Raw genomic sequence first — 72,089 nt, 5'->3', positions numbered from 1 at the left:
GAAAGGTATATAAGGCATGAAAACCAGGAACTAGGCTGGTTAAGCTTTTAGGCTTTTGAGCAATGGTTTAGCTGAGATTAATTCTGGATGATGACTCAGAGGCTTCCAGTCTGAGGAAACAGGATCAGCTAAGGAATTGGCAAGGTGAGGTGGCTGTGGCTTATTCTGCTTCTCTGATCTCCCAGCTTTAACCCAATACCTGGCTCCAGGTTTTGTCTTGTTAATAAGACTCTTTAAGATTCATGCTACAGATATCTAAACTAAATGTGCAAATCACAACACAAAAATGTGAGAAGCATGAAAAAAATAAACCAATGGCAGGGCTCCTCAACAATTGAATTCAAAGACATTGAAACAGATAAGATGCCAGATGAAGATTTTTAAAGTTTCAGGCAAAAATGATCAGTGAATGAACCTTGCTTGCCAACGCCATCTCCACACTGTCTGAGAAGCTCCTGGGGCCAGCCCAGCCTGAGACAGGCTACAGACTCATGTTAGACTCACAATCAAGGAAAGGTGTCTCCATGTCCAAGTCACATCACAAAAACAGAACTGATATGTAAGACCAAGATGGCATGCACCCCTACACAAGTGGCTAGTCCCAAGGAAATGTTCTCCAATGAGAATAGCCTAGATAGACTCAGGACACAGAACTTAAATGATCACCATAAACATGATCTAACCATTCATGAAGTTTAAAGAGTACATGAATCATATCAATGAAATTGATGAGGATAGAAATAAACTCTAGTGCAGTTCGGGAAAACACAAATACATGACTAAATGAAATGACAAAGATAATCGGGAGGCAGAGGCAGGCAGATCTCTGTGAGTTCGAGGCCAGCCTGGGCTACCAAGTGAGTCCCAGGAAAGGCGCAAAGCTACACAGAGAAACACTGTCTTGAAAAACCAAAAAAAAAAAAAAAAAAAAAAAAAAAGATTTGAAAACTGAATTTAGTAAGGAGATAAAAATACTGAAGAAAGCTCAAGCTGAAACGAAGATGGAATTGAAAAATTCAACCTAACTGGGAAACTCTCCAGAGCAGAGAAAAGCCAAATTGGTAGAATGGATCAGTAAAAAGTAGAATACCAGGACTTGAAGGTAAAGTAAAGGAATTAGACTACTCAAACAAAAGCCATTTAAAAATGTGAAAGGAACACATAGAAACCTCAAGAAACTATGAAATACCAAACCTTTGAACTACAGACATAGACGGAGAAAAATACCAGGTCAATGGCCTGCTGTGGGACGGTCTGTATGTCAAATGTGTTGCTGATTGGTCAATAAATAAATCACTGATTGGCCCGTGGCCAGGCAGGAAGTATAGGCGGGACAAGGAGGAGAATAGAGCTGGGAAGTGGAAGGCTGAGTCAGAGAGACACTGCCAGCCGCCATGATGACAAGCCGCATGTGAAGATGCCGGTGAGCCACGAGCCATGTGGCAAGGTATAGATTAATAGAAATGGATTAATTTAAGCTGTAAGAACAGTTAGCAAGAAGCCTGCCATGGCCATACAGTTTGTAACCAATATAAGTCTCTGTGTTTATTTGGTTGGGTCTGAATGGCTGTGGGACTGGCGGGTGTCAGAGATTTGTCCTGACTGTGGGCCAGGCAGGAAAACTCTAGCTACAATGGCTTAGACCAGATCTTTAACAAGATCATAAAAAAGTCCCCAAATTAAGGAAAGACATATCCATATAGATACAAGAAGCAACAGAACACCAAATAGACAAGACCAGGAAGGGAATTCCTCACAGCGCATTATAGTTAAAGCATTAAACATACAGAACAAATAGAAGATACTCAAAGCAGCAAGAGAAAAACCTGAAGCCACATGTAAAGGAAAACCCTTCCAAATAACAGCTGATTTCTCAATGGAAACTTGAAAAGCCAGAAGAGCCTGAAGCAATGCACTTCAAGTTCTAAAGGACCACAGATGCCACCCCAGACTACTTTACCCAGCAAAACTACCTGCCATGATTGAAGGATAAAGGAAAGCATTCCATGATAAAAACAGGCTAAAAGAATTCATGGTCACCAAATCAGCCCTACAGAGAGTACCAGAAATGATGCTTTGGACTGAAGAAACACAGCCAAGAGACTGAAGGAAGAAAATGAAAGAAGCTATAACTATAGAAACACAAAATAGGACAAGAACACAGGCAGCAGCAAAGTGACAGCAAGCAGCATGCATCTTTCAAACAATAACTTCAAATATCAGTAGTGTCTATTCCCAGTCAAAAGACACTGGTGAGTTTAATGAATTGAGAAACAAAATTCACCTTGGGCTGGACAGATGACTCAGCTATTAAACGCTATGGTCAAACCAAAGATAAACAAAATAGTTTGTTTGTTTGTTTGTTTGTTTTTTTAGTTGTAGCTGAAAGTTTTCCTGTGTCCCACCCGGGCCTCAGCCGCTCAGACCCAAGTAAACACACAGAGGTGCATATTAATTAAAACTGCTTGGCCATTAGCTCAGGCTAACTACTGACTAGCTCTTACACTTAAACTCAGCCCATTTCTGTTAATCTATATGTCGCTTTACCTGTGTGCTATTACATGCTGGTCCTTGGACAGTGGGCCAACTCAGTCTTCCTCTTCCCAGAATTCTCCTTGTCTGCTTATCCCGCCTATACTTCCTGCCTGGCTACTGGCCAATCAGTGTTTTATTAAACCAGTGTACAAAAGCATTATCCCACAGCATTTAGTATGCATGGAAACTCTTCTTAGCTTCAAGAATAGGTGTAACCTAAGAGTGAAGGGAAGGAAAAAGTATCCCAAGCAAATGGGACTATTGAACAAGCAGGCATCACTGCCCTAGTAGTTGACAAAATCGACTTCAAATTAAAATTAGTCAGAAGAGATAAAGGAACTGTGCTGTGGGATGGTCTGTATGTCAAATGTGTTGCTGATTGGTCAATAAATAAATCACTGATTGCTCAGTGGCCAGGCAGGAAGTATAGGCGGGACAAGGAGGAGAAAAAACTGGGAAGTGGAAGGCTGAGAGAGAGAGAGACACTGCCAGCCGCCATGATGAGAAACAGCATGTGAAGATGCCGGTAAGCCACGAGCCACGTGGCAAGGTATAGATTTATAAAAATGGATTAATTTAAGCTGTAAGAACAGTTAGCAAGAAGCCTGCCACGGCCATACAGTTTGTAACCAATATAAGTCTCTGTGTTTACTTGGTTGGGTTTGAGCGGCTGTGGGACTGGCAGGTGAGAGAGATTTGTCCTGACTGTGGGCCAGGCAGGAAAACTCTAGCCACAAATGGCGCCCAACATGGGGCAAGAGTTTCCACCTAAAACCTGAGTAAAAAGATTCTAAAACGGAGCTAAAAACAGCTCCTAGTTGTCTCTTTTAAGCTAGCGGCAGCCTGCGTGTTTGAGCTACTATGGCGGGTTCCTGGTGTGCATGCTCGACCTGCAGTATGGCGGGAATGAGGCCTCTGCAAGTGGCACATTAAGCTGTGTGGTGGATTTAGCCTTTGCTAGTACAAAACAAAACAAAAAAAAGAGGTTTCTAGGCTACGCGCTGCTTTGATAGAAGCATAGACCCACTATTTCTGAGAGTTGATGGCTCCCAGAGCTGGCGGAAAACGTATCACCGCCATGTTGGGAAGCTAAAGTGGGCAGAGCCAGCAACCATAGCGCCAGCGCCGTTTCAGGCTTAGAAGGCTGCAGTTCAAAGCAATAGGCTCAAGCTAATATAAAAAAATAAGCCACGTAAAGATGGCTACCACACAGAGAATCTGGATTATGTTCTCTTTGATATTCATAACTAAAGAAAAACATTTGATTACAAAAGCTGTTGAGTTATGCCAAAATGTATATTTTAAAGGTACCTTGACTTCAAAATTTGGATATAAGGATATGTTGCTTTGGAAAGGAGGCTCTGCTTTTGTTTCCACAGAAAGCCAGAGGCTATGGATTTGTTCCAGATTAAGATACATCAGGTTTGACCAGCCAAGACCCCCTGAAAGGTGACACCAAGGCCCAGATGATCCAACATCCAAAATGGTTTCAAGGCAACTGGCTCAGACGATACAGCCTCACGGACTACTCCATGATCCTAAAATTTTCTTTGTTTCCCCAGAAGATACAGTGCCCCCCTCCAGCAGGAAGTAGTAAGAAAAGCTACGCCCAAATTCCGAAATATACCAAGCTGACTTTGGAGATGTGTAAAGGTTAAAACCTTCCTTTTTAAGAAAAGAAAAGGGGAAGTGCTGTGGGATGGTCTCTATGTCAAATGTGTTGCTGATTGGTCAATAAATAAATCACTGATTGGCCAGTGGCCAGGCAGGAAGTATAGGCGGGACAAGGAGGAGAAAAAACTGGGAAGTGGAAGGCTGAGTCAGAGAGACACTGCCAGCCGCCACGATGACAAACAGCATGTGAAGATGCCGGTAAGCCACAAGCCATGTGGCAAGGTATAGATTTATAAAAATGGATTAATTTAAGCTGTAAGAACAGTTAGCAAGAAGCCTGCCATGGCCATACAGTTTGTAACCAATATAAGTCTCTGTGTTTACTTGGTCGGGTTTGAGCGGCTGTGGGACTGGCAGGTGAGAGAGATTTGTCCTGACTGTGGGCCAGGCAGGAAAACCCTAGCCACAGAACTGCATCCTGGTCAATGGAAGAATTAACCTTGACAACATTACAATACTAAGTTCATATCAAACATTGGCATATCCAATTTGATAAAAAGCATGCTACTAGATGTCAAGACAAAGAACAGCTCCAAATCAAAGAGAGTGGGCATTTTCAACACCTTAGTTTCTCCCATAGATGGTTTATCTGAACAAAAGCAAACAGAACAACATCAGAATTAAATGGCATCATACATCAAATGCACCTAACAGATACCTACCAAATATTTCACCCAGCACTAAAGGATATACATTTTACTTAGCACTTTGTGGAAGCCTCTCTAAAATAGACCACACACTGGGACATAAAACAAATCTTAACAAATTTGGAAAGATTGAAATAACTCTTAATTGACCATAGTGCAATAAAACTTAAAATCAACAGCAAAGAATCTCTAGTAAGAACACAAATTCATGGAGATTGAACAACATATTACTGAATGATGAACAAGTTAATGAAGAAATCAAGAAATTTTTAAATTCCTAAAATTAAATGAAAATGAAAACACAACAAAGTAAAACTTCTGAGACACATTAAAAGCCATCCTAAGAGAAAAAATATATAGCTCAAGCAACTACATTATAAAAATCAAAAAGCACAAATGAATGACTTAATGAAGCAACTCAAGAATTTGGAAAAATAAGAACAAACCAAACCCAAAAGCAGTAGACAGGAAAGAATAATAAAAAACAGAGCAGAGATAAATGAAATAGAAACAAAGAAAATAGTACAAAGAATCAATAAATCTAAGAGTGGGTTCTTTGAAAAGACAAACAAGATTGACAGACCCATGGCCCAGTTAACCTTTTCAAAGAAAGAGGAGACCCAAATTAATAAAAACATAGATGAACAGAGAACATTACAATAGACAACAAAGAAATTCAGAATATTATAAGGGAAAGCATATACTTCATTAATTTAGAAAATCTGAAAAAAACTCCGGTTTTAGATTCATTCAAACTACGGAAGTTAAACCAAGAAGAAATTAGCAATTTAAATGGGTCCATAACTAATAAAGAGTTCAAAATGGTGATTAAAAAGCCTTCTGACTGAGAAGAAGCTAGGTCAAGGTAGATAGCAGAATTCTACCAGACTTCCAAAGAAGAACTATAACCAATACTTTCTAAATTATTCAAAAATAAAAAAATACAAAGAGCTCTCCCAAAGTTCTTATATGAACCCAGTATTACTCCAACTGACATTAAAGCCAGCTACAGATACAGTAATAACAGTAACTACCACAGGCCAATATCCCCCGATGAACACAGATGCAAAAGTTCTCATCAAGAGACTTGTAAATACAATACAACCATATATCAAAAAGACAGCCACCACAATCAAGTTGGTTTTATCCCAGAGATGAAGGGATGATTCAACATATGTTAGTAAATCATATCAATGGATTTAAAGGCAAAATTCACATGATCATCTCAGTAAATGCAGAATCCATCATGCCTTTATGATAAAAGTCCTAAAAAGAATAGGACTGTAGAGAATATACCTCAACACAATAAGGGTTATATATGCCAAACCCAAGGGCAACATGGAGAAAATGGAGAAAAACTCAAAGAAATTCCATTAAAATCAATAATAAGACAGGGTAGCCCACTATCCCTACACATTTTCAGTATATCTCATGAAGCACTTAGCTAGAGCAATAAGACAGAGAGAAAACGAGCTTAAAGGGACACAGCAAGAAGTCAAATTAGCCTTTTTTACAGATGATATAACACTATACATAAGAAATCTCAAAAATTCCACCAGAAAATCTCTAGAAATAATCAATACTTTCAGCAAAATAACAAAATCAATTCACAATATCAGTATTATTTTACATACTAATAACAAGCATGCTAAAACAACAGAAACCATCAAAATACTCCCACTCATAGTAGCCTTCCAAAAAATCTGGGTGAAAACCTAACCAAGGAGACAAAAGATCACTATGGTGAAAACTTTAAACCTTTGAAGAGAGAGATTGGAAAGGTGGGCAGACCTCCCAGGCTCATGAATTCGTCAAAGTAACAATGTGAAGATGACTGGGGTGGTTTAAATAGGAACAACCCCCATAGGCTCATAGATTTGAATGTCTGGTCTTTAGGGAATGGCGCTACTTGACAGGGGTTAGGACATGTGGCCTTGTTAGAGTAGGTGTGGTCTTCTTGGAGGAAATGTGTCACTGGGAGTGAGCTTTGAAGTTTCAAATGTTCAAGCCACGCCCAGTTTCTCTCTGTCTCTCTGTCTCTGTCTCTGTCTCTGTCTCTCTCTCTCTCTCTCTCTCTCTCTCTCTCTCTCTCTCTCTCTCTCTCGCTCTCTCTCTCTCTCTCCCCTTCCTGATGTCTACAGATCTGGATGTAGAACTCTCAGCCACCTCTCCAGCACCATGTCTGCCTGTGAGCTACCCTGCTTCCTGACATGATGATAATGGACTAAACCCTTGAAACTATAAGCCAGCCCCAATTAAATGGTTTCCTTTATAAGAGTTACTATGGTCATGGTATCTCTTCACAGCAAGTGAACACTGACTAAGACAATGACCACCATCTAAAGGAGTTTACAGATTCAATATATTCCAATCTCAATCCCACAACAATCTTTGTAAGAATAGAAAAAAGTACTGAAATTCATATGGAATCACCAAAAAAAAAAAAAAAAAGCAAAAACAAAAACAAAAACACAGATATCCAAAGCAATCCTGAGCAAAAGGAACAGTCCTGGAAGAACTACCATACCAAACTTCAAGCTGTCTTATAAAGCTATAGTAATAAGAACTGCATGGTACTATCACAAAAACAGACATGTAGACCAATGGGACAAATTAGAAGAACCAAACAGCCATCTCATATTTGACAAAGATTCCAAAAATCATATGCTGGAAGAAAGACAGCATCATTGACAAATGGTGCTGGGAAACGTGGCTGTCCACATGTGGAAAAAGGAAGTGAGGATTGAATCTATCACTTTGCTCAAAAATCAAGTGCAGATGGATCAAAGGCCTCAGTGGAAAGCCTGAAATGCTGAACTGCTAGAAGAAAAGATAGGCAGGATGCTACATGATATGGGTATAAAGGGCTTTCTCAGTAGGACTCCATTTGCTCAGGAATTAAGCACAATTAGTAAGTGGGACTTCATAAAACTAAAAGGCTTCTGCATAGCTTAGGAAACAATCAGTGGTGTGAAGAGGAACCCACAAAGCGTACATCTGACAGAGGATTAGTATCTAAGAATAGAGAGAGAATTCAACAAAGAGTCAAGAAAACACATGGCCCAATCTAAAAGTGGTTATGGATCCAAACACAATTCTCCAAAGAAGAAATAAAAATGACTGAGAAATATCTTTAAAGGTGATCAACATCTTTAGCAACTGGGGAAATGCAAATTTTAAAAAAAAAACTTGAATTCTATCTTCCTCCAGTCAGAACTGCTAAGATGAACTAAACAACTGAGGACAAATGCTGACGGGAATAGGGTAAAGGAGAACCCTCGTTCACTATTGGCGCAGTATAGACACTCTGGAAATCATTGTGGAGAATTCTCAAAAAGCTAAAAGTAAACCCACCATATGACCCACATATACCATTTCTTAGCATATGCCCAAGGGCCTGCCATCCTAGTCCAGAGAGAGGAAATGGAAAAATAGATGTGATCAAAGTGGGTTCTTTGCCAAGTGATAGTACCAGACATGCACCTTAAACCTAATCAGAAAGCAGTTGATTACCCCATAATAATCATGTCACTGCTGTATCTATTGGCATATCTTGCCATGCTGATCATTATTATAGTTCACGGGGTTCACAGCTAGATTAGACTACTGATGACTTTTTTCCCCCAACAGACTCCAGAGCACCTTCCACTACCATGACATCTAGGCAGCAGGGAGCAGACTTCCTGGTCAGTACCAACTTGATTTCTCCGTGTCATGTGACAAACGTCTAGGATGTCTTCAGCAATAAGGTCTTAGTATCAAGTTCTTGCAGCCAATCGAGCAATGGCACTAACCTCTATTGTTTTGTGGGTGTCCTCCAGTACACCCCTGACCAACAACTGCAGGGGGGTACCCATACCTGGGTCTGGTACTTTTATATAATATAAAAATAGATCATGTAATTCTGTGTGTGTGCTCACGCGCATGTGTGTGTAAAGCTTATAAAACAGTGTTTTATAACCTCCAACATTAGTTATCCTCTCCCCAACTTAAGCCTCTCTCACAGTTTTATCAATCTTCACTTGCATACTTTGAGGATATATATTAAATACACCCAAGTTCAGAACTAGTCTACTTCCTGAATCTTCAGAAAGTTTGACATAAATCCCATCCACAGCCCGAGGTCCCCTTTTCAGTGGTCTTCAAGGCCACTTCTCTCAACACTACTTTCCAAGCTCCTATTGGCCAAAGATTGTGGGGACTTCCATTTCAATCATTTCATTTTAACTTGTCAATATCTCTGTGCTGGACAGGTCCTCATAAGTTGCGCATTTTTAAAAATCCAATCTTTAGAATAACATACTTAGTTCACACTACTAATATACTTGGATTGATTTCTGCCATGTTATCTATGTTTTTTGTCTTGCTTTATTAAACATCTTATTTTTAATGAGTTTATTTTCTGTGTGTGCATATTTTGCCTGCATGTATGTATGTATTTGTACCATGTGTGTGTCTGGTACACAAGAAAGCCAGGAGAGTGGATCAGATCTCCTGGAACTGGAATTACAGATGATTGTAAACCACTGTATGGATGCTGGGAACCAACCCTGGTCCTCTGAAAGAGCAGCCAGTACTCTTAACTGCTGAGTCATCTCTCCAGCCCCATGTCTTTTTATTTTTAACTTTTTCAAGTTTAGCTATTTTTCTCTTTCCACTACTACTTGGGATTTTACACACTTTATTTCTGTTTCTTTCAGAAATCATCCTAGCAAAGTGAACCTGCATTGTTACTTTACTGAAGCCTGTGGCTGGCAACTCCATCCTCTGAAATGATAACAATGGAAACCTTATAGTCCTGTCTTCAGTAAACGTTCCCAACTGCCAAATTTTTATTGACCTATATTTTACTTCTACTCTGTGAGCTCATGATTTTTATCATTTATCATGCAGTTAATCTTTGCTTATACTCACTTATTGTTTGCCACTTATTAAAAATTCTTTTTATTAGGCCTGCAAGATGGCCTGGTGGGGAAAAGTGTTCAAGGTTTAAGCCAATGGCCTGAGTATGATTCCTGGAACCCGTGTAAATGTGGAAGAAGTGAATTGAGTTCACAAAGCTGTTCTCTGTCTTCATACACATGCCAACAGCACACACATACAACAAACATTTTAAAATTTTTTTCTATTACAGCTCAAATTTCTCACATGAGATTGCTTTCTTCCTGCCTGAGGTATAATGACAAACTTAATCAAACTTTATCAATACTGGGCTGTTTATTTCTGTTTCTAAAAGGCAGGTTCAGAAAGTATAGAATTCTAGGCTTTTCAGTGCTTTGGAATAATATCATTCCACACTTCTGTAGCTGCTTCAGAGAAGGTGGCTCCCAGTCCAGTTGTGATGCTTACATAAGCGACCCTTGTGTCTTGAACTCTTAAGACCTCTATTGTACTGAAGTTTCTCTAAGATGGATGAATGACTGTTTCATTGTTATTCTCAAGATTCTTTGAAATTTCCATGTCTAAGAATGTGTTGCCCATAATTTCTGAAAAATGTCCAGCCATCACTTTCTTTAATTTTTAACTTTTGTACTTAATTAAAATATAATTACATCACCCCTCCTCCTCCCTCTAGTACCTTCCATGTTAGCCCCCTCTCTAGGTTCACTTTCAAATTCACAGCCTCTTATTCTTTAATTATTATTGCTGCATTCCTATATATGTATATATAGATATATGAGTAAACAAATAAATACCGCTAAGTCTATTTATTGTTGCTTGTATGTGTAGAAATGACCACTTGGGATTGGATAGCCATTTAGAGTGCTCATTTCTGGGGAAGACTAACTCTCCCTTCCTCTGCAGTTTTTCACTGCCTACAGCTTGTCATCTACAGATGGGGCGTCATGTGATTTCCCCATCACTGTGGTATCGGCTGGTGTCATCACTGTGTACGTGTTCTTTAAGCAGCCATGTTGTTGAGACCTTCATTGGTATGGCTTCCTGTCCTGTCTAGAGGACTCCGTCGTGCAGCAGGCAGACTTCCTGCTGTGTCCCTTACAAGCTTTCCATCCTCTCTTCCATGCTGTTCCCTGAGCCTTGGTGTAAGGGTTGTTAAAGGTTCTGCGAAGGAAGAAATGGGAAGCAGGGCAGGGACTTAAAGTGGGAAGTGGGAAGGATGTCAATACGAAAGGGGAAGGAAGACGGACTGAGTAATGCTAAGGATTCTTGAAAAGGCCATAAAGAACCACATTGTTCAATATCTGCCTGAAACTACAGATAATACATTTAAATGTATGTACATATAGTTTAGATGAAATTATACTACTTGGAATGGTAATGCTCCCCTGAAGATCTGTGGACTGTCTTAAAAACACCCAAGTCACAGACATGGGAACCCCCCCCCCTTTTGAGTTATTGGTTAGGGGATTCCAGGAGATTCCCAAAACAATATAGGCTATTGCTCTTACCATTGTTGCTTCCTAGAAATTGAATGTAAATCATTTATGCTGATGACACTACACATTTTGGACACAGTACTCCAAGGCATGGAGCTGAATCTGACCTAACAGCTTCCTCAATGAAAACTAGCTTTTATAATACCAGAAAATTCTACGTAAGATGCCATGGTAGGAAAACAACTACTAGTCCTACCTAGCTAGAATGTCTATGAACCATGACAATGATCAGCCCAGCAGGTGCAATAAATCTCTAAAGGTGCAGTAGTGGCACTTTTACCTTGGTAGCAACAAACAGCTCTCTAACTGGACTTAAGGCCCAATCAATAGGAAGGAAATTATACCTAGGACTAAAGACTTGGTCAACTACCCATGGCTAGTAGGTCATTAGATTTTAGAGGAGAACACATTAGTTCCACTTTCCTAAACCAGTATTATTTCTAACTACATTCTAAATACTTGACCTTATACCTACAGATATGTGTAGTTCTTATCCTTCATCAAAGAAGCTTCTTTTTGCAGAAAAGAGACCATTATAGAAAATTACAGTTCATTAAAACAACAGAAACTCTAGTGGTATGAATGAAAATGGACTTTAGAGGCTCACATTATTGAATGCTTGGTTCCCAGTTGGTGGAACTATTTGGGAAGGATTAGGAGGTGTAGCCTTGTTGGAGGAGGTGTGTCACTGGGGATGGGCTTTGAAGTTTTAAAAGTCTCATGCTATTCCCAGTATGTTCTCACTCTTGCTTGTGGATCAGGACAAACCTCTCAGCTGCTGTTCCAACCACCTACTGCCATGATATCAGGGAGTGGGCATTGCAGTGTGGTTTTCTGAAGAATGTGGAATACTTTGGGACTTGGGACTAGAAAAGTGACTGAAGGCTCTAAGCAAAGGATAACAGGCCATCTTGGTAGGAACTTGAAAGACAATAGTGTTCAGAGCTGTGTGGACCATGGAGAACCAACTCAAAGAGGTTTTGGAGGGGAAAAAATATTGGTAACTGGGCTAGAGACCATTCTTGTGATATTTTGATAAGGAATGTGGCTGCTTTATGCCCTTGTCCTAAGAACCTACCTAAAGCTAAATTCAAAAGTGATGGATTAATTTCTTTGGTGGAGTAGACTTTTTAATTCTTCTCTCATACATTATATCCTGACCCTGGTCTCTCCCTCAACTCCCCTTTTCTCCCATATCAACTGGTGGAGTACATTTTAGGACACCCTAATATTGATGCTGTTTCATGATTATCAGTAATCACTCTTATGCAGGTCTACAGTGAAAAAGAGCAAGTGGGGCAGAAAGAAATACAAAACATACAGTTGGATCCACCTACCCACCCAACCTTGTGTCAAGCTCAATTTGTGTTGGCCATATAGTTTGGGATGTGTGGACCTCTGCTGGAGTATAGTCAACTTAGCAAGGCCTTAAAAAGTTGCTCTCCCTCTCCAGCACCTATCAGTTACCAGTATCTGCACAGCTAAGAGTGGACTGGCTGCCCACCTCTCCCTTGCACGATGGGATTTGGCCTGGCTTGAGCTTGCACAGGTCTTGTACTTGCTGTCAGAACCTCTGTGAGTTTATATTTGCAGCTGCCCTGCTGTATCTCAAAGATACTGGATCTTTGTAGTTATCCACTATTGGGGTTTTATTTTTCACTATCTGTACACTTTGCTATTGCTCAAATTCAAATAAGCTTTGAATCTCTGAAATAAAGGGTTATAAAAAGATTTTTATCACCATTATAGTCTCTAATCTTTTGAATAAACTTAGACCTCATCAGAATGAGTATGAAGGTAATAGACATCTGACACTCATGCTAATCTTCTAGATTCTTCTAGACGAAGGATCTCTGAAGTGAGGTATGCACACCTTGTTACCTGCAAAAGGTGCCCTGTTCGGAAGAGACAAGAATTTTTATTGATGAGTATTTTATCTTGAAGTTAGAAAGCATTGATATCTGAAAGCTTCGATATTGGAATTGATGTTGGTATCATTATGTGTCGCATAGAAAGGACAGCCCTCGGCATGGGTTACCATAGGATAGACCATGTTACCTTCGCTTCCTTCCATTCTCCTTTAGCACATGGTGCCTTGCTATGCTGTGTGAGTTTAGGTCAGCATGTGTCCACATTACATTTTTCAGTTAAGAAGTCCTCCCCAAATGAACACGTGGCTTCCAAATGTTTTGTGTATAAATATTAGGGAACATACGGTATATTAATATGAATAAGAAAATGACTGGGAAAACACTTCTAATAAAAGCTTCTGTTAGCCACTTAGGAAATAAAAAATTAATGACCTTATCTTATCTGATAAGACACTGTTGTGTCCTCGAAAAAATGTTATCAAGAAGTCTCTTTGTAGCCATGAGCAATCGAAGACTGCTAAAGAAGGAGAATTACTCTTCCCCAGGAATGAGCCCTAGTAGGCTGTCCAATTACCAAGTGGTCAGCCCTAAAAACATACTCATACAAGCAATACAAAATGGCCTCAGCAAGTTGTGTTTATATATCTCTCTCTATAACAATAATAAAGAAAAAGAGGCCATGAACTTGAGAGACTCAGGGGAGGAAATATGCAAGGGGTGGGAGGGAGGAAAAAGAGAAAGAAAAGGAGAAAAGGATATAACTACATTTTAGTTTTTAAAAATTGAAATAAAAGAAGGCTCTTTGAACAGGTATTAGCTGATGATATGTAATGCATGGTAAATACATGTAAAGTATTAGTGATGTTTGTTTAGAAAGATTTTAATATTACTGTCTAGGAATCCTCTCAACAGAGTCCCCTGAGTGCTATTTCTTTCTGGTAATTGCAATTGTGTTGAGATTGTATCGATGTAGACGACTCCTTTACCTTCAGGGGGACGAATCAACCCTTCCTCTGCACTTTCAATCATTTGACCAGCTCTGCTTTATTTCTAAACTTCCCATGACCTCACCCTACACACGCTTTCTACCATCTCATTGCTCTTCCATAGAAATGGGCACAATGACACGGAGAAACCTGTTTCAAAGTGGTTCACAGACCCTGAACTCAGCCTCAGCACCATGCTATCAGAGGTGAAGTCCACACGTCCCATGTGTGGCTTGACTCCTCCTGTGAATGGTTTTAGGTTGAAAATTCTTAAGTCAAACACATTCTGCATATATACAGATCTCTAAGGGTCCACGAACAATTGCATTTATAGATGCAATGAATTCACGGTTTCCTAACCTAGTCTCCCAGAGCTGATTTTTAGCTTATAAGAGATTGGTACTTTCTGCCTTCTCAACCTCTAGAAGGGACACGGAGAAATCAGAGTAAGACCGCCCCTGACATCTGCCCCCCATTTGGTGCCCATTTTTCTATTTTGCCATTGCTGTTTGCTTTTGTGGTTATTAGAACAGCCTAAATGACTGTTGAATTTCTAGAGAGCAAAGATTATTTATTTTAGACATAACAAACTGATCTTATCTCTTGAATTTTCTGACCATTGTTACCCATTTTATTCCATTTGTATTGTTATACCTATGTCCTAAAACCTGTGTTTGTTGACTGACTGGTTGATACAATATTAACTAATATACTGTCTGCAGTAAATACAGACAGAGAGAGAGATCTGAAAGCAGATAAGTTAGTGCTTAGAGCCTGACCCTTGTATGTTCAGTGTGCATGTGAGCAGATCCTGGTAGGTGGGGAGACTCAGGAAGAGTATTCTGTAGGTGGGGAGACTCAGGAAGAGTATTCTGTATGTCTCACCTTTATCTACGACTAGGAGGCCAAAGAACCACGTATAAAACACACACACACTTGAATTAAAAAGACTCTACAAAGAACCTTAGGAAATGGTCAATGGGCAAAATATTTGGGGCCAAGCCAAAGAACAACTCCAAAATTTTCTAAAAGAAATGGACTTCAGGGGGCTGGAGAGATGGTTCAGTGGTTAAGAGCACTGGCTGCTCTTCCAGAAGATCTGGGTTCAATTCCCAGCACCCACGTGGCAGCTTATAATTGTCTATAATTCCAGTTCCAGGGAATCTGACACCATCACACCAATGCACATAAAATAAAGTTAAATGAATTATTTTTAAAAATAAAGACATGGGCATTAGAGATTAACCATAAAAATTACGCATGTCATCTTTTAATCACCCCACATTTCCCCACTCAATGCTTTTCTAGTACTTTTTACTACTATGTGGGAATTGTCTTTCGTGTTCATCATCATAAAATCAAAAATCATTCTTTACTGGCCTACCGTGATTACCATCATACTACCCATGAGGTCCCTGTTACTGATCAGGCTAGAGAGCTATGATCCAAGAGAAGCATACAGCTCATAGCACATGATGTATCACAGTCTTTAATGGATACTTCTTACAGAGTGCTCATCATATTCATAAAGCTGCTCCAAAAATAACGTTGATGGAAATTCTGTTAATGATAAAAGGCAGTGACAACAAGTGCTACGTGAGAAAACCAGCACAAAAGAAGGCGCTCAGAGGACACAGAAAGAAAGCATCTTTCCGTAGATGGCTCCTTTGTCACTGTGCCTGCTGCTCACTGGTGCATGGTCCCCACTGTCAACACACAGGGGAAATGACAGCTTGTGATTTACAATCAACTGATGAACTCAAAATACATACTCCAGTATGTATTTCCATGTCGGTGTCTCCTCCAACTTCTCCTCTCCTTTCACGCCTTTTCTTGCTCCTCTCCTTTTGTTTATTCTTTTGAATGGCTGTTTCTCGTATTCTACCAAACAGACACGGAACTTCTCAACTTGGTTTTCTCACCCCATTAAAATGAAATTAGAGGATCATTCAACAATGTGTTCATCACTTTACTATTCACATATTTTAAAGTATTTTAAGCCTCTTGGATTGGTGACCTGTAAGACCGTGGTATGTGATAATCACCAGAGCTGTCCCCCAAGCTACTTGCACCATATCTTAGTTGGGCATTGTGGGCCATAACGCTTCTGTAGGCACAAATTGCAGAACAATTACTGACAAGAGAAGGGTCATAATAATAGGTTACAAAAGTCTGGCTAGCTTTGGGACCATTTAGAAGCACCCATTTTGCTCTATTGTTGTAAAGCTAAGAAGGAAGTAGTTTCAGGTAGTTAGAGACAAGCAAACAAAAGCCAGGCCAGCAGAGCTATAGCCCTTCTACCTCCACTTCCTGCCTACTCCATTACTCCTACTATTATTGGAGAAATAACATGATTGGAGTGACCTAAAGGTTAGGGAGTAGGCAAGTCTTACCTGGAAAGAAGGAGACAGACACTGTTGGTTAAACCTTTATGACAGTGAAAGAAGCAGCATTTAACAGAACTCTACCCTGATCGTCGTGGTGGGAAAGGACACTGAGTCATTGAAGTTTTTTTCTTCTTCCTAAGTGGGTGTCTTTTATTAAGGAAGAAAGATAGAATGGAGTTTTGCAGAATGGGGGGGCAGGTGTGGGCAGGAGGTGGTGGGAAGAGAGACGGAATATCTACTACGACCTGTCTGCAGCCACAGTGGTTCCCAACATTATAGAAGAAATCAATAAGATACTGAATTGTTTTCAATCAATCAATATTTCTTGAGCATTTATTCTGTGCCACAAATTACTCCACAAAGCTGAAATATCTTTCCTTTTAGCACATCCTGAGCTCTATGGGTATTTAAAAGGGCTTTGTAAATGGCATCTGGTTTCAGAAAAATTAAAAGATTTGATAGTAGTCACTATTCTTTAAAATAATGCTAGTGACATTAAAGAAAAAAAACTTCTTAAAAAGTCACACAAATACAAAAACACCAGAATGTTAAGTTGTGACATCACCCGCATCAAAAATGAGCTTTTTACCACTTGCTGTACATTTATGATATTAAATCATCTCTGCCATAAACTATGTCTTTTACTTAATGAGTGTATAAAGTAACGTGACCATGACCAAGAATGAAGTAGAAGTGGAGAGTAATCTATCATGAATTTCAAGTTCAAAGACAGGATTTCCTGGTTTTAGATACACTCATTTATATATGCACATTACTTTCGTCTATATCCATGCAAATTCAACACCTGGTGCGGAGTCCATGCCTGGTGTAAGGTCAGTGTCTGCTGAGAAGTCACTGAATAGTTCAAGGGCAGTGTGGAAGGAATGAACAAGAACATCCTGTTCTCCAGAAAATAAATTATGCATAAAGAGCAAGTAGAAACTACAATGCTATTCAAGCAAAAATACCATCATGCTTTCTTCAATGATAAATACTAATTCATGTATTTCTCAAACCATGGTTGTTTTAAGATGTTTAATCTGAAGCCCTAGTTAATGATTGCTCTTAAAAATGAGTTGCCAAATGTACTAGCAACCACAAAGTAGATCAAATTAGTCCAGAATTTTCCCTCAGCTTCCGTAGTCACATGAACGTCTTGAGATTGGGATAAGCAGCTAAACTTTGAGGTGTTTACTAAAGTCATGATGGTTCTATGTCATCTATCATCCCTGTCTTAGTTGGGGTTTCTATTGCTATGATAAACATCATAATCAAAATCAGCTGTTGGGGAGGGCAGTATTTCAATTTGTAGTTCTACAACACCACCTATCATTGAAAGAAGTAAGAGCAAAAACACAAGGCGGGAAACTAGAGGCAGGGATTAATTCAAAGCCATGGAGGAACACTGCTTGCTGGCTTGCTCTCCTAGGCTTGCTCTCCCTAGCCTATTTACTTTATTCTCTTAATCATGCCAGGACCACCTGTGCAGAGGTGGCACCAACCACAGGGCCCTCCCACATCAATCATCAGTAAAGAAAATTGCCTGTAAACTTGCCTACAGGCCAATCCTACGGAGATATTCTCTTGATTAAGATTCCTTCTTCCCAGATGACCCTAGTTTATGTCAAGTTGACATAAAATCTAGCCAGCAAAATTTGACTCCTGAACACATCACTTATTAAAGCCATAACTTTTCCTTCCTTATAGTCTCCAAGATAGCATATGAATATTAATATCACAATATAAAACATTTCAACTTTAAAAGTCTCACAATCTTGAAAACTTTAAATACATAAAAAATTTTGACTCTAAAAATCCATAGTCTCTGAAAATTCAGTCTCTCAACTGTGGGGTCCTGTAGATAAAAATGTTAAATACTCTCTTACTCCAAGAGGAAAGAACCAGGGCATAGTTACAAACAGATCAAAGCAAACAAACAAACAACAACAACAAAAAAAAACTTTTTAATGTGTAAAAAGTTCAGTGCTTGGCATCTGGGAGCAATTCAACAATCCTCTGGGCTCTGAAGGGCCTGGGGAGCTAGCTCCATTTCTCTACTTCACTTCTCACAGCATATACAGCTTGTCTCCCAGGCTCAGGCCAAAGCCACTTCCCAGCAGCTACTGTCCTTGGCAGTCATTCCATGGTACTGATATCTCTAAAACGTTAGGGTTTTCTGCTGCAGCTGGGCTGAACTTTCACCAATAGCCTGCCCTGGGTTCTCTACAGGGTGCCAAGCTTCAAATTCCTGCCATGCCACCTTCTACTGCAACTGTGGCATGTTTACCAATGGCCTCTCCCATCCTCTTTTTCAGGGACTCTAGCCCTCCCACTCAATGCCAAGCCTCAGTGCCATCCTTGAACCCCTCATACCTTCAAAACCAGTACCACCTGGGTAGTTCTTAAGCATTACCCAGTTCAGCTGACAACATGAGATGCAGCCTCTCGGGCCCCTCTGGACCACAGGCTCTGTGTGCTGAACTCCAGAAGAGTTTGCCTTAATGATGCTGGTCAGTGAGTCATCACTTCTAACTCTTCAGACCAGCTGATCACAATTACAGATTATTAAAGCTCCAAATATCAAATGGCCATGATAGAGTCTTTAAGGGACTCTCAAACTTCACTCAGGAATTTCAGAAGCTGACTTCCATTGTCTACACCGCTCTCAGCATGCTTATCTTCCAAGCTCCCTCAGAACAGCCCACTGAGCTCTGAGCACTCAATGGCTTTTCCAGCCCAAAGTTCCAAAGTCCTTTCACAACTCCCCCAAAGCCATATGGTCAGTTCTGTCACAGTAATACACCGTGGCCTGGTATTTCTGTCGTAGGTAGGGTTTCTACTGCTGTGATAAAACACCACGACCAAAATCTACTTGGGAAAGGAAAGCTCCCAGCTTTGAGGTCCGTCACTGAGGGAAGCCAGTGGAGGAACTATGGGCAGGAACTTGAAGGCAGCGACTGGAGCAGAGGCTCTGGCTTGGCTGCTTACTGGCCTGCTCTCCCTGGCTTACTCAGTTTGTTTTCTGCCCAGGGGTGGCACCACCCACAATGGGCTGGGCCCTCCCCTATCAATCATTAGCCAAGAAAATGCCCTACAGACTTGCTTACTGATCAATCCTAATAGGTATCTTCTCAACTTCCTAGGAGACATTTTCTCAACTAAGATTCCTTCTTCCCAGATGACCCTAGTTTATATCAAATTGATCTAAGAACCAACCACCACAATCCAACACACCTGAGAACAACGACATGTGCCCTTCTGGGGAAGGTCACAAGAAGCAGAAGACCACCACAGACACAGTAGCAAACCTCTGCTGTGGAAAATCTGCATACCAAACTGCAGGGTAAAGAAGCAGTCTCCTTCAACAAAGAAAGGGGGGTAGAAAGGGAAGGATCTGAGAAGGTACTTAAATTCAGAGGTTTGAAAGACATATCAACCATTTTGTAAATGGACATTATTTTCCTTAATTCTTGATTTAAGCAGAAACCTTTTCAAATGACGACTTTTTGAGGAATTTGAATACTGAATACTGAATGTATATTTAATCATATTAAAATGGTCACTTTTTTAGAGTGATAATAGCTTGTAGTTAGGTTTTTTAAAGGCTTTTATCATTTAGAGATGACTACAGATAAAATATGATGCCTGGGCATGTTTCAAGGTGGGGGAAGAAGTCGGTAAGATTAAAATGAAGTCATTGTTCCTTATAAATTAATCATTATCAAAGGGTGATGGATAGCTGGGAGTTCCCTACATGACTTTGACCTACTTTTGTGCATACATCTGAAATTTTTCATGATGAAAAAGCTTCTTTGAAGAATGATCAGGGGAGGGGGCTGGAGTTAGCTCTGTGATTAAGAACACTTAATTCTCCTGGAGAGACCTGGGTTTGGTTGCCAGCACCTACATGGTGGCTCAGAAACATCTGTAACTCCAGTTCCAAGGTATCTCAAGCCTCCTTCTGGACTCAGGCACCAGTATACAGACTTGCATTCAGGCAAAACACACATGCGCATAAAATAAAGATAAATTCATCAAACAACAACAAAAGAGTCATCAGGAACACTGAGATTAAGTGAAAAGGTATAGTAGTGGGGAGTGGGGAGGCGGCTCTGTCAGTAAAGTCTTTGCCTCTCACACTGGGGACCTGGGTTCAGTCCCTAGCACCCATGCACAGAGAAGGCAGGCATGATGCATATCTATAACCCTAGTGCTGAGGGAGGGGAGCAGGGACAGGAAAACCCCTGGAACCCAATGCCTTAAAAGTCTAGTTGATGTGTAAGTTCCAGGTTCAGTGAGAGATATACTGCTGCAATAATGGCTGTCTTAGTCAGGGTTTCTATTGCTGTGATGAAACACCATGACCAGAGCAGCTCAGGGAGGAAAGGGTTTATTTGGCTTACACTTCCATGCCACTGCTCATCATCAAAGCAAGTCAGGACAGGAACTCAAGCAGGGAAGGAACCTGAAGGCAGGAGCTGATGCAGAGGCCATGGAGGGGTGCTGCTTACTGACTTGCTCCACATGGCTTGCTCAGCCTGCTTTCTTATAGAACCCAGGACCATCAGCCCAGGGATGGCACCACCTACAATGGGCTGAGCCCTTCTCCATGAATTGCTAACTAAGAAAATGCCTTAAGGCTTGCCTGCAACCAGATCTCATGGAGGCATTTTCTCAATTGAGGATCCCTGCCCCCTGATGACTCTAGCTTGTGCCAATTTGCCATAAAACTACACAATGCAATGGCACAAATGTTGTGAGAGAAGCCAACCACTTTTTGGTGGGATCTGAGATCCACTCCATGAGTTGGAACTTACACCTGACACTGATAAAGTGACCAAGAATCTGAGAGTAGATAGGTCATGGGCCTTGGGGGAAACCTAGTGCTATTATTATGCTAAAGAAACATGGCAATAAAATGACTTGTAATGACAGTTACCTGTAGATCAGTGCCTTGCTCATCAAAGAAGCTTCTCCTAGAAATGGTTGAAAATTAGAACACAGCCCCACAATTGGATAATGTGGGGGATGGAAAGACTTTGGAGCACGCAGTCCTAAATGAGATGTCTTCATCAAGCCCCTCCCCTCGGGTCACAGGGAGAAAAGAAGGTGCAAAGATTGTAGGAGCCAGAGGTGGTGGGTGACTCCAAGGAAGCAGTGTCTTCCAGATACAACAGGACCCATCCGGACTCACAGAGACTGAGGCAGAGCAGACAAGACCCACATGCAGGTTCAAGCAAGACAGGGAATGGCCTAACACTGAGAGGGGAAGTGTACATTCAGTCCCACCTATAACCAAGAGGCCACTTGCAATTGATACCTGCTGGGGGGAGAAAGTCACATTTTCCCAATTGACTGTCACTGAGTATACCAACCACTCACCAGGGCAGGCCCCATGCCCAAGAGTGGTTGGGCAACACAAAACAAGCTCCATGGTTTCAGGGAGAAGGGATGGGGACTTTTTGTTCCATTTTTTGTTGTTGTTTTGGCTTTTTTTTTGGTCTTATTTGTCTTTTGTTTATGTTTTGTTTGTTTGTTAAGAGAAAGAACATAAAGGGACAGAAAAATCCGTTTGATTAGAGCACACTGATTCAGCTAAACAGGCTGGTTGAACCAAACGGCTCCTCCTGTCTCCAGCTCCCCAGCTCTGGGATAACAGGTGTACAGTCTGGTCACATGGATGCTAGAGACTGAATTCAGCTATCCGTGCTTCCTTGGAAAGCATGTTGCTGAAGAAACCACATCTTAGTCCCTGTTAGTTTTATAAATCAGTTCCCGGCCCTATCCTCAAGAATTAGCTTAGATATTTACATGAATGTGTCTCTACTAAGTGGCCCCAAATTGATAGGATTATTTCATACAAGTTCTCACTTGTATGTGTGGCCTTGTGTGGGGCGTTTACCCAACCACCCCCACAGTTCCCCAGAGTTTTCTTGAGTGCGAGCAGCAGGAAATATTAGATAGAAGGATTTATTGCGGGGAATATCGCGGAGATAAACAGATAGAAAATAAAGGATAGCCTCGAGAGGGCCTGGAACCTATTCCAACGGGCCCCAACTGTCTCTGCCCCAGAGTTTTTATAGAGACGCCAGGGGGTGGAGCAAAAGACCTCCTCCCCCAGCACAGCCAAGTGCAGACCATCTCAGACACCTGCACTCAGGCCCGTGGTCCTAATCATCCTCTATTCGGACATGCTGGGTAAAGCCACGAGGAACCCGAGAACGGGCTCCCACAGCCTTGGATTCATAACCTCTGCCTGCCAGTGATCCACTTACCTCTGTTTCCCAAGTGCTGAGTTAAAAGCCATGGACTACAAGACCTGGCTATAAATTTTGTTTTTGTTTGTGTTTGAATTTTTTGTAGATTTTGGTTCTTATTAGCAGCCTTCCAGTTTCTTGTTTGTTTCTAAATCACTGTAGACATGAGAACTAAGTATGAATGACCCACAAAGTCAATCATGTTTGACATTTGTATCTTCCATAGCTCTTAGTGACTTAATTAATGACCATTTCTATATGTGGTAATACAACTATGAAGTGAGAATTGAGTCTCCATCGTCCTAATGCCTCTGTATAGCAGGATTTGTAAAGTATTTGAGTAGTTTTTATTATAGTTGATACTTAAAACTTCATTTAGATGACTGAAAAGTAGGAAAGCATCAATACTGGAGATTAGATAAGTAAATAAAATGATGATACTACCTAATATCGTACATTTCTTCCAAGCATTCGGAAGACTGAAGCAGGTGGATCAGGAGTTCAAGGTCATTCTTGGCTACAAAGTAAACTTAAGAAAAGCCTGAGCTACATAAGACCCTGTCTCAAAAAGTAAACAAATGGGGCTGGAGTGATGGCTCAGTGGTTAAGGGCAATTGCAGCTCTTCCAAAGGACCTGGTTTTGATTCTCAGCACCCACATAGCAGCTAACAACAGTCTGTAACTGCAGTTCCAGGGGATCTGATGCCCTCTTCTGGTCTGCAGGCATTGTACACACACGGCACACAGACATACATGCAGGCAAAACACCTATACACATAAAATAAAAATAAATAAATCTTTATTTCTGAAAAAAATATTTCTTCAGAAAAGTAAACAAACGAAATAAACAATTGGATTGAATGCTTCCTTAAAAGAATAGAAATCATTAAACATGTCAAAAGAGGAATCTTCATCTTGATCCATTAGGATCCTTAAAGGAGTTGAGATACTCTGAAGGAAAAAAGAAAACTAAAACTATATATGAAGTGCTATAAACGGCACCACTAATCCTGGGTCACTAAACCTGGGTCCACATTTGTCTTTAGGTTTTTGAGACTGGAAATCTTTATTTCCTCTAGGACCATTGCTTAACTTCTTCACATTTAATTTACATGCATACTTTTAAGATGTGTATCCTAGCCAGAAAGGAGACAATTACAACAATGAATTTAAATAGGTATTTTTTGATAAGAGTTTCTAAGCATGTGTTTTTCAGCCTCCTTATTGCTTGACATTGGACAGTTGCCATGATGACTGGGCCTTGGACCCCAAGCAAAGAACTCCATTTGAAAACCATAAAAATGCTGGCCCCCACTTGAGCATACAGCTCACCACTTTCTAACTGTAGTTCTGCCATGTCAGGGTCATGTGAGGAAAAAGCACACTGAGAGATTTAGCCTTGGAGATCAGGACACAAATGAGAGAATCCCAACACTGGATTGTGCTCACCAGGGACAGGTACACCAAACTTCTTCACAGCTCAAGACCTTGACACTTGCTTTTTTCTCACTCTAGAATGATCTCTCCATGGTGCTGTGAGTCAAAACTAGGATGGGAACTTCTCAAGACACATTGTCAAGAGAAAAGTCACTAAGGAAGCCATTACATAATATCAAAAATAATACACATCTGTAGCTTGAGTTTTCCTGCCTGGCCCACAGTCAGGGCAAATCTCTGTCACCAGCCAGTCCCACAGCCACTCAGACCCGACCAAGTAAACACAGAGACTTATATTGCCTACCAACTGTATGGCCGTGGCAGGCTTCTTGCTAACTGTTCTTACAGCTTAAATTAATCCATTTCTATAAATCTATACCTTGCCACATGGCTTGTGGCTTACCGGCATCTTCACATGCTGTTTGTCATCGTGGCGGCTGGCAGTGTCTCTCTGACTCAGCCTTCCACTTCCCAGCTTTATTCTCCTCCTTGTCCCGCCTATACTTCCTGCCTGACCACTGGCCAATCAGTTATTTATTTATTGACCAATCAGCAACACATTTGCCATACAGAACATCCCACAGAACACATCCTAACAAATGAACAATTCTCAACATAGAAATACAAGAAAAAAAACTGAAAAAAAAACACAAATAGTTAAATGAATTAAAGAATGCAGCAGGGTCTGAAAGAGAACTGGACAGGGATTACTGAAGACATTAGAAGTTCTAATGGTCAGATAGAAACAGTCACTGGCAATCTTGGTAACAACAGATCAGATCATGTAGAGGAAAACCCACCCGAGTTTGAAGACCAATCTTTTGAATTGTTAGGCTCAAGACAGAAAGAACAAAAGAGAAGTAAAAAGGTAAAGAAAAAAATGTAAGAACTCTGGGATACCCTTAGGAAAAAAAACAATCAAATATTTGTTTCATTGGCACGGCTGAGGGAGAAGGGCCACAAGTTGGGGACATAGAAGATCTCTTCAGCAGAATTACAGCAGGAAACTTCTCCAATGTTGAGAAAGACATGTACATCCAAGTACCAGAAGCATTTAGAACCTCAGATACATGTGACCATAGAAGTATGCCATCACAACACATTATTAAGTTGTTAAGAAGCATAGCACAAAGACAGATTACAATCTGCAAGAGAGAGATGTCAAGTAATATTTAAAGGCAAATACATCAGACAAACAGTAAATTCCTCAGGAAGAACTCTGAATTTCAGGAGGGCACAGAATGATACATTTAAGGCTCTAAGAGAAAACAGCTACCAACCATGATTATTGAATACGTCAAGGTTGTCCTTCACGACTGAAGGAGAAATAAAGACCTTCCAGAAAAAGGACAAATTAAGGGTTTTCATGACCTCTAGACCAGCATTACAAAATCCTATACCCAGAAAAGAATTTAGTAAATACCATTTTAAGAAATCCCAGTAGAAAAAGAGTTGAGCCAATGAGAAATAAGGAAAAAGTATTACTAGCACAGTAGACTATGAAGTCTATAAGAAAAGTCAGAAGCAGTAAGGAAAACACAGTGAAAGCTACTAGAAGAAAATCAGAACGAAATATAAATTAATATGCCCTCAGTGTTGAAACAGCACCTAGTTTTGTGAAAAACAAAGCACTACTAGGCATAAAGAGGAGATTTAGGCCCCGATGTAACAGTAGGTGACTTTAACACCAAGAATAGCTTTATGTAACCTGAGAAAACACCCCCAAGTTCATGTGAGAGCACAAAAGGCTTCAAGTAGCCAAGAAACCTGAGCAAATCCATACTGGAAGCATAGTATTGGAGCCAAATAAGACACAGGGAAACACAGGATATTTGCACAGTCGATATCCCTAGATAAGACTTCAAAAGTAGAGAGAGCAAGAGTCGACAACCAGAATTACACTGAAAGGTTCTGCCCAACAAAGTAGATAATATTCACTCTGCCAGCTTGCAGAAGGAAACGTTCTGTGGCGGTTTGAACAATAATGACTCTCAATGGGCTCAAATGTTTGAAACTTGGTCCCCAGTTGGGAGTGTTTAGGAATGATTAGGAAGTGTGGACTTGTTGGGGGAAATCTGTCACTGGGGAGGGCTTGAAGATTCAAAAGCTCATGCTATTCCCACAGTGCTCTCTGCCTCCTTGTTGCAGATCAAGATGTGAGCTCTCAGCTGTTCCTGTGACCACGCCTTTACTCTGCCACCATGGACTTTAACCCTTTGGAACCCTAAGCCCAATTAGATGCTTACATATATATGTGTGTGTGTGTGTGTGTGTGTGTGTGTGTGTGTGTGTTGTGTATATATATATGTCACCTTTGACACTTGTTTTTACTTTATTATTAGGCAATTGAACCAACTTCCCCTTACTGACTTTCTTTGTGAAAAAGCAGCCATTTGATTAGTTTGGGCAGTTTTGCTTTTGCTGTTCATTCATTTTGACAGGGTCTTGCTATAGCTCCCAGGCTGCTCCCAAAGTCCCGCCCTCCTACCGTGTCCTCTAGAGGGCCGAGATTATACTCATACGCCATCACGTCCGGCTAGTTTCCTTTAGTCTTCAATGCGGTCTCCTGTAACAGCCACCTTCCCACTCTTCTCTGTCACTCGCTTCATAGACTTTCTGCTTCCCCTAAGGTGGTGGACAGGGGCCAAGATATAGGTGGTGACAGAGAAAGAGAGGGGGTTCTTTTTTCAAAACGGTGCCTGTGGTTCCCCACCCCCCAGCACTGATAGTATGGTACAGTCCACACCATAGCATGGCTGAATGAGCACTGGGCCTCGTCTGCCCCATAAGCTATCCTCCTATCAACTTTAGGTCACAATCAAGTCATTGAATTGCCTACTCTGAGCCTCTTGGGTGAGGATTGAGGAGAATACAACTCTGCCCAGTCCATTAACATTCACCTTGCATGCTTAATATTGCCAAACTCAATGTACTGCTCTCACAGCTTTTTCTGATTCCGCTTTAGAATTCCAGCTGGGAGTCTTGGTCAAACTTTTTCACCTACGTCTAATCTTCTGGGCTCTTGTTATTTCAAAGATGAATTCAGACCCAACCAGTAGATCTTTTTTTTTTCTTTCACTCCCTCCCTAGCCCCACCCCGTTTCCTTAGTAATAACAGTTACTTCCTCCTGATTTATTTTCCTGTCATTTCTGGTCATCTTTCCTCGCCTGCCAGTTTCTGAGGCATTATCTCAATTGAAGTCACAGACATCATGGCCAGAGTATCCTGTTTGGACACCTCATTTAGCCTCTCAATCCCACCCATGGCATCATGGGAAAGCCTATGTCTTGAAATCTGCCTGTCGCAGGAAACAGAATTCTTTTCTTTTGGGTGTCCTGTCCCTCGGTCCCCCTGTGGCTGAGACCATTTCCTCATATGCCTGTTTCTTCTTCTTCAGGTCACTGACTGAACACTGGATTGTGTTGTGGGGAGGGGTCGGTTAACTGCACTTTGGCTCGTGTGCGTGGGATTAAAATTCCACCTCTTTTGATCAGGTTCCTTGAACACACCTACACACCACACTGAAACAGATCCTTCAGCCACACTGCCAGTATGCACACACCTGTTTACCGAGGTGGCCCTTCTACTAACTGGTCCACAAGCTCTGTCAGACCTCGGAACCTGCAAGGCTGTGCTTGCCTGAGGAGTGGCTGGTTTTGATTCACAAACACATAAACTGCAATGGACACAAATTTAGTGGCAAAAACTGAGACCACATTTTGTCTGAAGGTGTGACCTGACTGTGTTCCCCAAGTTATTAATCTCCATGACCTCAGAATGTGGCTGTGTTTGGAGATAGGCCTTTCAGTGAGCAATTAAGTTAAAGTGAGATCGACTGTATGGACCCAAACCCAATCTGACTGTGTTCCTTAAACTAAGGAGATTAAGACGTGAAGAGACCCATGACATGGATACTAAGGACCAAACTCAGATGCTGTGAAGAGCAGAAAGCATTCCAACCCCACCCCACTCCACCCCACCCCCGAGCATCTCCCCAGCCACTAAACAGTTTGGTTTTGTCTTTTAATGTGCAAAATATTCAAGGTCAATGAAGTCCCAAAGAAAACGAGAGAGCCACTACAATTAGAGAAACAAAGAAAGGGACATGGGACTTTAGGATGTCTGAGTAGAGATGAAATTCAGGGGCCACATGTGTACCTTGAAGGTATGTGGTCTGTGGTCCGACAGGGTACATCCTCAACAGAAGATCTCATGCAGGATGCAGCTGCGGGCACTGGCAGAGGCAAGCTGCCTCTGGTCAGCATTTGTCAAGGGTGAGCAGATAAGGGTTCTGACACAAGCATGTTTGCAAGATGCACGTGATGGAAAAGAACTCGCAGAATATCCAGTATGTTGGTGGCTGAGATCAAGGAAACTCAGATATGAGAGTCTTTGCAAAAATTAGCATCAAGGTGTGTGGTATAAAAAAGATACCCTAGTTCTTTACAAGTAATATAGGCTTGGAGACAGTCTTATTATAATTTACTTTTGGGCAAATGGGGGCAGGTCAGCCATCATTATAAACTTCAAAGTAAACTCATCTTTAAACCAGGTGTGATTTCTAAATACAATGAGGGACAGAGAGCCACAACTGGCATGCTGCACAAAAGTGCCCTGCCTTCTCTTCCTAATACTTCCCTGGAGTCTTCAAGCTCGTTGTGTGTGATAATTCTGACTGGACTGTATTATACAGAGCAATGTCCTTTTCTTGCCTCCAGCTGTGGTAATGGGAAATAAACGAGGCTGATATTTACAACTCCATTTTCTTACTTGCTGGAATATTCTGTAATTTTGTTCTCTGATTGGATTCACAAAATTACTGGTTTGCTATTTTCAAGCTATTGAGTTCAGGTTGCAACTAGATCAGAATTTTCCAGCAGGGTGGCCCACAGGAGCAACACCTTCCTGAGGTATGATTCCCACGTCGCTGTCACCGATTTCCAGTCACAAAGGGCAAACTTGGGTTTGGGGTGGGGGGGTTTGCTTGTTGGTTCGTTTGTTTGTTTCTCCTTTAGATCTCAGAACTCAGTCACACATATTTATTACACATAATGAGAAAGAGTAATTGAAAAGTAACTTTGAGAAACAAGATACCATGCACGTTCACCCAAAGAACTCTTGAGGAAGTTTATGCTTCTTCCAAAAATGTTATAATGATGTTAGGTAAAAGAGTGATTGATATGTGTCATTCTGGGATATGCTGAAAACTTGTACACTAAGCACCATAGATAAGAACTTATTAGAATATCTGTAAATACGATGCATTAAGGGTTTTTTATTAGTGTTAGGCTTGCTAACTCTTTGAAGTGTATGCGTCTTTTCTTACCACTGATTTCGCATTAAAATCTGATGGGAAAACAAATGTAAACTTAGAGACTGAGTTCCAAATTGAAAAGAAGTGGGGCTGCTGTCTATTCACCTTCTCCAAAGCTCAGGTCTTGCCTGGTCCACTGCCCACTAGAGAACATAGGTACTTTTATTGGTGTATGGAGGCTGGCTATATTCCCATCTTCTAAGGAACTGCCTAGATTTCCTTGAAGTATGGAGTAGTGTCAGTTCACCTCAAAGATCACTAGGACCAGTAGCAAAAAGGTCCAGAAGTCACTGTCTGATACATGTAACTATACTCAGAAACAAATTGCATTCATTTTGTCGGCCATTCTTAGATCTTCCTGAGTAGTGTGACCTTTACAATGTCTTTAGTGACTAAACTGGAAAAACCAGCTACATAGCACAGACAGCATTTACGTATTGTTTTATTTAGCTTTTGGTACAGTCTCTGGGACACATTTTAAATGGTGCCACTGGTTGCATTTAGAAATCTGTTTCCCTTTTGAAAGCACCCATACCGTGGGTTACTCTTTTTAGTCTGTTCTTTGCTCCATTTCCCATTCCTACGTACAGCTAGTTTTAAATTTTAAGCCATTGTTTTCCATGAAATATAATACAAAAGACGTTTATTTCACATTCTTTAGTAAAATGCTTCAGTCACATATATTAAAACTGGTTTTCCCTGAAGTGCAAAAAATGAAAGGTGTAATTCTGAGGTGATGATATTTCCTTTAACTCTTGGAGTTTTGAGTCTATTGCTTACTCTTCATTTTCCAAAGTTTGTGGTTCAGTTGACAGAAATTGCATTGAAAGACACAATTTTTTTTCTATAAGTTCCCCACAGCTCCGCAGTGAGCCGTCCCAACAGAACCACATTTCCTTGGGTTAATTTTTCTATTGTTGTTGGAAGAAATGGGTAAAATAAGACTGGGGAGTCAAAACCATTAAAACTAGTGTTATTGAGTCATAAATCTTCGAATGTATTTCCAGAATATTTTTCAAGAAATATCAGTGCCAATTTAACAGAAAAGGGAGGATGGAGTGTACCCTCACATGCCTTCATAATATGAAAGGATTAGTAACAGTACCCTTTCCTTCTTTCCTTAATTCCACCCCCTCCTTTCTTTTTTGAATCAATGTTTCACTAAGTATCCCAGGCTGGCCTTGAACGTGTGACCCTCCTGCCTTAGCCACAGAGTACTGTTTTACCATCATGCCCCACCACACCCAGGGTCAAACAGGTCAATAGTATGGTTTCTGTGCCAGACTTTCTGACACCAAACTCCTTGTCTCGTAGCCCCAGTCAGATGGTGATATGTTTTAAATGTAGTGGTCTTATAGTCTATTGCTGCTACTTACACTGCGGAGTCAGGCATACACACCTCTGAGACTTGCCGGGAGAACGTGAGTGAACCTTCAGGACACGTGTGTTTTATTCCTAACTTTCCTCCCTTCTTTCCAGCTTGCCTCCAGCTGCACAGTAAGTCCTCGTTCAGTGTTTGTTCCTTGAATGAATCATCTCGCCTTGGACATCACAGGCAAATACCTGGAGCTTTCTCCTTAACTTGAGCTATACACATATTTTTCTCCCACCAAGATTTTTACCCAAATTTTACATTTTCCTAATGTGGTGATTAAATTCAAAATTCTAAAACTCTTTGGGGGATCTGGGAGATGGCTCAGCAGTTCAGAGCGCTGGTTGAACACACAGAGGACCCAGGTTCAGTTCTCAGCACCCATGTGCTGTTTCAAAATTGTCTATAATTCCAGTTCCAGAGGATCCAGTGCCCTTCTCTGGCTTTCTAGCACATGCAGGTGGGGTTCACAGACATACATGCAGGCAAAACACTTCTACACAGAAAAGAAATGTAGTCAATAAAAATTTAGAACCCCTTTGGAAACATTTTAGATTTTAAAGAATGACTTCTCCCATTCCCAGACTTTACAGTAAACATCCCAGTGGGCCTTGGCAGGCTACTCCTGACACTTGGTATAGCATTCACCCTGTCCATTTTTATGCTGCATCATGAGGACAAGGTAAGATGAGGGATGTCATGTTCAGAGATGTTCTCAGGGCTGGGAAGATGGCTCAGTTGGTAAAGTACTTACATAACCAAGTGCAAATTATGGCCTCGGGGGTCAACTGTCAAAGTCAAGATGAACCAGCATAAGAACAGTGTGGTAAGTCTGTAGAAAGCTCATGTTTCCAGAAGGTAAGGCCTTTGATATTGACAGCAAACAAATCAAAACCCCATGGGAAACTGACTTCGGTTTTGTCTGTAGCTCATGTATTCTATTCCTTGAATGACAACACTAATGTTTTATTAATATGAAAACACTAATGCCATATATATTGCAAAGTACTACAGTTTCCAGGGGCTGAGATAATCCTGGGAGTCACTCAGTCTAGTGAACGCTTTATGGTCAGTCCATCTGGGAAGGGTTAGGGTTAGGTTAGGGTTAGGGTTAGGGTTAATGTTAGGGTTAGGTTAAGGTTAGGGTTAGGTCAGTGTTAGGTTAGGGTTAGGGTTAAGTTAGGGTTATTGATATGGTTTTTGGGTAGAGATAGGTTTAGTTTAGTTTAGGGGTAGGTTAGGGTTAGGGTTATGGTTAGAGTCTGTAAAAATGGTGCTTGAGATTCATAGTTCCTCTTTATAACATGCTTCCCCAGAATCATCCCTAAATAAATACAAATCCCAATTTTTATGTATCACCCAAGGTAATGACCTCCAGTCAACATGTGTAGCAAGGAAATTAAACTGAGTCTTTGGTATTTGTTTCATGACAATTGTGTGCGTTAAATTCAAAGATTAGTCAACACAAATGTAAACCCACAGACTTACATTTCTATAGCCATGCAAAGTGTAACAAATGCATTTCATTATGAATATCAGTGATGTGTCATTGACCTTGATGTCCCTGTCCAGTCAGCTAACTAGAATACTCCTGCATGGATAATTTCCTGATAAAGGTGTGCTGAAATACAACCTGAACACTTTATGTGCATGTGTATAAAACCTAATAGTTCTTATGTCTATTATGTTCCATGGAAATTTTATATTTTTTAAATATAAAATACATTTATTAAGAGTAACTTTATTGTGATTTAATGCTTTGGTCTTTCAGAAGTAATTAATATATTTTGTATATATCAATATTTAGAAGCATTTACGGCACTTAAACTTTTGGAAGAGAATTGGAAAATGTAAAGGCCAATTTCTGCTCTGAGGATACTCGTGCTTCAGTGGGAGCTTGAAGGGGTGGGACTCCCCATCTCCTTTAACAGTTCCCACTTAAAACTGTGAGATCAAAAGGAAAGGAAGGGTCAGAACCAGGGAATACAGTTCTCTGGCTGGACACTTGCCTGGTCCTGAGATTGGTCACTAGCACCAAGGAAAGAAAGAAAGGAAGGACGGAAGGAGGGAGGAGAGGAGGGAGAGAGGGGAAAGAAGTCACAGAATTTAGACTCAAAGCAATCTGCAAATTTTTAGGCCAAAGTTGCTTTTCTCTTAATTACCAGAACTTTCCCTATTACCTTTTTAGAAATGTACACAAATGAGATGCGTACACTCAGTAAGTATTTTCTTAATTCCCTCCAGAAAAACCTTAAATGAGACCTCGGTGGTGAACCAAAAAGGCTGCTTCCCTCACACCACGGGTAAAAGCCACATAAAACATTGGTTATAACATGAATTCCTGGAATTATAAGCATTTGAGTTTATTTTGCAGTAGAATGTGTCTCTGAAATTGCTCAGAAATCAAAAGTAAGAAGCTAAGCTCCCCATTGAATACCTCCAAGTACTCGATTAGCTGGTAAAATGAGAATCACACTTTTCATAGCTGTTGAACGTGTGGGAACATGTGTCTATATCCCCAAGGCTTGGGAGTGATGTAGATTTTACCACTTCCTTTAATGGTGTAATTTCATATTTCTGACATGAGTAAAATAAGCCCCCTAACAAAAACCATTTGCTTTTAAGCAAATCCAGCTTGTTTTCAGAGATTGGTGTGTACCTCTCACACCTGACTTCTCACAAACGGCAATAACAAGCCTGGTTCATTTTCTTCAGCCCCCAGTAGCCTGCCCCCAAGGCTCATGGCTTGAAGGCACCTGAGTGTATTGTGTTACATCTCTGACTGCTGACTGCCATCCTGGATTCTCCCTCCCAGTGCGTGTGCTCTGTAGTCTGACTGAAAGTCTGTCGCTCTGAGTGCAGAATCAGTTCTTCCCTCCCCATCTCCCTCCATCCTTCCTCCAACTTCCTTCCATCCCTTCCTCCTTCCCTCCCACCCTCTGCTCTTCGGTCCTCCCTTCCTTCCATCCGTCTTTCCTTCCTCTCTTCTATCTTTTCTTCCTCTTCCTTTTCTGCCCTCCCTTTCTTCCTTCCTTTCTCCCTCCCCTCCTTCCCTGCTCCATTCCTCTTCTCTCTCGTCTCTTTCTTTTCAACATTAAGAGTCATTAGGACTGTCTAGACTTTTGTCATAACAGTCTGCGCGTTTCAGAATGGATGTTTTTCAGAAGCGATGTTTTGTTAAAGTTCCGGCCTTGATTGTAATCATTTTGATCCCTGCTTTCTGTACTGTCTGGCATTCAGCCCTCATACGAAAGACACGAAACCAGCTCTTTCAGTTTTTTGATTTTTTTTTTTTAATTTGCAAGGTGAGTTTGGGTCCATCTGAACTTGTTAGATTCAAAATGTCTTTCACAGGAAGATATGAACTTTTTTCAGATGGCACATAAGTAAATTGAGGGGAATGGGACTGGCTTCCCCTTTGCAGGTGGATTCGCCCGGAGAGCAAATGGCTGGAAGGTGTCGATGTGAGCAGCTGACATGGGGGTCAGTGTCCTGAGTTTCTCCAGTTGCTTCACCTTTCTGTGGCTGTAACAGTTTCTTTTATCTTTACTCACACGCTTGTTCAGTTACCATGTTTACTTGGAGCTTCTCTCATAAGCTAGTCTCAACATGGATCAGGAGCAGGGGACGGGTGAACTGGTCTTGATGACGGTCACTCTACTTTGCACACTGGAGCTTCAGGTGGCACTTGCACACTCACTCTATATCCATCTGACACTCTGCATGTCTTCAGTCACCCATCCCACCTGGGCTGCAGGGTAAGTCCCTAGGAGTCACAGCGTCATTGTGTGACATCTTGTAACCATGGTGACCACACATTTGATATGGTCTGGTAGCTCTTGTATAATGTAGTCCATTCTGAGTCTTTGTCATTTTTCTTAGTATATATTCACTATACAAACTAATGGTTTGCATTATAACACCCCCATCCATGCATATAGTGTCCTTGGATCATATTTACCCTAATGCTCTATCTTATGCATGTCCCTTTCTCCTCCCACATCCCAAACGACCTACCCCACTTCATAAGTACACTTTAACCAACATTATTAACTGTTCAAATTAATAGTTCCAAAATGTGAAATCCATCCTCTCCCTCAGAAACATCAGACTACAAGGGTTCCAGTGTCTCTTCAGGAATCCTACACCTGGGGTGGGACAAAATCAAGAAGACCACACGCAGGCAAGGTGTGTCAGAAGCATCTTAGAGATGGACACAGCTTGGCTCTCCCTCACCGTTGAGTGAATTTGGCCCTACTGTTCTCTTAGCCTTAGCTTGCCAGTCTGTCAATATGGGATACCTACCCTTGCTTTAACTACTGGTTAGGGCATTGATTGAAAAAAAAACAGATCAGTGCACACTTAAAGCAATCACTGTTTTGATGCAATAAAGTCGTGTTAAGCTATGAAGACCATGAAAGTCCTGTTCACCAGAGAATGTAACAGCAGGCAGACACTACCTCTCAATGAAAGTGAAGCCTCAGCCACTGCCGCCTTAGTCAGGTGGCACATCGCACACTCGCAGGAAATGGAATGCTCAGTCAAGTTACAACCCCATCAATTGCTAAAATGTCATTTTTAAACAAATAATAAAGGAATAAACCTTGAGCCACAGGGAAGTAAGTGTTCTTAGTTAGGGGACCTCGGATAGGATTAATATTCTATTTCTTCCATGCATGAGTGGCGGTTAAATGTCCTGATAACCCCCCTGCCACATGTAAACACACACCCTTGTGGTGAGTCCAGCCGCTTGGTTACAGGTGTACCCTATCAGAAACTCTTTATGCATTCAGACCAGCAACAGAATTGGCCCCAGCTGACACCCAGTCCCCAGTCCCTCCTGCAGAATTCTGCAAGACCTTCACGGGGCATTTCAACAGCAAAGAAGCTCCTGGGAGCACTTGTTAATGTCTTGCTCCACTTCACAGAAAAATTGATTCTTTCAGGAGGTCAAATTATTTTTGTATTTTTTTTCCTTTTTTTCATGCACAGTGACTCCATTCTGTCACCTGGTCAGTTCCTTTAAGAAAAACTCGTTCAGGGGAGCTGGCTCTTACTATCTCCTGCCCCCAATGCATGGCTCAAAGACGGTTGAATTCTTAAGGAGAGAGTCACTTGAGTGTGACCTATTGTGTGAGCCTGGGTGCTTTCATATCAAGCACTGGGAGCTAACGAGGTCTTTAATTCAGATTGATAACTTACATTGAAATTTACAGCACCCACTGTCTTTTCCAATCAGCTCAACTATTCCCAAATCTCTATGCTCAGTTCTACATAACACAAATTCTTTAGCTAATGGCTCTAAAAAACGATGTCTAGAGCAGCTCGATGGCTCATAGGAAGATTGTCACTCAGCTAAAATGGTTTTGCAGAATTGTACACTGGTTGCTGTGATGACATTTTGCCTAATGTGGACTCATAGCCAGCATGGGTCTGCATTCATCCTGGAGCAGGAGTATGGAGTGGTCCAATACAGAATACATCATAGTTCCCGTGTTATACCTCAGAGGACACGTTTGAGGCCGTGCTCCAGCCCTTGATGTGTGCATTTGCTGGTGAAACAGCATCCTCCATGTAGACAAGGAGTGTTAAGACATACAACCAGTACTAGATTCATGCCATGACTTCTCACAGGGCACAGCTGAGCCTTTCAAATGCTAGAAGATGAACAGAATGATATAAAAAAATCAAAATAAAAGTAATGGGCATGCATTTGTATGAGAGATGCTTGCATTTGTTTGGAGGCTGGGGAAATGGCTCCGTTGGTAAAGCCCTTACCCGGCAAGCACAGGGACCTAAATTCAATTCCCAGAAGCAGTATAAAAAGCTAGATGCAGTGGTGCGCACTTGTAATCCCAGCCCTAGGGAGGCAGAAATAGGAGGAGCTAGGGCCCACCGGCCAGCCAGCCCAGCCAACCTGAGGAGTGCCAGGCCAGTGGGGGACCCTGTGTCAGAACACAATTTGGGCATCCTGTGAGGAAGACAACTGAGGTTGTCCTCTGGCCTCACACACACACATAAACATGCACACACGTGAACAGGAACACACCTATGCAAATCTTAGTGATTCTTGAACATGCACAGGCAATATCTATTTCTTTTTCACCCCCTTCTAAGACTGCGAGTCTTGGTGAGAAAGAGCTGCCCCAAGTTCCAAACCCAGAAAGTAGCAAGGTGGAGATTCAGTCCGTTTAGTGTCTCCCATCCAGAAGACAGTAACCACAGCCACCTGCCAGCCTGCCGGCTCTGTGTGCCTGTAACCAGGACCTCCGTTTAGGAGCCCTGGAAGTTGAGGCTGGCTGGGGAGAGCTGGATCGAAGGCAGCACACAGTCCTCACAGCAGACAGCTTGACCCAGAAGCAATTGCTGCAAATGTGTGTTTCCTGACATCGAAGCTCCTTGCCAAACTGTGCCCCGAAGCCATTTCTACAACATGATCCTTTGCTATGGACATGACAGCTGAGACTCAGGAAAAACACGTGGTGTATGAAGTTGGGGGAGTTCATGGGCTTCCTTTAGGGCTTTTAGTGTGTAAAGCCTTTGCGGGCCAAATTTGTCTTTGGTCAGAGGCTGGGTATGGTGTGATCTTAAGGTTCGAACTGGTTGAATTGGGTAGGAACTTGAGGAAATACACACTTAGAGAGGTCCTCTGATTTTGGTGACCTATTTGCAAAACCTCTTGGAAAGGCCGCATAGGCCAGACTGTGAACAAAAGTAGCCCAGCCAAGATGCAGTGAGCACCTCTCCAGGTAGGGACTCAGGTTAATGTCACTCAGCAAGGCTGAGAACTGGAACAATCTGTGTCTATTGTCTAACCCCAAAGAAACAAAATAATTAAAATAAAGGAATTTTTAAGTTTTCCTATAAAACAACTCAGCAATTATATACCTGGGGTAAATATAGCCTGTGTCTAAAGATTCTTGCAACTCTGAAAGGATTCTCAAACACGCTAAGCTGGACAGAGAGTTCGGACGTGGTTTCCTTGGAATAAGTGTGTGCCGCCCCTTCAATGGGGCTTAGTTCCGTTTGGTGCGGCATTCCTTCTCAGCTCCACGTACTCTTCGAATGGCTCCAGGCAGCCCTTCCAAGCTCCCTCTGCTTCAGGCAAGTTCTGAAATTGACAAGTGGGGAAGCGGGCTGGCTGTGGGGCAGCTGTGAATGCTGATTCTCAAATGTTTGTTAAACGGGTCAACTCAACACCAACCCCCCATTGTTTCTTCACCAAGAAGATGGGTTAGTGAGCAACTTCCCCGGAAGTAGATCACAGTGGGAGTTTGTTCATTTCCATGTCTGAATCAGAGGCAGAGTCCTAGTCCAGCTTAAACAGGGTCCTGGGTTTGATCCCCACACCAGAAACAGTTAGGTGTGTGTGGTTATTTTGTGCATATACTGTACAGATGCATATATGCACACATACATGAACAGTCCTGGAAGCAAGTTCTGACCCCTGGAGTTCAGGAGGGTGCTGCTCCCCTGGGCTTCCAAAAAGCTTAGTGTCACTGAGCTCTGTAGCATCAAAACCTGTTTGGGTGCTACCTGTACTCTTGCTGTGGGCCTGTTCTTGCTGTTGAGACCTCAGCTGAAATCTGACGCCTAAGAAGCCATTTCTCACTTGTCCCTGAGTAACACCGCATTGAATTCTCTCAGAGATCACTCAGATTTTCCTAAAGACTTCTCAACACATGCTGGGCTTTCTATCATGACCCCACAATTACCATGGGGCCTTCACTGGGGCCTGTCACAGGCATCTGTTTACACCTTTTCTCCACGGTAAAGTTAAACAATATTTACAGCAATGAGCTCTAGCTCTGTGTCCTTTCTACTTAGCTTCTACGTTCCCTGTCAGAGTCTCCTAAGGTCCTGAGAGTTGGAAAAGTGGCATGAACTTTCTGAACACAGACCCCAACGCCGGGGCCAGATTCCTGCATTCATGCCTTTACGTGTTCTCCTCCCACACTGAACGGTGTGAAATAGGATGAGGAGCATTCCAAAAACTGATTCTGAAGTGGCAAGGGCTTCCGCTTCAGCTTATTGGTTAGTCCCACGAGGTGATGCCAACTGCCCTGTCATGAGGAAGCCCAAGCAGCTCCGTGAGGAGGTCAGCATGGGAGGAACTGAAACTGACTGCCTGTAGCCCATAGCAACATCGCTCCTAAAGCAGCCCCAGCCTAGCTTCTTGTGACCGCAGCCTAGACCACCATACAACCTCGCAACAGACCCCTAAAAGTAAAGCATTGGTCTGTCTAAGGCACTCCTGAGTTCTGACTTACAGAAACCGACGTCATCAGTGTGTGCTAGTTTAAAACATGGTGTGCAGAGGAAACTGCTTACACAATAACAGTGAATTAATCCTCCAAATGTCAAAGGCGACGGCGATTCCCTCATCCTGCTTTCCTTTCCCAGTCACCTGTCCCAACTGCCCGGACTCCTGCCAAGGAAACTGAGGGGAATGTGTACAGTAAATGCAGGGCAGATGACAGTGCATCGTATGCGCTCAGGACTGTTCCCTCTCCGGCAGCCTCCCCTCACAGATTAACTGGCACGTGCTCTTTCTACCCGAGTCCCACCCTCTGTCCTAGTAATATTATTTCACTTCAACCCCTCCATTCTACTATCTTTTTTGGGGGGGCGGGGGAGTTCGAGACAGGGTTTCTCCATGTAGTTTTGGTGCCTGTCCTGGAACTCACTATGTAGATCAGGCTGGCCTTGAACTCACAGAGATCCGCCTGCTTCTGGCTCCCAAGTGCTGGGATTAAAGGTGTGCGTCACTTCCGCCCAGCTCCAATTCTACTATCTTTAGGTCTAATAGCAAACACCCTCACCATGTATCAATGATGACACAACATTATTTGAGAAGGAACATACCAAGGTCATCACACACCCATTGTATGAAAAAGCCTTCATTATGGAATAATTCTATTCATTGTATATGAAATCTTCTTCATAGGATTTTTCTGAGCTTTTTACCACTTCAGCCAATCATCCTAAAGGAAAGAGGCCAACCGGGCATCCTGGTGGCACATGCCTGTTGTGTTGGTTAGCACTTACTGTCAACTTGACAGAATCTAGACTCACTTAGGAGACGGGCCCCTGGCATGTCTGCAGAGTACGACCTGGATTGTGTTAACTGACAGAGGAAGATCCATCTTATTTTGGAATGGAATCATTTCCTGGGCAGAGAATTCTAGACTAAGTGAAACAGAGAAAATGAGTCAAGTATTCATCTGTGGCTCTCGGTTCTTGACTATAAATACAACAGCCGCCACCATAAGGAATTGCAACCTAGAACTGTGAAGGTAACAAACCCTGTCTCTCTTACACCGCTTTTGTCAAACTATCTTAGCTTAACCGTAAGAGAGTAAGTAAGACGGCTTTCATACCAGGTTCTTAGACAAAGGAAAGAGGTTGGGGAGATGGCTCAGCCAGTAAGGGTGCCTGCTGCCAAGCTTGATCGCCTGAGTCCAGTCCCTGGGCCCCATGAGGCTGAAGGCAAGAACTGACTCCCAAAGGAGTCTTCTAACCTCCACACATGTGCAATGGCACACATGTGTGCATAAACACACACACACACACACACACACACACACACACACACACACACAAATAAAATGTAATATGGAAGGAGAAAAGGTGGTGAGTTGGAGACCAGGCTGGGGAAAAAATGAGACCCTATATTTAAAAATAAATTATTTCAGTGATGGTTCAGTATTGATGGTGTACCAGAAGCCAGAAGCCTTGAACTTGACCAACAACTCATTGCAATGAACATTTGCAAGCAAAGCTGTTTGGGCAAAATGGTGTAACTGGGTGACACAGCACAGCTCCCAAGGTCACTACCACAAATGAATATGCGATGGAGGAGCAAAATGCTTTGCTTTGTTTTTATTTTCATTTTCTTTTGTGGAGAGAGGCCACAAGGGTGGAGAGAGGATATGGAGGAACTGGGAAGTGAGTGGGATTACAGTGCATGATGTGAAATTCCCAAGAATCAACAAAAAAATATATGAGGATTAATTAATTTAGTTAAAAAACAAGGCTGCATAGTGAATTCCATTCTCTTTCAAAATATGAAATGGGGAGAGAGAGAAAGAAGAGGGGAAGAGGCTGGCAGGATGCAGCTGTGCCCTTCCAAAGTCAACTGTTAAATCTTTATCAAGACCAAATGGCTCCGGAGCTACATCCACGGGCCTCTGGAAATCCTTTACATTAAACTTTATATGGACGTGTTTGAACAGACTGAAATCACAAACTCACTTAAGGACACTGGCGGTCGGAGGTCAAGGGTACCATAGAGGCAGGAAGGACAGAGTTTAACGTGAGATCAGGCCCTTCAAGGACAGTGTGTTCTCACTGGGCCAGCCTCAAATGCCATTTGCACATCTACTCAATGGAAACCTGCACAGAGTCGTGTTCATTCATTAGTGCACTGAATAATACTGAGCGTGAACTTGCCTTGGAAGAGGCAAGGTATTCTGTCATTCCCTGTTTTTGAATCTGCACTGCCAGCCTAGCATTGCCTCACACCAACACCACAGCCAAATCTCCACGTCTCTCCAACTCCTCACACCCTCTCTGCACGAAGTTCCTCAGAGAGGCCCCTTAAGGCAACCATGTGAGCTCAGCTTGTACTCTCCCAAGTACCCAGAAGTTGGCTCAACTGTGTGGGCTTATGGAGACTTGAATGTTCCTCAGCAGAAAATGGTAAAACGGTGGAGGCTTCCCAGCTGCCTCTCTCCATCACAGGAGGTGGATCTTGAATGAAGACACAGGTCCGCTGTTTACAAAGGCATGCTTGCTCTCTCCCAGAAACAGGATTCCCCAGATAGGATGGACAGGGGAAGGGATCTCACTAAGTCACTGCATCCTGCCTCACCTTCATGATTTCCAGACAGCTTCCAAAAGAGAAATACTGCCACGTTCTCTCAAGAAAAGACTCCCATACACCACGTGATCTACAGGCACTTACTCTGCCCACCTCACGGGGCTACAACTGGCTGAATACCTTAGTGTGTGAGGAGGACATATATGAAATAGATTTCAGCAGCTGAGTTTCCCAAGAGAAGTCCTAGTGGGCAGAAGTGGAGTGCCACTAACACAGTCATGGCTGTCCTGCAAATTTCAGCTGTGGTCCTTTAGACTCATTCTTAGTTTGTAAATCAGGCTCCCAGGTGCCTCTAAAGACTAAAAGTAGAACTCCCATTGCCACCCAGCTACAGCTATACATGCAGTCAACATTCTGCAGACACTTGCACATCAGTGTGCATGGCTGCTCAATTCACAGTAGCTATGGAACCAGCTGAGCTGCTGATAAGCAGAGGAATGGATAGAGAAAATGTAGTTCGTATACTCTGTGTATTTATTTAAAAAATGAAATTATGATGAGCGGGAATAGGATGGAACTAGAAATCATTGTGCTGAGTGAAATTAAGCTAGACTCAGAAAAATACAGGCCACATGTTTTCTTTTATTATATTAAATCTAAATATAAAATTGTATGTGTGCATATGTGTAGATTTTAAAACTGGAAAAGGTCTGAAGAGATGACACTTGTTATTCTTGCAGAAAACCTGGGTTCAGTTCCCAGCGTCCACATGGTGACTTAGAACTGTCCTTAACTCCAGTTCCCAGGGATCTTGCCCCCTCTTCTCGCTTCCTTAGGCAACATTCATGCACACAGCGCACACGCAAACATGCAGGTAAAACACTCATATGCATAAAGAGTCTTTAAAGACTGGAAAGGTGTGCGGAGGGAGGAAGCATCTGAAGGGAAGAGATGGAATACATGTGTGAGTAGGCAGAAGGGGCTGAAAAGACAGCTCAGCTGGCAAAGGTGCGTGTATCAGTGCAGGGCCCTGGCCCCCGTTTTGGGTAGCTGTTGCCTTGCTAGGGGCTCATCTTTCCTCTCCACATTCTATTCTTTCCCTTGTTTTATATATTTAAAATTTTCTCTCAGTGGATTCTGCTGGAGTATCTGCTGCAGATAAGCACTGGAGGGCTCCTGTTGCAAATCATCCTCTGGTGCAATGGAAAGATCTTTCTACTGGTACTTGGAGGGGACCTGATCCAGTGTTGGTGTGATCCCCGGGATCTGTTTGTGTCTCTCTATATGACAATGAGGTTCCTCTTTGGGTTTCTGAGCACTGTGTGCACCCTGTGGCTGCTGATGAATCCCAACATGGTAGAGACCTATTGGGCCTTCGTGAAAAACTCTCCCCTTTTGATGCCAATGGGGATTGAGAAGCCCAATACAGCCAGCCTTGGCAAGCATTAACGTAAGCCTAGGAACTGTAGCCACGCGGTTGGATTCTTCAGAAGGTAATGTATGGTAACTGCTTTATCAAGAATGTTTGAAAATGTGTCACCCTGGAGATTCAGTAGTATGGTCACTGACCTCCATTTGTTAACAGTACCATGCCAGCTAAGCCTTTTCATTTCTGCAATCCTCTTCAAGCTGGTGTAGTACCTACCTTTTCAGGAGTGGCTCTGTGCAACATTTATTGGCCTCCTGAAATTCTTCTAGCCTCCTTTGAAGATACCTTAAAATTTCTGAGCCTGAATGTAGCCATTATGAGACCATTAGTTCTGCTCCTTGTGTGCTGTCTGTTTTTTCTTGGTGGTTCTTAGTTGTTCTTTTGCAGAGCTGCCAGCTTAAGTCGTGCAAGGATCAAGAAAAATGGGCCTTGATGGTTCATGTTCCTGGAGTTGTGTCCATGCCAGTGGACCATGGCAGTAAGACACAGATGGTGCTCACATGCTCCAAAAGAAAATTTGACATTGCTGCTGCCATTGTTGCTATTATAGCAGTGGCGGCCACTTCAGCTACTGTTTCTGGGATTGTCATTTCATATTTGGTTACTACAGCTAGCACAGTAGAGACCCTGACAACAAAAGTAGCTACTACAGTTAATTAATCTTTCATTCTATTGGGCATGATAAATTGAATTCAGCAGTTATATACATTTTGATTGGCTTTAAAAGTTATAAAATTTATAAAACTCAAGTTCCACTTGCTTTTGGGATACCATCTTACGAGGACTCCAATTTACAAGGCTTGTTAAAGAAGGGAATGGCTCAATTGCCTTTAACCTACTGGCTATGGGTGTGTTAGGACTTTTGTTGGTCTTTTCTGTGTTGAATGAACAGATTGCAATCCCAGTGCCACTTTGAGATCTTTGGCAACAGTTAATTCTACAGCTCATGTATGGTTGAGCTTGTATGATAATAAGTATTCAAAGACAGGTAATTTCTGGGGGAGTGCTCACCAACCTAAGACAGAGTGCCTATGTGGCCTGGGCAGGTGTCTCCATGATGGGTAAGGTGACCTGCTGAAGTCCCACGCAACCTAAGTCAGAAGCTCATTTTTTTTTAGTAAACGGGGGGACCTGTAGGGCCCTGACCCCCGTTTTGGGTAGCTGTTGCCTTGTTTGCTGACCTTGACCAGATGTCCTCCCTCTACTGATTCCCTGCCAGTTTCCTTCCTCCTGAACGCTCACTGGAGGTTCTTTGTTTGTGTATCCTGCATTTTGTGTAAACAGCTTAGATGCAAGAATGTAGAACATCAGTAGTGAACTTCTACCCTCCAGGGTTCTCCCATTGTGCTGTAAGCCTGTATTTAAGGTTTCCTCCTTCCTTCAATAAACAGCATTCAGCATTCTGCTAAGGTGAATGATCCGCTGTTTTGTCTCTGTTCTTTGATCCAAGGCCCTCGCTTGAACATGGTGAACGGGTAGTGGTAGCACCAGCGTTACCGCTACATACCAGGACTCTCTGAGTTTGACTCCTGTAACCTACTGCGTGGAAGAGAAAACCCAGTTCCTGTAGGCTGTCCTCTGACCTCCACCAGTGTGTTATGGCATATGTACACACACACACACACACACACACACACACACACACACACACATAATAAATGTGAAAATATTTTTAAAGGAAGTGTAAGGAGAGCCTCACTGAGAGAAGGAAGCAAACCAGTCAGAGCAGGGAGGGAAGGAGACGAGGTAAAGGGAGAAGAACAAATGAGATCAAAGAAAAGGACACACATATGAAGCTGCCACGAGAAGACACAGCGCTCCACACACAGCTGAAATAACTTCAAAACGCTCCTAGAAGTGACAGATAGATTTGTACATCAAGAATCTGCAAGTGTCATGGCTCACAGGTTAAGAATGAATACTGTTTTTGCAGAGGACCTGAGTTCAGTTCCCATCATCCATGTGTAGTTGAAGTTTTCCTGTGTCCTGCCTGGCCCACAGTCAGGACAAATCTCTCTCACCTGCCAGTCCCACAGCTACTCAGACCCAAGTAAACACACAGAGGGTTTTATTAATTATAACTGCTTGGCCATTAGCTCAAACTTATTACTAGCTAGCTCTTACACTTAAATTAACCCATAATTCTTATTTATGGTTAGCCACATTGCTTGGTATCTTTTTTCAGTTTTGTCTTTACATTTTGTTTTCTCTGTGTCTGGCTGATGACTCCTGACTCAGCCTTCCTCTTCCCAGAATTCTCCTTGTCTACTTATCCCACCTACACTTCCTGCCTGGCTATTGGCCAATCAGCATTTTATTTATTAACCAAACAGAGCAACACATTCACAGCATACAAAGCAACATCACCCATCACCCATGTAGAATGTAACTCCAACTCCCAGGGGATCCTATATCTCGGGCCTACAAAGGCACCTGCCCTCATGTGCACATCCACATGTGCATACACACACACACACACACACACACACACACACACACACACACGCACGCACGCACGCACGCACGCACACACACACACACACCATAAAAATACATCTTTTTTTTTAAGATAGAGAAATACCAAAGTTTACATCCCAGTGGGAGACACAGACAATAAGCTACATATATATACAAACTATGTATACCATATTAACTGAGGAGAAGTGCCCTGGAGCATGACTGGACAGCTATGAGGGAGCATGGAGCCCTACTGCAATACTTAACTTGCTGCCAATACAGTCTTCAACATAGGGGGCAAATGGCCGGGGCATGGCTCAGGGCACAGTGCTTGCTTAGCATTCGTGAGACCCTGGCTTGAGTCCTGGATACATTTTGTTAATGACACAGAAGCATGGAGTCCTACTTGAATTTGAGGGCTGTTCACCTGGCTTTCTGCAGACATGCCAAGCAGGTGTTTCTATGTTCCAGGAAAAATAAAAATGAGTCAGTGGGGAAAGAAGGTGATAAGAAGTAACTCAAAAAAAATGGTGCTTTGAGTGGAAACTGAGACTAAGGTAAACAGAGCTGTGCTGTGTTTACTCTAGAGAGCAAATTTTCTCACATGGGTATAAGCTGACAATTATGAAATTTCTGTGCACACATACTAAGACTGAACAAATAAGTAAGTGGACAATGTATGGTGGAACCTAAATCTCTCACACCGAGACGGGAATTTACAGTTAAGCACAGAGAGGAGGTACAGTGAACTCTACACTACTGAGTGGACTCTGAGAAGTCAGCCTGTATAGGTGCACCCAAACAAGAATGAAGGACAATGACATTTGTGTATGAAAATATCACAGTGAAACCCATCATCTTGTGTGTTAACTTATAGAAAGTAAAGTAAGGGACTGATGAGATGGCTCAGCAGTTAGGAGCACTGGCTGCTCTTACAGGGGACCTCGGTTTGGTTCCCTACATCCACATGGCAGATCACAACTGTCTATAACTAGAGTTTCATGGGATCTGATACCTTCTTCTGGCCTCTAGAGGCACCAGGCATGTATGTGTTGCACAGACATACATGCAGGCAAAACATTTATACCCATTACATAAAAATAAATAAGTCTTTAAAAAAATAAAGTAAAACAATTATCTATGTATCTATGCATGAGCTGCTATAGACACACATTTCTGGCTCTATTTACTAAAGGGTCTAGGAATAGTAACGCCCTGTGATGAAGAGCACACTAGCTCCTAAATCTTGGCTTTGGATGTAGTGTTTTAATCAAAGGAACCAGGACTCTTTAATGATTCTCCAACTAGGGCAGGAAATATACAAGGCTAGAGTACTTTCTAAAGTCAGAAAGTAAGGACACGCTTCAAACACAAAAGGATGAGATGTTGTGGTACCCAAAGCCCAAGGTGCAGTCACTGAACAGCAACAAAAATAGCAATTGCACAGGAAATTCCATCTGACTAAACATCAGCACAGCCATGTTGATAAACAGAATTAGATAAACAAATGGGTATAAAAAAATACCTACATTTCCCATACCAGAAAAAAAAATCCTAAGTAATTTATGTAAATACTCCCTCCTCTCAGAGCTTGTCTTTCCCATCCCTCTGACTGTGGGCTGTGGTTACTTACTTGCTTCTGAGGGAGGGAGCCTTTGGGGGTTACCTTCAGTGAGACTGATAACATCACTGTTACATTAATATTACACACTCTGGATATGATGCATAAGAAAGACACTTCACCTGGAAGGTCTTCCTCCCCAACATGCACCAACCCAAGCAGAAGCACAAGAAAACATGAAATCAACCCAGATTCATGGATTTTTTCTACAAGCTGCTTGCACAACACTTCTCAAAACTGTTAAGAGCATCAAAAGTCGTGGAAATATCTGAGTAACTCCAGAAACCAGAGCCAAAGGGGATATGATGTCTGGATGACTGTGTATTCCAGACATGATCCTAAGATAGAAAAAAACAAACAAACAACATAAACAAACAAACAAAAAACCCACATCAAGTAAAAGCTGATGAGAGACCAAGAAAAGAGCTTAAGCGCTTAACCATTACTCTTGGATCAGTATGCTTCCCTGGTTATACCGAATGCACCTGAGTAATTAATTCTTGTAGAATGTTTGCAGATGCTGGGTACAGAACACACAGGAGATACCTTCACTGTCTTCAGGACTTTCCCATGGATCTACATCTCATCTGTCACTAAGTATATCTCCAACACACCCCCCAAAAAATGAGCAATGAGGCCAAATTATTTTAAAATTTTCCTCCAGTTCTGAGATTTGATGGGCCCCGGGATGAAGGTGTTTGTGTGGCAGGGAGGGTGTTCATGTGATAAAAGCAAAGTTGTGCGTTTGCTTCAAAAGTAACAGAGGCACAATTGTCCTCAGCCTGAAGTCCTAAACTGGAGGCAGAGAAAAGATTCTCTGAAAAGAAAGCATCAAATACATCGGAGAGACAGGGATGTTTATGACATGGAAATCCCAAGCACATAGAGAAATAAATCAGGTCATTTTCAGGGGTGGCTGAATAAAGGGGCTGTTGTTATTGCTGCTACTGTGTTATTGTTGCCCTCCTGGATACAATTTAAACCAAAATAAATAGATAGATAGATAGATAGATAGATAGATAGATAGATAGATAGATAGATAGATAGATAGATGGATAAAAGCATTGGAGTTTTCTTTTTTAATCACTTTTTCACTACTTAACAAAAACAAAGTAAATTTAACACATTATAAGTCTTCTGAAACCCAGTGATGACATCTATAACTCAAGTGTAATTCTTATGGGTTCAATGAGAAAGAAGTGCTTCCTGATGTCATGAGTTCCCAGAATAGAAACTGGAGGGGCAGAGCTACAGGTTCCTCTTGGAACACATCTAGACAGGGCAAACTGAGGTTTAAATAGTATAGAACTTAGACAGATCTGAGACAAGACTGGAACATAAGATTTTTTAGCTCCTTTTCATTCTCATTCACAACACTTCTAAACCACAAGACACACACACACACACACACACACACACACACACACACACACACACACTGTAAGTAGTATGAGTTCTTGGGCAAGGATGCATCATGAAACGAAGTCCTATCATTCATAAAAAGGCTAAGGCTCAGTTAAGAAACATCTCAAGTACACAGCCATGAGAACAACTCCCTGCAATAAAAACAATTCTTGCAACTTAATCTAACCCCAGCTGCAGTGAACTTCCTGTGAGAGGCTGACTGGGGGTGGGTGGAAGGGTTAAGTCCGTGAAGAAACTCATTTTTCAGCTACTGGCTCTGGAATCCTGGGTAATTACTGGGGCTTACTCCAGACCACACCTTAGATAAACCTGTAATGCTGGAGTTTTCTACATTTTCTTTGCTACAAGCTGCGGCTTGCCTCTTTCATGCATTTGCCCTGCGTTTCCAAGCTGATTTTCCAATGGCCGCTTTATCCTCGGTGCCCAGCCAATTAGCCAGGGTCTGTTGACTTGGCTTCAAATCTTGATGGTATTTGCATGAGACGATCATGCCAGATACATGAAAACTGATGGGGGTAGGGGGTAGGCTAATTCAAATAAAAGTCATGATTTAGTTTTTCTTGTTTTTAGGCTTTGTTTGGGGCCACAGTTTTAGACCCATTTGACTTCTTAAATGTGCATTGAATTCTCCTAAATACATGAAATACCATTCTGTGCTCTGTAGAACAGCATGATCCAGGGACAGGCATACAATGTGTGAGGCTGATTCTCCATCCTGGTACACTGTGGAAAATGGAATAGCAACAAGAGGTCTTCATTAAGCCACTTTAATCAAGAAACAGTTGTGTTTTTAGTTTCTAGTTAGCAACTAAAAAGTTACTTCTTGAGGTGGCATGGTCCTTTGGGGGCAGGAGGAGAAAACCCACATGATATCGGGTTGATTGACAGGGACATGCCTTGACTCTTTGGAAAGAAAGCTGCTCTCTGGTCTTCCCTCCACCTCATTCATCCCACCCCTGTAGCCATCATAGACCTCGGCAAAAGCAAAGTGAACCACAGACTGAGAGAAATGCCTTCAAGCACTTCCGGAGTCTTGTGGGATCAGCTAAAGTGCAAGTCCTACCTGCCTCTAGTGGTAGGTGACAGGGCAGATAATCTGAAGCGACTGGTCAAACACTTGAAAGGAAGCAACAGATGGGGGTTACCACTCAGGCCAATGAGACTCAAGTGTCTCATGGTGGCTCTGGAGAGCTGTCAATGTCAATAGCCCCCAACACTTCTCATGCATGTACAAGTAAAATTACTAACTCAAGCATTATGTGCCTGGGAAGACAGGAATGAGACATGGAGAAAAAAGCCACTCTTCAGCCAGAAAGCTTGAAGAAGGGAACCCGCAGAGGAAGACAAATGCATTTATTAGCTTCTTTAAATTTCAAAAGTAAGGCAATAATAAATATTTTTCAAAAAAACGTGAAATTTTTAAGGGCTGAAGAGATGGCTCAGCAGTTAAGAGCACTTGATGTTCTTATAGAGGATCAGGTTCCATTCCCAGTACCTACATAGTGGTTCACAACCATCTACAACTCCACTTCCAGGGGAACTGATACCTTCTACTAGCCTCAAGAGGACCAGGTATGTACATGGTGTACTTATATACATGCAGGAAAATAATCATACACATCAAAAAGCAAAATCAATATTTTTAAACACATGTATAGTTTTGGCCAGTGTTAATAGCCTGATGCATGCTTCCGCTACCTAAAATGTAGCAATGGAAATACACAAGGAATAGTGGAAGCAGAGGAATGAGGCGGGAGGGAATGGGATGAAAATCAAGACAAGGAATGTAGGAGGCCCCCTGCTGTTGTGCCCTCAACCTGCTCTATCATGATGAGTTTGCTAAATTCCAAGCTCCCACAACAAAGTTCTGTCTTCCTTGGCCAGAGTCATGGCCCTGCTTTTCCTGGTACAGCTCATGAGATCCACTTGAACCTCACGTTTTCCTTTGAACTGCTGTTTCCTCTGCTCCATCGCAAGCACACTCATCCACTGCTGCCTCCCTGAGGATAGGAAAGTAGAGAATGGGACAGAGGAAAGACCAGTGCTCTGCTGTGGGTCACTGAGAAGATGGTTTGGGGGACATCGGGGTTCTTTGGGTCAACCTAACACCTTGGATCCCCAACCCTGCAAACTTTCCTGTTCCCCGACACCAGGCTGTCTACAGAGTCAGACTCAGCGGCTGCTCATTGAGCATACAAGCCAAACATGGCTGCAGGTATTGCAGCCCCTGCTGGGGACTTTCACTGTTGATGATGCCACGGGATCCTAAAGGGACAACTTAATGATGTTGTTCTTTGAGTTGGAGTTCTCCAAAAACATTAGTGGTGAGTTGCAACTTGGGCCAATGTTACCCTGGGCTGGCATCTTCTTGCCTTCCCAACACACACACACACACACACACACACACACACACACACACACGAATTTGGACAGTCTACCGGTTTTTAGTGACATGTCTGCTCACAGATCCATCCAGAGAAGGCCTGACCTGATAAAATGCCACTTGAGACGTCACCCCACCTGTCGAGCCTTGGGATGCCACAGAAAGGCAAGGTTTACACAGTACATAGGTCTAGCGCAGAGACAGGATAATAGCCAGAGCTGTAGAGAGGTAACCACGTGCTAGAAGACCTAGGATGGATGTGTCAGCCTGGAGAGAGCATTCCAGGCACAGATGATGTTGACTTTGGGGGACACAAAGGAAGACAGGACCCCAGAAATTCCCCCCAACTTTTGTGGCTGGAGCTTGGACAATTCTTACTGACATGCATCCCGAGACAGCCTGCAAGCTCTGGACAGGGATGTGGATTGTCTTCATATTAAGTGGAATTCGAAGGAAAGAAGTCATTCCACAATGATGTGTGTGGACAATAAGTCATTTCTGGTATTTTTATTTCATCTAAGAAAACACTGGCATTCTCCAAACTAACTTTTGGACACTTGTTACATCAGGCTATACCATTGGGGGCCACTAGTGGAAATGGAGTACTGAATGCCGACTAAGGTCCTTGACCTCTGATTCACTTCTTTGGCCTTTCCACCAGCCTCCTGCGCAGGTGAGTAGGCTAAACTTTCACGGCTGGCAGACCTATACTTCATATATACATGGTCTGGAATCGAAACTTGCGAACATTTTAATTAGCTACTTGCCTTTCCTCTCTCAGTTAATTGAGACATATGGAGTTATGACACGAAATTGCCACCAAGAGCTGCCCTTAGTATGGAAAGGCTGCCAGTTCTGCCTGCCCACAGACAGCTCTGACATCTGGATGTATGCATAGGTACAGCTAAACGGCACTTAATGCAAAGGGACTCAAAGATATGATAGGATTGCCAAAGACAGGGAGTCAAGTGAGGAGTCTGGTCACTAGAGGGCCAGGCCAAGGGATGTTCTTGGGAGCATCTTGCAGATCTGGTCCTTAGCACCTGGGGCTACAGTGTGTCCTTGTACACTAAGCTGTCTTTGATGATCCTGGGTAAAGAAGTCAACATGTGAGCTTGCCAAAATGTGCAGCCAGGATGGCCCATGCCCTGCTGCGTGCATGCAGACACCATTCCTCTTCAAATATTTATCTGGGCTTAGATTCCAGAAAGAGGCGTTCCTTCCCCATTCCTTTCTCTGTCTAGAAGTTTATCTGAGGATTTCCTGGTCTTCTGCTGAAAGAATTATTCCTCGGGTGCCTCTAAATAGGTTCTATAAAGTTGAATTGTCACACCAACTGTGTCCTATCAAATGTCCTCCACTCGATGTTCTGGAAGCCTTTTTAAAACATATAAATAGTAAAATATTCCATTTATGTCATTGATTTCTCAGCAAGAGGATAATCAGGAATCAATCTTTTGTCCCTTAAGATTAAATTCTTTTTTAAAAGTTGTCTCCTAGTAGGAATGTTGTGACTCACAGTGTGAGAGAACCAGAGCCACGTGGAACTTGGGAAAATTACTCAATAATGAATAACTCCTGATAACGAAGAATTGACACATGCAGGAGCTTTGGGAATAAAATAAAAAATGGCCCATTAGTGGGGAACACAAATGGATCCCACTGTCCAGACAGGAAAAACGCAGTGTGCATGGTCCAGCACTCACAAACCTGTGCATTTAATATTTGCAGTCTACAATGAAGTTATCACCATTCCCAGTGCCTGAGGAGGATTATTGATGTGTCAAGGTTCACCGCCAAGTAACTGTCAGGTAAGTGTGTACATCAGGTTTTCTACTCAAATTTTAGCATGCTTTTCACTGCACTGTGGTATCTCTCAGACATGAATATTACATATTCCACTGACTGCTTTAGAAATGAGATTTAGTTTAAGTCTGAGATTTCCCATAATCCTCCTCCTGACAGGTTCCTGAGCTTGACGCAATAAAGAGAAGATAAATTTTCTAATAAAGGCAGCTGCCTCAGCCTTTTCCAAAAACAAAGTGGCATATGCGTAGAAAAAATAAAAATTGAGAAAACTGTCAAAGAAAAGTCTCTGAATTGTCTTAAGATCTAAAAGAATGGGACATTATGAGTGGCTGCTTAGACTCAAAAACCAAACTCCCAGAAAGATAGCTTGGATGAAGTGTATTATTTCCAGAGTCCTAATACAAAGAATGTTCAAGAGATTCTATCCTTTGGTGGGGAGAGAGAGAGAGAGAGAGAGAGAGAGAGATGCTCTTGAAATAAATAAATGACTAAACCACAGCAATGAGTGTTGACCACACCATGTTGGCTTAGCAGTTACGGTTTGTTAAAAACTGAAAGGTGAGTGCAGAAACATGAGCTCACAAATTCATAAATCAGTAGGAGGCAACAACACAGTCAAGAATGAAGCACAGGCCTCCGTGAACACACAAGCTTGGCTCCTCGGCTGGCCCTCTGCCCCGCCACAGTGTGTGTGAGTCAAGGTTAGCCATTTTTCTGGTGGGGTGGTTATCATATGCCGCTGTTCCGTGGGTAATCATGGCATAAGTGTTTAGCACTTCTCATCTTCAAAGCTCTTAAGAGTTGTTAATTAATATAAACACCCCCTCAGGAGACAAATTAATCACATTGTAACAGCTCCTGCTCTACCAAGTGAAAAGCTGAGGTGGAGTGGGGGAGTGATTGGCACAAAGCCATGGAGAAACGGTATTTGAAGACAGGGGTGGCCTGAGGAGCTCCTCCATCTCAAGTGTTAACAAAACATGTTTTGCACCTTATCTCCCTTAGAGTGTAGACGAGGCCAGCCAGCTCAGGGGCTTTCTCCAGACCACCAAGTGGAGAGCCAGAGAGGATGCCGGTGCCCACATGTAAAGAATCAGCCTCATTCACTATGGCGTCAACAGAGCTGGTCTCAAGGGACCTCAGACATTAGTCTTCAGGCAGAATTTTACCTGTGTTTACTGGATCCCATAAAAATGTGGTGGGTCTCTACTACTATCTCCCTAGGATGACTGGCTCCTCAGCTCAGCATCATGTGGGAATGAGGCTCATGACACACTGCCCCTCCCACACATGCTTAAGATGGAGTAGAAGCTAGACCAATCCACCTGAGTCCTCTGGATACCCTGCCATTGTTCAGCATTTAGAGCAAAGCATGCTGTCCAACTATGAGTAGAAATGATTAATCAATTCCATAAATTTGGTACACAAAGTAGTGGCACAACACGGAGCTAGAAAGTGGGACACCTAAGCTGTATCATTTTCTCATCTCATATTCACACATGAAACTCAAGCCAGTGATAGTCAATTTCCTCTTGGAAAAATGAAATTTTGAAAAATAATCTACAAGGCAATTTATTGCTGAGACAGCAGCTTTGGGCTGGGTATGGTGGCAAAGGTCTGCAATCCCAGCACTTGGGAGACAGGAATTGGAAATTCCGAAGTTGGAGGCCAGTCTGGACTACATGGCCAGTTGTGTCTCAAACTGACAGAGGCAGCCGCTCGAAAGTGTCCTGCACAGTAGTCCTGACTCTTTCTGTTCACAAACCTGTCAATACGGCTGCCCAAGAAAACACCAGCACCACGCTCACCACAAGTGCCACCAAGGAACTGGTGTTTGCCATTTCACCACCTATATTTCAGGTCAGACTGAACCTGTTTTCTCATTTGTGGAATCTCGAAAACAAAGGCATACAATTAGGATGGGGATGACTGGGGTGAAGTGAAGGGACTTGGGGACGGGAGGAGAGGGTGACACATGGTAGTAGAGGTAAATGTGATCAAGGTACAGTATACGCACGCATGCAAGTGTCACAAGAAAGTCAGTGTTTGTGTAATCGACATATAAAAGTATTGCATTAAAATTTATGTTTGGAAAAATGTGGAAATTAAACATTTCTACCTAGAATGGAATACATGGAAATAATTCAAACATGTACAGAATCCTTTTTAAAAAATTTGTTCAGCCCACTGCACAAGCCTCCAATCCGAGAACTCAGAAGGCAGAGTAGGTGGATCTCTGTGAGTTCCAGGCCAGCCAGGGCTACACAGTGAGATCTTCTCTGAAAAAGAAAGATTTCCCTCTTTCCACCATCCTTCCATGCTGGCACCACGGTGTGAATGAATGTCCTGACAGATGCTCTCAGGAGTATCAACAACGCCGAGAAGGAGGCCGACTCCAGGTCTTCATCAGGCCATGCCCCAAAGTCATCATTCCGCTCCTAGCTGAAGCATGGTGACACTGGCAAATTTGAAATCATTGATGATCACAGATCCAGGGACACTGTGAACCTCACATGGAAGGTGAACAAGTGTGGATCGGTCAACCCTAGATGTGATGTGCAGCTCAAAGCACAGATCCAGGGACACTGTGAGCCTCACATGGAAGGTGAACAAGTGTGGATCGGTCAGCCCTAGATGTGATGTGCAGCTCAAAGACCTGGAAAAACAGCAGAAGAATCTGCTCCCAGGCCAGCAGCTTGGCTTCGTGTTCTGACAACCTCAGCTGACGACACGGACCACAAAGAAGCAAGATGAAAACACACAGGAAGGAAAATTCTGCCATTCTTTTTCTAGAGATATAAAACATGTGTAAAGAAAGAACCTTGGAGGACTCCGGGGTGGAGTTATGCCTCATATTGTGTGTGCGATGTGTTATATGAGTCTGTTGTAATGTGTGTGTCTGTGTGTGTGTGCGTGAGTGTGTGAGAGGGAGAGAGGGGAGAGGGCAGGTGGTGCGCTGCAGTGCAGTGCGGAGTCAGGAGACAACTTTGCAGAGCTCTTGTCTCCCTCTTCTCTGTGGGTCTGGGATCTGGCTGAGGTCCCAGGCTTGTGTGGCTAGTGACCTTCTAAGCCGTTTCACCAGCCCGCAGAATTCATTTTTGTCTTTACTGTGATATACAGAAATTTCTGAGACTGGTACTGTTTCAAAAATGGAGATGTTGTTGCTCTACTTACACACACACACACACACACACACACACACACACACACACACACACACACAATAATGAAGTAAAATAAAATTCAAGACTGAGTAAATAATGAATACTTGAACTTCAGCAACTGCTGGGCTCTCGGTGATTTTCAGTATTGTGAAATGCGTCTGTATGAAGTTGCCCGGCTGCCTCAGCTGAACCTCTTCCCATTTCCCACCCCACCTATGTTAAGTAACATTTCAACAGTCTGTCATTCTAATATGCATCCTGGTCTGTAAAGATTTGTGCTGCAGCCAATACATGCTTTTACACACTGTGTGTGTGCATACAGGTCATATGGACTACATACAATTTTATGATATACATTCATATACTAATTTTAATAGAGCATGTGTATAGTTGATTTTGATGCTTCCACAAATTCTCACGAAGTAGAAGAAAAGCTACTTCCATCTGCTTTCAGAGCTAGGAATTCTATTCCAGAAAGGTTTAAGGGGTGAAAGTAATAACGTTTCCATGAGGTTTAAAGGGTCTTGAAGTCTGACCTAGAGAAGCCCCGAGTCAGTAGCGGTGGGTGTGGGAGACTAGGCCAACTCTGCCCCTGACTTGGATCCATCAATACCCTCCCTGCTCTGACCTCTCCTCCCCTGCTGGATTACTCTCTTAAACCTATTTGAGATGCTCCTAACAGAAGGAAAGCACCATATCCCAAATCCTCGGTCCCAGTAGGCATCACCATTTCAGCCAAACTTCTTGAAAGAATTCACTACATTTGTCTTCAGCTCTCTGCTCCTCACCATTCTGTAGCCAGAGCACCAGGGCAAAGCATGGCTTGTAGCCCCCTCTCAGAAGCACGTTCCCCAGGGAAGGGATGGTCGTCCGCTCACCTCTCTGTGGCTGTCGGCCGGCCTTCAGATCAGGATCATAGAGGTGAGATTGCCAGACTCGGGGGGAATGGCTAAGCAAGTGGATTCCACTGTCCTTTGTTGTCCCCTCTATCTGTTCAACTCCATTCCTGCAAGATTGTAGGTGAGTTGTGGCTTAAAGGAGTTAATACAAAGACTCATTGTCTTTCTGACACCGCATCTGCCTGTGGAAGTCAGCTGTGCAAGAGCTGGAGTGGGTGTGTGGAAGTGTGACAGCTGGAGAGGGTGTGTGGAAGTGTGACAGCTGGAGAGGGTGTGTGGAAGTGTGACAGCTGGAGAGGGTGTGTGGGAGTGTGACAGCTGGAGAGGGTGTGTGGAAGTGTGACAGCTGGAGAGGGTGTGTGGGAGTGTGACAGCTGGAGAGGGTGTGTGGAAGTGTGACAGCTGGAGAGGGTGTGTGGAAGTGTGACAGGTGGAGAGGGTGTGTGGAAGTGTGACAGCTGGAGAGGGTGTGTGGGAGTGTGACAGCTGGAGAGGGTGTGTGGAAGTGTGACAGCTGGAGAGGGTGTGTGGAAGTGTGACAGCTGGAGTGAGTGTGTGGGAGTGTGACAGGTGGAGAGGGTGTGTGGAAGTGTGACAGCTGGAGAGGGTGTGTGGAAGTGTGATAGCTGGAGTGAGTGTGTGGGAATGTGACAGGTGGAGAGGGTGTGTGGAAGTGTGACAGCTGGAGAGAGTGTGTGGAAGTGTGACAGCTGGAGTGAGTGTGTGGAAGTGTGACAGCTGGAGTGAGTGTGTGGGAATGTGACAGGTGGAGAGGGTGTGTGGAAGTGTGACAGCTGGAGAGGGTGTGTGGAAGTGTGACAGCTGGAGAGGGTGTGTGGAAGTGTGACAGGTGGAGTGAGTGTGTGGAAGTGTGACAGGTGGAGAGGGTGTGTGGAAGTGTGACAGCTGGAGTGAGTGTGTGGAAGTGTGACAGCTGGAGTGAGTGTGGGGAAGTGTGACAGCTGGAGTGAGTGTGTGGAAGTGTGACAGCTGGAGAGAATGTGTGGAAGTGTGACAGCTGGAGTGAGTGTGTGGAAGTGTGACAGCTGGAGAGAGTGTGTGGAAGTGTGACAGCTGGAGAGGGTGTGTGGGAGTGTGACAGCTGGAGAGGGTGTGTGGAAGTGTGACAGCTGGAGAGAGTGTGTGGAAGTGTGACAGCTGGAGTGAGTGTGTGGAAGTGTGACAGCTGGAGTGAGTGTGGGGAAGTGTGACAGCTGGAGAGGGTGTGTGGAAGTGTGACAGCGGGAGAGGGTTGTGGAAGTGTGACAACTGGAGTGAGTGTGTGGAAGTGTGACAGCGGGAGAGGGTGTGTGGAAGTGTGACAGCTGGAGTGGGTGTGTGGAAGTGTGACAGCTGGAGAGGGTGTGTGGAAGTGTGACAGCTGGAGAGGGTGTGTGGAAGTGTGACAGCTGGAGAGGGTGTGTGGAAGTGTGACAGCTGGAGTGAGTGTGTGGGAGTGTGACAGCTGGAGAGGGTGTGTGGGAGTGTGACAGCTGGAGAGGGTGTGTGGGAGTGTGACAGCTGGAGTGAGCGTGTGGGAGTGTGACAGCTGGAGAGGGTGTGTGGAAGTGTGACAGCTGGAGTGAGCGTGTGGGAGTGTGACAGCTGGAGAGGGTGTGTGGAAGTGTGACAGCTGGAGTGAGCGTGTGGGAGTGTGACAGCTGGAGTGAGTGTGTGGAAGTGTGACAGCTGGAGAGGGTGTGTGGAAGTGTGACAGCTGGAGAGGGTGTGTGGAAGTGTGACAGCTGGAGAGGGTGTGTGGAAGTGTGACAGCTGGAGAGGGTGTGTATTAGGGCAGCAGTGTGGCAGCTGTGTGGGACTGGTTCTTTCCAGTCACCTTCATGACTGATGTGCACCTGATATCTTATAACTGTGCCGTAGCTCCCAAGATTAGCAGCACCACATTGAACAACATTTATCAACAATGTTCCAGAAGTAGGCGATGCCTCAGTTTCCCCAAACATCATCTAAACATTCAGAAGCAGCTGGTTTCCTACCATAATGGAGTCCTTGGTGTCCAAGAAACATGGGCAATACACAAGAAATCAATAAACAAGGCAGAGTTACTCTGAAGAAAACGTGAGCTTCTACCTTATAAAAATAACCTATAAATGCCTCCTCTTCTTCCAGTGAAAATTTGAAATAACTAAAGGAATGGGTTGGAAAAGTGAGTAAAATTGCTAAAGATTTGGATGATAGAGCAATGCATTAAATCAGTGTTTTCTTACTCAGCAAGAGACTCACTGCAAGTGAGAGAGAATGAGGGGGTCTCTAAATATTAAAACAAAGAAGATAGCCTTGGGCATTTAAAACTTATTAATAATTACAAGTAAGAAAATTTTTTGCAAATGCGCGAATCAGATCTTGAATTCTCCGTTGAGGCAGAAATGATGTCTCTCGGCAATGACCTTAGCAGCAAGCGAATGTGTGAGTGCAGACACCATGACTTACCATCCGACCGGGACGCCTCTGTCAGAGGGAGGCAGTGAGGCTCCAACAAAGAGCAAAGACAGGAACAGAGGAAGACTTAGGTTCCAGAAACAAGTCACACGATAGCTGCTGTTCAGTAGAAACATGGGAGCAGCCAGTTCTGAACACAGGGAAATGAAGAAACAGGAGGACATAGGCGCAGACTGAGGACGCTGGATTAAGAGAGAGCTTCGTTCGTTTCAAGAGGACTGGACAGGGGCAAGAAAAACATGGTTTCTAACTTTGCAGCCATGATGTCTGGATGAAGGGCCAATGGGAAAATCTTCGAGGGTCCTGGGACCAGCGCTGCTGAGCCAGGCAGCTGGAGTCCCTAAATCTCAGTTTTATTATCAGTGAAATTGAAGCATGGGGTGACATGACATTTTAAAACTAAAACTTAGGGGCTGGTAAAATGGTTCAATAGTTAGGAGTGTGTATTGCTCTTTTAGAGGACTGGAGTTTGATTCTCAGCATGCATGTCAGGTGGATGGACCACCTATAACTCCAGCTCCAGGGAACCCAATGCCTCTGGCCCCATAGAAACACACACACACACACACACACACACACACACACACACACACACACACACACACACGATTAAAAAGAAAGTAAATCTTTTTTAAAAATCAAAAAGTTAACCAGGAGGAAACAGTTTGGAGAGATTCTTCATGGACACCCAAAGTCCTGTGACAGAGTCCTCTCTAAGCAGCCTGGCTTGTGGCTGCTTGCTAGGGTGAGCAGGTGGCCCCCAAGGCAGCTGAACTTCAGATACCCACACTCCAGTCATCGCATTATTCCCTTTAACCCTGCTCTTTGCTGCTCTGCTCTGGCTGAGCAGGTGAGTAGGCAGAACAAGCTGAGATGTTCCGTGTTGAGATTTAGGAATCAGCACTTCAATAAAACCTCAAAGATTACTATCAGTTTGAAAGGCAAAATCCACACAAAACAATTAATTATGAGCATTAAAACAAATGTATTGCCTATGGCAGAATTGAATCCCGTATACAAAACGGGTTAAAAAAAAAAAATTAAAGGAATGCTCTAATTGAAAACTGGCAACGGCCGAAGACACAGATAGTTAAAACAGTATCTTATCAGAAAATTAGCAGAATGTAATTTTTATTGGGTTTTACAGATGTTATTTTTAACCACATCAAAAATCCTACCTCATGGCTATTGGCACAAATTGTCATAATTACTGTAATTCGAAGTCTGAGCGGTGGCTGGCTGTGGAGATAGCTATCGCTTCTCAGACAAGACTGCGTGCGCCGAGCAGCCAGGAGAAGGAGCCCGTGGTTTTGTACTTGGTCTGGACTTCATTTGTGTCTTTTATCCAAGCTCATTCTTACGAATATTGAAGAATAATTTTTTCCCACCTGGAACCCTGGAAGAAATCAAGAGGTTAGTATTAAGAGTGGCGAGGTCACCTTTAATTAACGTACCAATCACCTCACCTCCATCTGCTGGCACGGTGCTACGTTCTGTTCTATTTTTACATTTGCTGGTGAACATGACCTCATTTAATGCACGTACTAAATTCTGTGTGTAATAAATTCAACTATCTTCCTAAGTATGGCTGATGAGGCCAAGCTAAGAAAAAAACAGCTTTTAATACCCTGATACCCAGATTAACACGAAGAAACCTGACTTAGCAGTCAGAAATAACATCAAGACATGTTATGTATTGTTATGAAATGATATGTTTGTGAGTGGTGGTCTGTAAAGAACTCCTATCCAGAGGTTGGCAGGGGCACTAATAGTGAAAACTATGCAGCAACGTGTAAGTGTAGACTTGGGGCAAGATTGGGGGCCTCAGCTCAGCCCACGTGGAAAGGGAGTTACAGAAAAAGCATGAAACAAAGACTTAAGAAGTGCTTTCAGACAGAAAAGGCAGAAATCACAGCCTATTTTAATGTGGTCCAAAGCTGAGTCCTACCATTGTTAAGCCATGGAAAGTTTACAAAATGGTTTCTTAGCCTCAATGTGAAGTGCTCTCAGAAGAAGGGATGTGGATTAAGCAGAGACATCCAACAGATATTTTGTGTTGAGACCTTATAGGCCCTGAGGACCATAATGAATAGAGATTGCTTCAAGAATAGAAACTCAGACAAGATCCCATAGGAAAGAACTGTAAAAATAAGTCAGAAATACCATTCTAGGTAACACATGCACTTTAAAGAAAAGCTCAAGGGCTGAGGATGGAGCTCAGTTGGAAAAGTGCTTGTCTGGCATGCCCCAGGCCCTGGATTAGATCCCCCCAGTACACAAGCCAGGCATGGCAGTGCAAGCTTGTGATCCCAGCACTCAGGAGGTGGAAGCAGGAGGATCATCTTTGGCTGCATAGAAAGTTCAAGGCCAACCTCAGCTACATGTCAGGAAAAGAAAAAGGTAAGGAGAAAAAAAAAGACATGCCTATCAGGGTGAAGAAGTGGAGAATGCTAGAGGTGGTAATTCAAACAAGAAAGTCTTCTTGAATTAGGTGATATGTGACCTGAGACCCGAAGAATGTGACGGAGAAACTCAAGCCAATATGCTGGAGGAGAATATGTCAGACAAAAGAAAGAGCACTCGAAGTGTGAGACATCGGGAACTCCTGAGGAAAGACAAGTGGCAGGCAGGCATGAGGCAGCACTTATATCTTCTATAGGTCTTGGAAGACTGTGTGAGTTTTGTTCCAAGTGAGGCTGGCAGCCCTTGGAGTCTATGAGCAGTGGAACAAAACAGCTGTTTTAAAAAAAAAAAAAAAAAAACTAATCATTGCCGCTGGATGAGGACAAGGACGCCAAGCAGGCTGATGTAGGAACCGGCCAGGTGAGATGAAGGCCTGGACTCCTGTGACGGTGCCGTAGGGAGTGAAGAGCGTTCAGACTCTGAATTCGTGCTGGAGGATGTACTGACCAGACTCGCTGACACAGAGGATGGGAGGAGTGGGAAGAGGAAAGAGAATAACTCTGGGTTCCTGTTGATCAAAGAGGAAAACTCATGATGCCGCCCACCAGGATGTGGACATAGGAAGATGCAAAAGCTCGGGGTGTTGGCGTGGAAATCAAGCATCACAGGTCAAGTTGCCGTGAGCTTTGCTGACCTTGGAGGGGAAGGTGTTACTAGACATTCAGTCAGGATGTGTGAGTCTGAGTTCAGGGGGAAAAAGAGGTCAAAGATGGATATCATGAGCTTAGAGCTGTCATTTAAAACCAGAGACAGGATCAGTTAGTTCATCCAAGCAGAATGTGAAAAGCAGGGTTGGAAAAACAGATTTCCTCAAAAGTAACCGAAAGATTTCCTTGACCCAATGCATGCCTTGAAGTAGATTAGACTAGTTCTGAGCTTGGAACAGAAGACACAGGTCAGGCCCATCCAATTTACTTACTAAGAGAACACTCACTGTAGTGGTTTGAAAATAAATGGCCTGTTGTTGTTTATTTCTACTCTTTTGGGGGGCCTACCACTCAGCTCCCAAACAAATCACACACAGAGGCTTATTCTTAATTATAAATGCCTGGCCTTAGCTTGGCTTAGTTCCTAGCCAGCTTTTCTTAACTTAACTTATCCCATCTACCTTTTGCCTCTGGGTTTTTCTTTTTCTATTCCTATATACCTTTCTTTGTTTCTTAGTCCACGGCTTGTTGTGTAACTGGCCCCTGATGTTCTCCTCCTTCTCTGTCTCTTCCTTTTTAATCCTCTCTTCCCAGATTTCTCCTTCTATATATTCTCCCTGCCTGCCAGCCCTACCTATCCTTTCTCCTGCCTTGGGATTGGCCATTTAGCTTTTTATTAGACCATCAGGTGTTTTTGAGAGGCACAACAACACAACTTCACAGAGTTAAACAAATGCAACATAAACAAAAGTAACACATCTTAAAATAATATTCTACTAAAATGACCCCCAAAGGGACTGGTATTATTAGGAGGTGTGGCCTTATTGGAGTAGGTGTGGTCTTGCTGGAGGAATTGTGTCACTGTGGAGGTGGGCTTTGAGGCCTCATATATGCTCAAACCATGCTGTGTCTCAGATCACTTCCTGCTGCCTGTGGGTCAAGATGTAAGAACTCTCAGCTCTTTCTCTAGCATCATGTCTGCCTGCACACTGCCTTGCTTCCTGCTGTAATGATAATGGACTAAATCTCTGAATTAAAAGCAAGTAACCCCAATTAAATGTTCCCTTTATAAGAGTTGCATGGTCATGGTGTCTCTTCACAGCAGTAGAAACCCTAACTAGGACATTCATTTTAATATTATTCATTCTCTTATTTTGATACTAATTCAGATACTGGACATACAAACACATGATTGAATATGAAGTAAGTCTGTCTCTGGTGTAAGTGGGTCAGTGGGTCATGTTTTGATAAACAACCTTGAAATATGCATCTCAGAATGTAGTGATAGTTCAAGGAAAACTTCATATGCTCTTTCTATAAGCCCTAAAAATTGAAGTTCAAATATGACTAGGTAAGACTGTGTTTAATAGGAGGTAGACGGCATCCCTGAGGATGGCACTCGAAGTTTTCCCCTGGCCTAGACACACACACAGTGAGAGAGAGAGAGAGAGAGAGAGAGAGAGAGAGAGAGAGAGAGAGAGAGAGAAGCTTGCACACACACATACACATGTGCAATAAAAATAGGCATACACTTGTAATCCCAGCTCTCGGGAGGCAGAGGCAGGCAGATCTGCGTGAGTTCGAGGCCAGCCTGGTCTACAGAGTGAGTTCCAGGACAGGCACCAAAACTACACAGAGAAGCCCTGTCTCAAAAAACTAAAAAAAAGGAGTGGGGCCAGGCGGTGGTGGCGCACGCCTTTAATCCCAGCACTCGGGAGGCAGAGCCAGGCGGATCTCTGTGAGTTCGAGGCCAGCCAGGGCTACCAAGTGAGTTCCAGGAAAAGGCGCAAAGCTACACAGAGAAACCCTATCTCGAAAAACCAAAAAAAAAAAAAAAAAAAAAAAAGGAGTTGGGGAGAAAAAATAGTCTTAGGGGCATACAGAAAAATAGACTTGAGACATAACAGATTTTGGAAGGGACAGACAATGATTGACAGTGAGCAAAGGGTTTGTGTGTCTGTTGAATCTGTGCTGTGAAGAAGAGCCAAGCATGTGTGCATATGCAGACTAGCAGGAGCGTGTCTTGGAGTAGAGTCCTAAGACACTAAAGGAAAGACTACCTGAGACCCTGGAGGAGCTTCATACAGTCCCATCCTAAGATATCCTGCAGTACAGCGCAGCAAACCTCCCTCTTGAAACAGTGTCTTAATTTTGTGTCCAAAGGAAAAACAAAGATATAATCTAAATCTGCAAGTAATCACTTGATGTAGGGGCATCAATTATGGTACACCCCTTTCTTCTAAAAAAGAACCTTTCTGGAAACATTAAATATTAAGCACTCTGAATGGAATCCAGGGTAGAGTTTTTTCCTTTTTTTTTTTTTAAGTAATGCTTTCTGTCTGTAAAGAAAAAAAAGGTCAACAAGTAAACAAGTAAATGAATAGTAATGGTGCTACCAAAATGCCATGGTGGGTTAGAAGCAGCTGGCTTTGGGGCTAAGAGGGAAGGCTGCAAACTGCTTTGAGAATCAAGGAAAACATTTAGCTTAAGAGCCAGTGACTAGCTCAGCTAGACACCAAAGAGAATGAGATAAGGAATGGGGAATGGCAGGGATGACAGTCATTGGTAGCCCTGAGGACAGACTCCCAAAGGGTTCTGTCACAGCTCTAAGACCTGGTATCAGTGCGGGGAACACAGACCCAGGATAGTGTGCATCCCTGACCACTTTCATAAAGCACTTGACGTGCTTCCAGACCTCAGAGGCTCATAAAGATGCCAAATGATGTTACCCAGAGATCAGACTTGGAATGTTTTCCCTGTTACAAGGGCAATGGTCTCTTTCCCAGTGGCTTCCAGTACGTGAAGAGAGGTAGCTGGCTGTATGTGACGTGCAGCTTGAGCGTATGGAGATGAGAGGCTCCCAGCTTTCGGTGACTTAGGGGACAGGTGAAGGGTGAGAGTTTGATAAACATGGATGATTACCACACGAGACAGTGACAGTGCAGAGCAGCGCTGCAGAGGCAAAGATTCAGAAAAGGGGACGTTTGACTCAGCCTCAGGGTGTAAACGGTACAGAAGGCGAAGCAGTTTAAACATTGAGATGTCTGCTAATTAGAAACAATCTGTTTCTGAAACATCCCATTTCCCCAGACTGAGACTTTATTCTATAGAAATCAGTCCTGGAAGCTTTTAGTGCCATAGCAAAGTTTAAAGTATTAAGTCAGCTTTGAAAATTAATCAGGTTTCTATCTACAGCAGAGTCCATGTATTAGTCACAAAAGTTTTAATTTCTATAGAATAAAGTAAATTGCTTCCCTCTTTCTAAAGGGGGAGCATGAAAACACGTCACCTCACTGTTGCCTCTACTTTGAACGCTAATTGACAGGATTTGGCAAACAAAGGCATGCTTCGTGTTTTCATATTTCAGCTCCCAACAACAACAAGCAAAAATCAGGAAGAATCTTAAACTTTCTCAAATCCCCCAGGTATTCCACGTGTCATTCTCAATGACGATCGCTTTTGTTATAATCAGTGAAGGAGACTGTCCAGCTGCCCCACTTCTCAGTTTTAATCTGTTTTACATGTGCACAGAAACAAAATAGCACAAAGGAATCTCAAGTAAAGTATAGTTAATGAGTTAGAAAACGCCATGTTGTGTGCTACAAACACTTCAAAATATTATGAGCCCCTTTTAATATTAAGCTATTTCCAAAACAAAGCAAGCAAGTGAGCAAGAGAGAGAGAGAATTTTGTTGCAGAAGCAAGAAATATGATAACTAATAAGAAGAATTATCGTCATTTCCTTGGCATACAGCAGCTCTGAATGACACATGTAAATAGCTCCAATATATTCATTTAATATTGCTGATAATTAACGTGAGCACTAAATTAGAATTGCCTTTATCGGTCAGAGTTGTAAAGCATTGTTGCAGCCTGGCAATGACTAGAGGAGTGGATACCTGGGTAAAGAATATGCCCAGCCTGCTGATAACGGAGGAGGATTCAGACTTTTAATTCCACAAATAAATAGAGTGTTCTCATGCATCAGACTTCATCAGAATGTAACTGAATTAATTAGTAAGCATGCCCTGCATGTTGGCCTGAATTTTTTTATTCTCTGAATGAGTCAATACATTTCCTGGTTTGCATCTGTGAGATGGAGAGTTGCCTTAATTTTGAAATTTGAGCAAGTTCTACAAAATGCATTTAAGGTATTTTTGTGGTAATGCTACAGTTTTATCATGGAAGGTGATTTGCCCAATATATCTCTTGCCTTCTTCTCAGATACAATAAAAACAAAATGTAGGACAATTAACCAATATACGATCTGTAAAGACATGTAAAGAGTGGTAAAGCACTTGGCTGGCATGCATGAGTTCCAGGGTTCAATTCTCAGCTCTGAGTAGAACAAAGCGAGTCAACCACAGACACAGGTAATGTCATTGTCAACTTGGCAACAACCTCAAATGACCTGGCAAGAGAGTCTCAGTGAGGAATTATCTACATTGAGTCGGCCTGTGGACATGTCTATGGAGGATAGTCTTATTTAATTGCTGTGGGAAGATCTAGCCCACTGTGGGTGGCACAATTCCCTAGGTGCCTAGAAAGGGGTCTTCAACTGTATAAGCATGCAGAAGTAGAGCTGAGCATACGCAGGCAAGTAAGCGACTGAGTGTACATTCTCAGTTCTCTCTGCTCCTGAGTGTGAGTGTGACGTGACCAATGATTTCCTGCTGCCTTCATGTCCCTGTTTGGAGTGCTTTGAATGAAGATGGCCCTTACAGGCTCACAGGGAGTGGCATTATCTGAAAGGATTAGGACACATGGCCTTCTTGGAGTAGGTGTGGCCTTGATGGAGAAGGTGTGTCACTAAGGACAGGGTTTTGAGGTTTCAGAAACTCAAGCCAGGTCCAGTGGCTCACTCTTTCTTCCTACTGCCTGATGGTCTGGATATGGAACTCTCGGCTCCTTCTCCAGCACCATGTCTGTGTGGCACCATGCTTCCTACTGTGGTGACAATGGACTAAACCTCTTAACTGTAAGCCAATTAAATGTTTTCCTTTATACAAGTTGCCATGGTCACAGTGTCTCTTCACAGCAACAAAACCCTAACTAAGACACCTACAGCGAACTGTAACCTGGAACTGGGATCTAGAATAAATCCTCTCTCCCCTCACTGCTCTTTGTCGGGGCATTTTATGGAAGCAACATGAATGAAAACAGACCTGTATGTTAAACAACTTAAACTAATGAGAACAGCACACCTGGGTAGTCCAAGTGCATCCGGCTTCCGTTAATTGTCCAGTAACTAAGTCCAGCTTATCTGATAAAAAAAAATTAAGTGAACCTGAAGTGGGGAGATAAAGTCAAGTGTTCTGAATGGATGTCAGTTCCGATTGCCCTGGGGTAAAAGCACTTGTGAGCTTGCTGCTCTAATATCTCCAACAATCCAAGTCCAAGCTGGATTTGGTGGCCGGCACCTACAATCCCCACGCTCAGGAGTATGAGGCGGGTAGACTGTAAGCTTGAGGCTGACCTGCCCTACATAGTGAGTTACACAGCAACCTGAGCAACATAGGGAGACGCTGTCTCAAAACATTTTTAATTAGATTAATAATTGCAAGTGGTAAGATTTATGGTCCTTCCTCTGATGCTGCCTGAGTTCAAGCCATCACATCTTGGTTTTTCTGAGGCAACAGAGGTCATATTAGGCCTCCTGTCCTGTCCCTATCCCTTGCCATTCTACATTCTATAAGTGGAGGAGCCTCTTTGTAAAACTTTGCCCACGTCCCCTGTGCCCTCAGGACACAAAGTCACGGCCATTATCTCCTTTCCCTTAGTTCCCGGATACAGACCTCCCTCTGTGTCCAACTCTATGTAGGTTTCCTACATGCTGCTCCTGCCTGGAGCTTCTGTTTCTTCTGGTGACAACCACTGCTCCCTCCTCAGCCCAGCCTCCCCACTTCCACCTGACTTACCCTACTTGTCTTTAAGGTTTAGCTGAGACACTGCTCTCTGAGTTCCCTAATCTCCCCTCCACCTCTCTCAATTCTAGGTCAGTGCAACACCCTAATCCCTTTACCTCCTGACTCACAACATGGCTTATGTGGTATCACGGTATCACATCAGCACCTCACAGAAGGCCTGGCAGAGAAGCTGGCAGTCAAACACACTCCTGTGGACAAGCCAGGAGGCTCTTCAAAATGCAACCGATCTCCTGATGTGCCGCTGTTGTATCATGAAAGAATGAGGCAAATACAGTATTGGAAATGATGAGGCAATGTGATGAGGATACCAGAAGAGACCTGAGTATGTATGGCACCTGCAAAAGAAGTAGACTTTCTCTCAGCGCCTCCAGAAAGAATAACCTCTCTGGGAACCAAGAAGCCCCAGCCATGCGGCACTCTGCCTTTGTTGTTAGGATGAGCCAAGCCTGGTGACTGTTTCACTCTGGTGTTCCTGCTGAGAAGCCCCAGCACCTGCACACGCCGTTCCCACTCCACCCCACACTCAAGTCTCACCTGGTTTCTGCCCTCACCAGTGTGGGCAGAATACATGTCTAAACCAATCAGGGACCTACAGCAGGGTTTCCCTTCTCTGTTTGGTATTTTCTGCCTGAGAGCTACCTCAGGAGAGTTTCTTTGCTCCCAGTGGTGGACCCTAGGTTCTGGGTGAAGTTGGCTCTGCTCAGGCCTCCAGACATGTGTAGGCCAAAGGGCACCCCCATTCTTCTGGCCAATGGGCATGGGTCATGGGTGTCCCTGTGTAACAACTAAGCTGAGCAATCAGAGTGAAGCCTGGCAATTCCACAGAGGAAAGAGAGCCAAACCATCCACTGAGTCCAGCAGGGACAAACAGCCCTGGCAGTGACCAACAGTATCTGTCTGTAAGTGAAGCCTTGTAGGCTGAGGCCAGTGCCATGGACAGAAAACGGCAACAGGAATGTACCTTTCCTTGGGACACACTGGGGCTGCCTTATTGGATGCCCACTCTATGAAGTGTCAGCCTCATCAGGAGTGTGGCATTCTGTACCTTGACTAAGTGTGACGCTTATGCTGGGTTTGCAGGTGAAAGGGCCCTCCTAACATCCGGCTGTGTTGTAAATGGGATCATCTCCATGGGTTCTGGGCTTATTCCTAGCTCACATGAAGTCAGCATCCAGGAAGATCCAGGACCACATGGCCAGGCTCAACACAGGAGGAGGCATGTTCTCGCTGAAACTTCAGCCTCACGTTTCTATCTAAGTCTGTCTGGAGGGTTTCAGCTCTCTGGTTTTGGCACAACCCAGGTTGACTCAAGCTGACCAGAACTGCTCTCTTCAGCAGTGAGCTGATAGATCAGGCAACAAACCACAGAAATTCCTTACTTACTAGTCACCTGAGTGTGGGCGAAAACAACAACAAAATCCACCGAAGGGAACAATACCTCCCATCTATTTCTGATTTTTTAACATTATACAAACTAAGAAAAAACCATCACTGCCAGCAAAAGGAATCAAGAGAACAGACAGGCAACTGCTCTTGAAGCCCCATCCTAGGAGGAACTGGCTAAATACACTCTGTCCACATCAGAAGCCAGTAAGATGGCTATAACCTCACTAAGCGCATGATGTTTAGTCTTGTGCGCTTTAGCAATTTGTCGTGAGGCTTCGGATACAGCGATGGTCCAACATGTCCTTGGCTAAGATGGGTGAGGCTGCAGTCAAGTGCCCTGCCCCACCCCCACCCTCATGTGCCATCGTGTACTCACGCCCACCCACACACCACATTAAAATCGCCTCTGAAAGGCTCAGCTACTCCCTGGAACAGCTTTCTGATCATGGTTAGCATTTGTTTAAGTTCAGAATTCTCATTTCCACTCACAGAAGTGTTAGATGCCTCACTGGAGGCCAGTGCTCATGTGAACTCTCTACAGACAATCTGCCTAATCGCCTGGACTAGGTTTAATTGATCTCTTACAAAGTCCAGACAAGCAGCACATGTTTAGTAACATCGAAGGCTAGACAAAACTAATCACCAGCAGAGTCAACTGATCAACAAATAAACATTTTAAGCATCGATAAAAAAGTTTGCAGGTTTAGCAGAGACCAGAGATGGTGCTAAGAGGTCAAATGTGAATGAATGTTTTCATGCATGTGTATGTTATACACTATCTTCTCACGACCCTTCTGCAAATTTAATTTAAACAATGTATGTGTATATGTATGTTTTCGTGTATAGATGGGTGCATGGCGGGGCGGGTGGAGGGTCGTTTAAGGACAGCCTCTGGTGTTGCTCCTCAGACACCATCCACCCTGCTTTATAAGGCAGGCTTTCTCACTCTTCTGCAAAGAGCCACATGGGTTATGCTGTGTGACTAGGGAGCCCCAGGGACCCTCCCTCTCTGCTAGCTCCATGCTGGGATCACACGCATGTGCCACAACACTGGGGTTTAAAATGATTATTTACAAGAAGCAGCTGAGGGTTGGAGGACTTTACGGATTTTCTAGATTATTAGGACTCGAGCTAGACTATCCTTCCAGAGCAGCTGTAACACAATTCAGAGAGAGCCACAGTACAGAGTTTAGCTCACATTGGACTTTTCTCGTTATTTTGGCTTCTCTTTATGTTTTGTTTGCTTTCCTTTGAAACCTGTACAGCAATGAGCCTCTGGATGCACAGGTGAAGGTGTTGGCACTGTCGTTCAGTACTAATTAGTGTCAGATTTGAAGTTAGTGTCACTTTTCAAGTAAAATTCTCATGGAATTTTTGATGGATTTGGCTTTCTGAGGGTAAATCTTTCAGGATGAAACCTACAGAACAGCGGATGAAACAGGGCTGAGACCACCATGCCTGCTTGCCAGGCACAGGGACTGCCCAGCTGACAGTGTGAAGTTGGAGTGGCCCGGGAAGGTCATGGACACCTCTGCCTGTACAGCTGCTCCTCTGCGATGAGGCACATCCTGGCCACCGGAACTCTGCAACAGCAGTCAGTGACTAGATCCAGGGTGTGGTTTCTAAGTCTGTGATGCACTCATCCTTCAAGCTTCTCAGGGACACTGGTGACAGAGAATTGTCCTTTGTGTGACTGCTGTTCCCCTCACTAGAGGAATCTTCCGTAGAGAGGGGTCATGTCCCAGGAAATGTCCCGTACAGCTGAAGAAATCTCCTCACCAGTGTCTCAATGTCCGGCAAGGTGTTTTTCTACCACAGCTCTTCAGTGCCTGCCATTCCTCACAGAGTGGCCTCCCATCAGAATAAGAAGATCCTCAAGTGTGATGAGCGGTATCTCAATGCCCTTCCTCTTAGAGCACCTGGCATTTAGTATAGGTCTATTAAAATATGAATTAAAATCATGCAAAAAAAAATCGTGAGCACCCATGGGAGGCGGAAGACACAGTTATTTTCTAACTTTTTTTTTACAAGTTAATGGAAAGTTGAAAACCCCTGACCTTCTCCTGTCAGCTGCTTCAAACCTGAGTCATGGTAGAAGTGTGAGGGAACCTCAGCCACCCTGAACTCCATTGAACTGGAACCTACTCCCCAGTGGCCTGGATGTCCAGGTATGACAGGGGGGAGTGTACCTGGTGTGGCACCCGGCCACCAAGGAGGGTCCAGATTCCATGCTGTTTGGGGATTTTGCATGAGACTAACTGCCTGAGGAAAAGACGAAGAAGACATCTGGTTTTCACTAACGATTAATATCACATTCT

This window comes from Peromyscus californicus, unplaced genomic scaffold (assembly GCF_007827085.1).
Source record: "Peromyscus californicus insignis strain IS unplaced genomic scaffold, ASM782708v3 Scaffold_9__1_contigs__length_137607984, whole genome shotgun sequence".
NCBI lineage: Eukaryota > Metazoa > Chordata > Mammalia > Rodentia > Cricetidae > Peromyscus > Peromyscus californicus.
The sequence above is the reverse complement of the archived record's forward strand: the minus strand, read 5'-3'. Positions refer to the sequence as shown.